Source organism: Sinocyclocheilus grahami, unplaced genomic scaffold, assembly GCF_001515645.1.
Source record: "Sinocyclocheilus grahami isolate Dianchi unplaced genomic scaffold, SAMN03320097.WGS_v1.1 scaffold189.1, whole genome shotgun sequence".
NCBI lineage: Eukaryota > Metazoa > Chordata > Actinopteri > Cypriniformes > Cyprinidae > Sinocyclocheilus > Sinocyclocheilus grahami.
This window is the reverse complement of record NW_015505368.1, coordinates 1,056,107-1,128,195: the sequence shown is the minus strand read 5'-3', so window position 1 is coordinate 1,128,195 and position 72,089 is coordinate 1,056,107. Positions and strand designations below refer to the sequence as shown.

General features: G+C 38.8%; 3 protein-coding genes across 6 annotated transcripts in view; 2 read left to right on the top strand and 1 right to left on the bottom strand.

Annotated features, from left to right (window-relative positions):
- The window catches only part of LOC107594709 (metastasis-associated protein MTA1), a 67,396-nt gene extending 65,904 nt beyond the window's left edge, over window positions 1-1,492 (bottom strand). For both annotated transcript variants that reach the window (XM_016284864.1, XM_016284865.1), the window contains exon 1: window positions 1,159-1,492. In XM_016284864.1, coding sequence (XP_016140350.1) covers window positions 1,159-1,186 — 28 coding nt within the window. In that variant the 5' untranslated portion in view covers window positions 1,187-1,492. The remainder of the gene's footprint in view (window positions 1-1,158) is intronic.
- Window positions 1,493-18,581: 17,089 nt separating this feature from the next.
- Window positions 18,582-37,994, top strand: LOC107594708 (cysteine-rich protein 2-like). Its single transcript, XM_016284863.1, has 8 exons — window positions 18,582-18,687; window positions 31,696-31,790; window positions 35,120-35,177; window positions 35,645-35,779; window positions 35,989-36,057; window positions 36,162-36,256; window positions 36,760-36,817; window positions 37,049-37,994. Exons 1-8 carry the CDS (start codon window positions 18,645-18,647, stop codon window positions 37,114-37,116), a joined length of 621 nt encoding a protein of 206 aa, XP_016140349.1. The 5' UTR covers window positions 18,582-18,644; the 3' UTR covers window positions 37,117-37,994.
- A 27,759-nt stretch (window positions 37,995-65,753) lies between these two features.
- The window catches only part of LOC107594706 (cysteine-rich protein 1-like), a 7,899-nt gene continuing 1,563 nt past the window's right edge, over window positions 65,754-72,089 (top strand). Inside the window, exons 1-2 of one of the 3 annotated variants that reach the window (XM_016284862.1) lie at window positions 65,767-65,848; window positions 67,173-67,231. In XM_016284862.1, coding sequence (XP_016140348.1) covers window positions 67,192-67,231 — 40 coding nt within the window. In that variant the 5' untranslated portion in view covers window positions 65,767-65,848; window positions 67,173-67,191. Of the gene's footprint in view, window positions 65,908-67,172; window positions 67,232-72,089 lie in introns of all 3 variants that reach the window. The other 2 variants (XM_016284860.1, XM_016284861.1) reach the window with 2 other exon arrangements.

The following is a 72,089-nucleotide window of genomic DNA, read 5'->3' as shown; positions in this document are numbered from 1 at the left end:
AAGCCAAATACTCTCATTATACCAATAATTACACATTGGACACTGTAAGCACACATTCATTCTCACTAAATCAGCATAGCCGGGATCCTAATGGATAATTGATACCAACAGGGAATCAGCTCCTGAGCCAAATGCAATCACTGGATGGGATAGATAACCCAAAAATGAAACTTCTGGCATCATTTACTCACCCTCGTGATGTTTCGAACATGTATGACTTTCTTTCTTCTGCAGAACACAAAAGGAGGCAGAAAGACTGCCTCAGTCACCATTCACTTTCAAAGTATGGAAAAAGCAATCAATGGTGACTGAGCCTGTCATTCTGCCTAAAATCTCCTTTTGTGTTCTGTGGAAGAAAGAAAGTCATACAGGTCTGAAACATCATGAGGGTGAGTAAATGGCACAACTTGTATTTTGAGGTGAACTGTTCCTTTAAATAGCCTAGGTACCTTAGCTTCAGCCATAATAGATAATTCAGGTAATTACAGATAATTGGGAACCCCTTTTAAATGTGACCCATATTAATAATAACAGTAGTACATTATTGCATCTTCATTCTTTATGAAAATAGACCAATTAGAGAATATACTATATTTTTTTATCCTTTCATACACTAAAGCTTCTCCTTAAGCACTGGACTCAATTTACTGGCTTGACGTCTATGTGCCAAAACTTTCTCCCTCCATCTATTACATCCAATATCTATAAAAAGTCAATTGCAAGACCAAGATTTGACACTGTACAGTCCTATCCCATCCAAACAGAGTGTTTCCGACCCGTCAGAGTGTCTTAAGTGAGGCGTGCTGCCCAAACTTTAACTTTAAAAGCTCAAATGCGTCTCTTCTGTGTAGATTTCAGAGTTACCCGCTTGTTACTAACACTCATGACACTCGCTCGCGCTACATCATGCTAACGGCAATAAACGTTGCGCCAGTTAATAGTAAAAACATTCTCGGGGTCCCGAAACGAGATTGTTAATCTTCATCTCGCTGTTCGCTATCACCATCATCATCCTCTCGCTGTAGTCCTACAGTACTTTAAAAAATAAAAGAGGAAGGACAGACCCAAAACTGCTAAGCTTTGTTGCGAAAAAGCATGAACGAGGGCGACACACAAAAAAACGGTACGACATTTATTTGACCAAGCGTGATCTCTTACCTCCGACCCGGTACATGTTGGCTGCCATGACTGCCCCAGTCCTGCCTGGCGTCTCCAGGTAACGTTAGGGCTTTCTCTCTCCGCCGCCGCTGAGTGCTGTGCGCTGGAAAATGGTGGATTGATCAATACGAAGCGGACCAGTGAAGGGATCTTAAAGCGACAGTGCACATATTTTTCTGCAGCCGCGTTCCACGGGGCGGTGTGAGCGATCGCGTTCAGAATCACCCGCGTGTTTAGGAACACCTTCCAAACAAAGCGGGATCCAGAGACTCGGGCCACGGGGCTGGAGAGAGCGCCAGAGGGAGGGGAAGGGGTCTGTATGGGCAGCATCACTCGCGTTTCCCCGCCTACTTCAAATGACCGAACCATTGCTGTACTACTTTGGACCCACTAGAGGCGAAATGAAACAAATAAACAACTGTTGCTCTCGAACTGAGTTTGAAACAAAGATATAAACTAGTATAACAGAACAAGGAAAGACACCCTTCTCTTCTCTGTGGTGAAACATTTGTTTGAATAACTAGAAGAAAATGTGAAAAGTTGCTACCACAATGTTGGAGTTAGGAGCCCAAAGAGCCCATCCTGGGTCTAAATAATATTCTGGTGCTGAGATTAGATTTTTTTTTTGTTTAGATTCTTTTGTTTTTGGTGTTTGTGCTTTCCTTTGCATTAATTTGCTTTGCTTTTTCAAATTAGTTTTCCTCAGTGTAAGGTTCATGAAATAGAACTTGTGACCCACCACAAAACCATAAGGGTTTATACATCATCTGAAAGCTGAACAAATAAGCTTTCCACATTGATGTATGGTTTGATAGGACAATATTTGGCAGATATATTTGAAAATCTGGAATCTGAGGGTGCAAACAAATTTAAATAGTGAGAAAATCGCCTTTAAAGTTGTCCAAAATAAGTCATTAGCAATGCATATTACTAATCAAAAATTAAGTTGATATATTTACGATAGGAACTTTACAAAATATCTTCATGGAACATGATATTTCATATCTTAATCATTTTTGGCATAAAAGAAAAATTGCTAATTTTGACCCATACAATGTATTGTTGGCTATTGCTACAAATACAGCCTACCCATGCGACTTAAGACTGGTTTTGTGGTCCAGGGTCACATTTGTGTAAATTCACTAGTAACGGTTCTAATCAAAGATCAGCTTTTCCTCAGGTTAAACCAAGTTCATGTTGTGTTGTACCAGCCAAATATAGTCTTTCCTAAATACGTAGAGGCTTTGTCTGGGAAAAGAATATTAAATTGAGGAATCCGGTAAAATCCCTTTTTTTGTCGACCAATTGTTAGAGACATATATTGCCTGAATTCCATTCCTTATAAAAGGCGAAAAATATATGAAAAGAATAGTATGTTCAAATTCATGGTATATACATTAAAAAGGTAACTGGATGACCAATACTTAGGTCAAGAAGTGCATATCTGAGGCCAGAAATGTTCATTCATAGGCCTACATTCATACTATATCACATACTTTTTTAACGGTCACAAAGTAATACAGTACACTGTAAAAAATGACCATGAATTTAACGGTAAAAGACTGTAAAAATGCTACAGTAAAAACCTGTTAAATGGTTAACGGTAAATTCCCCTACTATATATGGTGAAAAACTGTATTGGACATTACATGTATTGGACATAAATTTTACGGTAGTATGCCGTTTTTGGAAGTGAAAAAGACCGCATAATTTACAGTGAATAACTGTAAATTGACGTTCCCAGAATTCCCTGCGTTACATTTCAAATTTGATGTTTTTTTGTTGAAATAACTATGTTTATTCTTAGTTTTTTCTTATCAGTTTTGTATATTAGGGTTGTGTGTTGCACCTAATGTTGTTAAATGAATGTTTATTGCATTATTTCAGTTTCATGTGTGTTACCGTGATGGTGTTTGGTGTTTGTGTGAATGACACTGTGCACCTTTTATATATGTTATTATTTACACGCTGCTTGTGATGGGCATTAGTTCATCATGTGACTTTCTCATCACCACCTGCATTTGGTGGTTATCAGTATATTACAAAGGTACAAGACAGATTTCAGTACTTCAATAGGTTGATATATTAACATTACATCAGTTAATGAAATTACGGTATTTAACTGTAAATTTAAGTTAAAACCTAAAACGTTGCTACCATATTTTTTACGGTAAAATTCCGGCAACCACAGCTGCTGTTTTTTTACCGTAAATTTTACAGTGTAACTGTTCAGACAGTATGATTTTGGACGCAGCTAGGGATTGTGGCATAAATGATGGATTCAATGTTGAGAAAATCAGTTGGTTGCCAGTTGGTTTTGAATGCTATTCTCCAGTAGTCCCCTTAACTATTTTAACTAGCGAGACTTCTTTGGTCAATCAGCTTCATCAGACAAGTTTAGCTGATCAAACAGCTAGACTAACACCAAACCAGCAATAGAATAAACTAGCTTGGATGAGAGTGGAAATTTATGCTGGTCTTCTCATCAGTCTTATTCCACCGGAACAACTCACTTTACAAAGAATATTTATTATCTAACACCGTCATTATTAGGCTTTTCACATTAAGCTTAACTGTGAGTTATATTTTATTAATCCCAGGTTGAGGCCACTTTAACCCTGGATAACATTTCATTAACATTTGTAGCAACCACTTTCAATGTGTACAATGTGATATATACCTATAGGATTACATTAGCCAAGGCTTAAAGTGACTATGGGTTAATTTGTTAATAAGTGTGAAAAGCCTAATGGAAAGGTCATCTTGTGAAGATGTTTTTAATGACTACCTAAAGATTATACAAAAGCAAAGAATATTTATTATCTAACACCGTCATTATTAGGCTTTTCACATTAAGCTTAACTGTGAGTTATATTTTATTAATCACAGGTTGAGGCCACTTTAACCCTGGATAATATTTCATTAACATTTGTAGCAACCACTTTCAGTGTGTACAATGTGACATATACCTATAGGATTACATTAGCCAAGGCTTAAACTGACTATGGGTTAATTTGTTAATAAGTGTGAAAAGCCTAATGGAAAGGTCATCTTGTGAAGATGTTTTTAATGACTACCTAAAGATTATACAAAAAAAATATGTGTTTTTTGGGGGTCCTGACTTCAAACTGAAGCAATCAAACGAATCTCAGTTTGCTGAAGCAGTTATCATGTGAAGTTGTAGCCTAATGTTAATTTGCTGCAATCTGTCTATACCCAGGACTAGAAGCCTCTAACCAGCAGTAGAAGGTTTGGGGGTTCTTGTACTCTGTCTCTCGGTCTTCCTCGCTCTCGGCAGAGCCCCAGCTGTTCTTCTCTCAGGGCCCTTGATCTAGCACAGCAGGCAACTGCGAGAGAAACAGAAGAAATCAATTAAGCGTGTGGCCCGATCAAGCTCCGTCTTTTCTTGTGTTCTTTTTATTATAATTACAGCCAAACACGGTTCACAAAAAAATATAACCACTGTCCTCAATCCACAGACGTGACTGTGAACCCAGGTCCACCTGCGTAGAGGGAGGGGTTGCTGATCGGTTTCATGTGATTTGCTGTATATAGACACAAGCACTCGAGTACACAGATGAAATCTCTGCATGGATCAGGTGTAGGCCTAATAGGACTTTCCATCAGAAATGCTGGTGAAAGAAACAGAACGAGACCTAGAAACAGAAGTGCTTGTGTAATGGACACCAAGATTTATTGGTACAGAACATCAAAACAGACAAACACTTGTGCAGATCAAATGAGCAGACATCTGATCATCTTATAAGTCACGCAGCAAATAAAACAGGAAATGACACTTATATTATTTTCTATTCGTTTGCAAGCCAGAAGTAACATTCTCCGCTAATCTGTCTGTGGCTTGTTGCGGACTATTAAATCTGCTTATTTTTTTACCTAATAAATATTAGTCTTGTTAGGCTTTAATCATTTGGTATCTTCGTGCAAATGATATAATATTGCATTAGGCTGTAGCAAGATTATATATTTTTTTTGATAATTTGGTTTTCAATTCAATCTTAAAGACTGAAAGATGTGTACTGAAATATTTTGTACTGATTTGTGTCTTATCAAATGATTAGTGACAAATATAAAATCTGAAATAATTTTATTGTATTTTTTAGTAAAAGTAATGGTAACTGGTAGTAATTGTTTTTATTGTAAAATAACTGTATTTAGGTAGGATAAACAGACCATAGGATCATGGTGCATAAATAAAATGCTTATAACTGGAAAGGGCAATGTCAGAAATGAACGTTTGCAAAATGTGCCCATTAAAATTGATTATCATTTGATTATGAGGGCATATGTTTTTATAATTACAAATTAAAATGATTTATGCACTTATTTAATATGCACTAATTTGCATCTAATATATAAAAAACACATGATTTCGATTCATTTTAAAATGATTTTGACAGTGAACAGATATTTAGTGACTAGGGGTAAATGTGATATCTGTAGAGCCAACAAACCCATAGTAAAAAAATATTGGCTTAGATATGTCATCTAAAATTTGTGTACATTAATGAGGGAAAAAAAATAACTTAAATGATTTTAGCAAATGGCTGCAATATAACAAAGAGTGAAAAATTTAAGGGGGTCTGAATACTTTCCGTACCCACTGTAAGCCTCAAAATAAAGAGGTGTCACTCTGACTGTCGCCTGATGGCAGCAATATACTTTATATTTTGCATTAGAAAGTATATCTTGTCTTAAACTACAAAGCAGGAACGATGCCGTTTGCATTTAAGAAATTGCTTCAGCTTTCTTATATCACAAAAGGATTGTTTGCGATTTCTGCATGTCTGCTGTATGTAGATGCACATTCTGCTGCTGATCAGCAGGGGGCGCGAGTAAACCATCTTTAATCACATGTCTTTGTCCACACTTGCTCGCTACAGAACAAAGTGTACAATGTGAGTCCTCAGAACACAGCAGCACAGACACAGCTGACAGGGGAAATGACACTCAATTAATTGGCTCATCTCGCTTCTTTCACAGCACATCAGGAGATTAGATTTGGGCCTGATGACAGATATTTTGTCACAGCAACCTGTGACCTCATCTCATGCATTGTGTGCTACAAAGCTTTTCTTTTCAGAACTATCGTTTTCCTTTTCCTGTTCTCTGTGTTGTGGCATATTAGATTAGAAGAGAAAATTGTGTGGTGGAGATGTGGTAAGTGTGCACATGTTTGTGGCTTTCATGTGTGCACAATCATAGTGTGCTCTATAAGAAGCCATGGCCTAGTGCTCTGAAACCAACATTTCTTGATTCTATTTCTCCACTGTTTCTTGCCGAAATCACTTAAAGTCCATATAAGTAGAATTAGATAAAGGCAAACAAAAGAGAGAAAGAAATACCGCATTTCATTTTGGCTGTACGAATAGCATCATAAAAATGGCTAAATGAAATTTACGCTTTACTGTTTTTCACAAAACACATTTGTCACTGAAATTTTTTATCAGTCCTGGGAATTCCTTTTTGGTGGAGGAAAAATTCATCTTCTTATCTGAAAGTCATAAAAATTCCAAACACATTTCCATTACATCTCAAATGATAACATTCCGTGGTGGAAATATCAGTATCAATATTTTAGAAATGAATTGGCCTTGCTAACATAGCTATTTAATACGATAGGAATCAAATCTTCACACTTTTTGCATAATTTGACAAAGTTACAGCTTCATTAGAAATGACTCACAAATGGTATTTACTTAGATTTTCCTGTGTTATCTTCATATTAATCAAAACAGCTATAATTTTAAACAACAGAATAAATGGAAATCAATTTTCATAAAATAAGAATTAAAATGATTTTATCCTCTGTTTACATTATTATGGTTTTATATAAGCAAATACTTTATATATTTATGATGAATTTTCATATTTTAAGTGCAACAAAGGTAAAATAATAACATCTACACAGAAAATCTTAACAAGAAATGTATACTTTTCTTCAGCAAGGATGCACTACATTTATCAAACATGACAGTAAAGACTTTCCATTTCAAATAAATGCTGTTCTTTTGAACTTTAAGAGAATCCTGAAAATATATATCATGGTTTCCACAAAAATATTAAGAAGACCAACAGAAATTGTTCTTGAGCAGAAAATCATCATATTAGAGTGATTTCTGAAGGATCATGTGACACTGAAGACTGCTAAAAATCCATCCCAGGAATAAGTTGCATTTTAAAATATAATAAAATAAAAAACAATTATTTAAAATTGCAATAATATTTTACAATATTACAGTTTTTACTGTATTTTTGATCAAATAAATGCAGCCTTGGTGTGTCACGGGCAGGGTGATCAAGAGAGCAGGCAGGATGACGAAGATGACGAAACCAATATCATTTAATGACTTGACAACAGGAAATCCAGACAGGGTAGACATCAACATTCACAGTAACATTCACAATAACCGACAAACTCGAATACAAGAGACTAGGGCTGTGTATCACCAGCAAAGTCACGATACGATACGTATCACGATACAGAGCCCACAATACGATACGTATCACGATACATGACTGCACTGAATTTCACCTCAGCAGAATTTAGAAAAACAGCTGTTTATTAAACACTGCTTACTATAGTGCCATTTCTAACTATTGGCAGAGCAGGCAGCTGCTCTCGGCATTATGAAGGGCCTCCATAACTGTACCACAGTACAATATAGGTAATGGCATATGTTTCATGTTTACATTGTGCAGTCCCCACCAGGTACAATATTCTGATTGTTTGCATTTTGTTTTTAAGCCCATAAATAATAATGCACTTGTTCTAATAAATTTATATTGTAATGTACTCATTCTAATATGTAAAAAAAAATTTTTTACATTGCTGGTAGGTTATCATTGCACAAATTAACACATTCTCTACAATAAAGAAAAAAATGAGAAGAGTTCTAAACTAACGTGCTGTCTTCACTGTATCTAACGCACACACGCTCAAGGCTGATTTATACTCGAGCGTCCGCAAGTTCGCTTTGAGTGCGCGCGACGTCGTTTCGCGTGGCGCTGTGCGCAACATTTTTTTTTAAGTTTCCAGTGGATGTGGGATGGAGACAGAGGAAGGCAAAGGGCTGGCAGGCAGACATGACAGGTGGAGGCTCCGGCGAAGGACGGATATCCGGGAGGAGGCCGGCCCGAGACCAGGGTGGCAACGAAGGAGGGAGGAGCCAGGGAGGAGACCGGAGGGACCCGGAGCAGAAGGAGCTCAGCAGGACCCAGGCCACAGCCATAACAGCGGCCCACGGTGGAGCCGACGGTGGGAGGAGCCATGGAGGAGGGATGGCTGCCGACTCCAGGGGGCCGACCAAAGGCGGCGGAGCAGGTGTAGGAGGAGCCCAAGGCGGAGACAGAGAGCCAACGAGCCAAGGGGATGCCGAGGATCTGGGGGGCCAGGGTGGAGCTGAGGGCTCTGGCGACCGAAGCGGAGGCGGAGATCCAGAGATCCATGGCGGAGCCGGAGCGACTGAGGACCAAGGTGGAGCTGGCGGGAGGAAGGAGCCCAACGGAGCCGGTAGGACAGAGTGACGAGGCGCAGCCAGAGGAGAGGAGTCCAGAGGCGATGACGGGTCAACGCTCGACCAAGGCGGAGCCGGAGGGATGAGGGAGCCCGGTGGAGCTGATGGATCGATGGGTGATGGTGGAGGCGAGGGAGCTAGGAGCCGAGGTGGAGCCACTGGGTCTACAGACCGAGGCGGAGTCCCGGCTTCAGAGGTTGGAGGTGGAGGTGAGGGAGACTCCGACCATGGCGACGCTGGAGGATGGCAGTCCCGCGGGGCTTGCGCCGCAATGATGGTGGGCTGAGGGCGAGCAGAGGGGTTGCCAGCTGACAGCGGTGGAGGAGGTTGGAGCGGGTGGGAGGGCAGGCATTTTTGAGGAGCGGGCACTGGAGATAGCTCTTGGGCTGGAGCCCTTCCTGGGCGGAACTGGGGATCAGGAGCCCTTCCTGGGCTTACCGGGGGATCAGGAGCCATTCCGAGGCTCGACAGGGGATTGGGAGCCATTCCTAGGCTCGACAGAGGATCGGGAGCCCTTCCTGGGCTAAACGGAGGATTCCGAGGTCTCTCCTCCTCGTTTTCACACGGAATTACCTCCATATTCTGGCCCTTTTGTCCCGCCATAGTCAGCTCACCCTAAGCCATGATGCAGGGGGCGGAGCACCTCTCCGCGCTCACACCGTCCACGTCTTGCTCCCTCGTGGTGGGCACTCTCACCGGCTCTCGCACCTGGTCTGACGGGTTGGGCTCAACATCCGAGGCGATCCTCCGCTCAGTCGCTTGGCTTCGCTCTGGCTCGCGGATCGCAGCGGGAAATGGCTCTCCGTCATCGGTGGGCTCAGGCTGATGCTCCGTACCGTGGGGAGATGGTGGGCTGGGCTCTGGGTCCGAAATGGATCCGGCGAGATCATCCACGGGGCCGATGGTGAGTGCCGACCCTTTCTCGCCAGCGTCCACTCCACGAAGGCAGCAGATTCCTCCCGAGGACCATCTTCGGATGACCGTTCAGACTTGCCTCATAGAAACGCGTCATCCAGATTGCTGGTGATGTTAGCGACCAACAGGAACAGTCTGGTATAGTCCTCGAGAGTCTTGCCTTCCTGCTCCAGCAGGAGGAGGAGGAATTCCGGGCGAATGAAGGGATCCATGGGGTAAACACAACGGAAAGAAAAACACTGAGGAGAACACGGAAGTTAAACTGTTTTTTGGGTCGGTTATTCTGTCACGGGCAGGGTGTTCAAGAGAGCAGGCAGGACGACGAAGATGACGAAATCAATAACATTTAATAACATTTAATGACTTGACAACAGGAAATCCAGACAGGGTAGACATCAACATTCACAGTAACATTCACAATAACCGACAAACTTGAATACAAGAGACAGGAAAAGATATAGGGCAGATAACGAGGGGCAGACAGGTGAGCACAATGAGGTAATTAACTAATAACGAGAACAGGAACAACCAAATAAGGACACAGAGGGAGAAACCACACTCAACAGTCCACAGGAGTGTGACATGGTGAGCATAAAATACTTTTATGCCCCAAAATTTTTAAAAGTAATGTACATTATAAATGCACTGCATAAGGTTTCCATTACTTTTTTATATAAATACATTTATTATTTACAGAAATAGTTGAAATCTGTTTCAATAAAAAATCAAGCTGAAGAAACACTGATAAACATAAATAAAAAATTTAAATGACATTCTTTTTCCACACACAAACATCACAAAGCCTTCTGATTTTTTTTTTTTTTACCGAACCCCTCCATTTCACAATTCAATCAGTTTGTAATTGATCAAATCAGTCTTGGCCTACATTTATCCTACAAATAAAATCACACATGAAAGCAAAATGCGAATACCCTTTCATGTTGACTTTAAATGCAGCATAGAATGAAGATAAACCAGCTAAAAGCACAGGCCTTAACAAGAAAGTTTACAGGGGTGCAGAGACACAAAAAGAGAATGCAATAACAAAGTGAATGAAAGAAAGAGAAAAAACTATACTCTTCTCTAGCCAGAAGTGATAGGATTTTCAAACTCTCAGCTGCTGTGGATTGGCATGAACACGGTCTCCATCTGCCCTGCCCTGCTGGAGAATTACTCCAAAACCACAAAGCGCCAGGCATCAAGGGCGCGAGGCCCTACAAGAGGCCAGCTGTCCGTGTTTTAGCATGCTATCTGTTCTACAAGCCATGGACAGTTGGCAAGAGAACAGCGGAGTCATCCGAATGCCAAAAATCTTGGGGAAAAAAGCAGCAGCTGACCCCAGAGACCGCGAGGCTGGGTCACTGGCTCCAAGCACACGGATGTACAGCATTGCTTGCAAAAGTATAATATGTACATCAATTTTTTGGAACAAATGCGCATGTGTCAGTGCATTTCCCCGCTTTGCATGATATACAGCAATATCTGAATAAAAGTAGGGCAGTAAAGGGCTATGAGTGATGCTTTTCCCCAGGCAAGACTGTCAGTTTAACAGGAATGGACCATTTTATGCATCATTTTTATACGGTACATGCATGAACTCACATGTATGCGCATATATACGCATGTACAAATTGTAAATCTTGTCATTTACAATCACTGTGGTTGTGGTTTGTTATATAATGATGTAAATGACAGCCTACTTGTTCACATGACCTTTAAATCAATCACAGCTTCCTTCTTAAAACTGAACTCGTTCCTTGAATTCTGCAAAACCCTTCATTCTGCGCCAGGCAAAATTATAAGCGTGTAGATCGTAACCTTCATTTTGAGCACACAAATTATACTGCAGGGAAAATCACTTGCTTTATTTAGTTCACAAACATTTTACAGTTTGAAAGAAATACTTTTATGTATCCCAATGTGTACTATGAAAGTGTTGAGAGTAAAACAAATAACTAAAAATAAAAATGACTTTATACCTCACATTGCAATGTATAAAATCTCACAATCATCTTTTTTATACTTTAATTGTATTTTTTATTTTGTGTATTTTAGAGCATGAAACTGCTTTCACACAGAGCAAAAACTGTTGTGGTTTAAAAATTTTCGCTTTTCAAAGTAAAACTGGTACTTTTTTTACAACGAAGGTCTGTTTATACAACTGTGTTATATACTTCAAAGGCAACATTACAAATGTGAATTGTGATGTACTTTTTTGACCCAAACCTGAAGACTGTACACTAAGTGTTTGTCCTGTGCCAGGGAGACAAATGCGCCTCTGGCGACTGTGTGTTTGAGGAATGGATCTGTTATTGCTCTATTTGGTTTGAATAAGTCAAGTTTCGGGATTCTTGTGTGGACGTTCACATGCTGTTTTGACAAAGTATGTCTCTGGACAGGTTCAGTTTGAAACATTGTGGAAGTGATCTCATATCTATGAGGAAAAAAAAGAAACAAAAGTTGTATCAACTGTAAAAAGCAATATTATTCTTAGTTATCTCTGCAGGAAGCTTTTAGACAAAGTCTGACATGGTAAAAAGGAAAAAAATAGAACTAGTAGTTGCTAGAATGAGTTTCCCAAGATTGTCATTTTAGGCATTTTATTTTTGAAAGAATATGTGTGGGGTAAAAACCTATACAGTTTTCATAGAGATACAATTTAATGCACTGGATCCAAAAAGTATTTAGACATTTTAACCCAAGTTAAAAGTCATGGCTAAAAATAAATAAATAAAAAGATAGAGCAAGCATACTTTGTTTTACAACAGTGGGCCCAAAATTGTTATTTTATTTTATTTTATAAAAAATACTTCACATTATGAACGTGCAATGGTTTATAACAGCCTTTAAGTGCAGCACCATATATAGTGGCAGACCAATCATAGGTAAAAATGCTTTATTTTTTTTTTATTTTAAAAGAAATTTAATAAAAATATAAAATGCATTTTAATGAAGTAAAATACATTTTTTTAATTATTATTATTGTTGTTTTTTTATTTTCCACTGGGTGTTCCTATTCACTTCTAAATGTAATTTATATATACAGTATATGGGTATAAAAATAACTGCAGGAATAAGCACAGTACTATACACTGGTGTATTGTTTACTATCCAAGATGTACTGCTAACTTAGTAACCCATTTAATGGAGAAGTCACTAACTAAGTAGGTGAATTACAATCAGATGAATAGGAACTGCCTATTTCCAGTAATATCCACAACACAAATTCAAACCAAACCATTATAACCAAAACATCCTTCAAAATTTCCCTCCTTATGTAATCAGCAGATTAACAACTTGTATTTTCCTGTCAAGTACAAGAGAGTGCTTTAGACCATCAAAATAAGCTTTAAATCCACGTGAGATTTCCCTCACTCTTCTCCTGTGACTTCATGTGGTTACATCACCCGTTCAAGTGACAGAAAGCATTCATTTTCCGCTTGAACTTAGACAAACAATTATTCGACAAAGACATGAACAATGTGCAAGCAAACCAGCTAAATAAAGTAGCTCTGATTAGATAAAACAAAGATACTCCAGAGAGGAGGAAACTCCCAGAGGAGGACTGCTGGAAAGCTGAGTACATCTTCCCATCACTACAGTCTCAGAGAGTGTGCTGAGAGTGGAGGACGAGGTCATTCACTGTTGTCTTAGGCGGAGAATCAAGACAAATACCAAGGGATGATTTTTGACATTCCTCAGAGTCCATTTTCAGAAACTTGAAGTATGACAAAGGACCTCTGCAGCAATGCCATTTATGTAATTGTAGCATGTTAAGGCCACTCGGAGTTCTTCTCCAGCTCCTGCTTCTGACCTGTAAAGTTTGCTTGAGTCGCTTAGAGACTAATTAGAGATAATATGGAGTCTGTGCCTTGTCTGCCTTATCGGTCACCACAGACACCTACTGTTGTTTCCCAGACTGCCGTCTTTAACTGTAGACACCCTTAAAGAGGTCTGATACCAACCGCTCTCCTTCAGTCTCTTGCAGTTAATAATATCCAGAACCACTTTAATACAATAATAGACCAGTTCTGCTTCAGTACATCTGGATTCTCATTCATATTTGCATATGCAATAATAGCTACATGACTGGGTACACTTATGCGACTGGATTCCTGGCATTACCCTCAGAATATATTTCATTTCTGCTGTTTCAAATATAAATCTTTTATTAGTTGTATTTGTGTGGCACCAAATTAAGGAGCAAAGACTTACACCCTGCTGAACAAAATGATCTTAAACCAGCTTAGGTTGGCCTAAAACCAACAGATTGTTTTTTGGCCAATCTGCTGGCTGGTTTTAGGGGAGTTGGGGCACTTTTTTTAGCGTATGTTGCAGAAGAGGAGACTAGCTTAAACCACGTAAGACCAGAAAACAGCTTTTGTAGGTTTAATTGGGATTTTCAGCAGGTTATAGGATCAAGAATACTTGGTGGGCTCTTGCCAGAATACCTTAGTAACTGCAAAGTAACACCCTGAAACACTGAGAAAGTGTTTAGTATTATTTATAGTTTTTGTTAATACTTAGTTTTCATTTTTAATTTATTTCAGTTTTCATTTTACTTTTTGTGATTTTGCAATGTACTTTTGTCATTTTTATTAGTTTTGGAAAATGGTTTAATTTATTTCTATTTCAGTTAGTACTGAAACTTATTATCAAATTAAACTTATTTCAGTTAGTTGCCAAGATAACATTTAAAAATATTTATAAATATTTTTCTTCAGTGCTGCAATTATGTGATAAAAAAAACAGTAAAAACAGTGATATTGTAAAGTATAAATACAATTTAAAATATATTTTTTATATATTCTAATGTTTTAAAATGTAAATTGCTGTGATGGCAAAGTGGCCAAATGAATTTTTAGCTGCCATTACATGATTCTTCAGAAATCATAATATGCTGATTTGGTGCTCAAGAAACATTTCTGAATATTATCAATGTTGAAAACAGTTGTGCTGCTTATTATTTTTGTGAAAACTTAACATTTATTTTTAATATTTTAATATATTCATATTTAGGATAGTTTTAATTTCTCGGTTTTTATGATTTTGTAATGTACTTTTGTCATTGTTATTAGTTTTGGAAAATATTTTAATTTACAATTTCTATTTCAGTTAGTACTGAAATTTATTATCAACTTAAACTTATTTCAGATAGTTGCCATGATAACATTTAAAATATTTTGTTTATATGTTTTTCATGTTATATTTATATTTTATTTTAATTCAGGTTTATTTTGATTAAAAATCAAATGTTTTAGTTAACAGCAACCGCATAGCAACTATTAACAACTGTAGTATCATGTAGTATAATAAATCTAGTTTAATTTTATTATTTTGAAAGGAAAACATACTAATCTCCTAATTAAGAGTCTAAATACTTCACCACACCTAGATTATGTCTTGAAAATCTGCTGCTATTATTTTTAACAAGCATTTAATAATGCAGATGTTCCCACATGAATCACGACAGCACGTGTGTGAAGAGTCAGGCTGGTTTTGGGTGTGTTTGAAGGGTGGTGTGGGTGTTTGGGTGGAGTATGCACTGAAGGCTACACACTTACTTTGGGGAAACGTGCCTCTGAATCCATCCCACGGAAAACGGGTGTGAATGGAAGAATGGGTATTTATGGACGGCAAAGGGCCTTAGGCACCTGTTCACCACTTGTCTCAATGGATTTGCACAGGCTTGAGGTGAAAGTAATCTGAAAATGTATACACACTTTCAATAGTTTGGGGTCAATAATATTTTTTAATATTTTTCACCAAGGCTGCAACTGTGTGATCAAAAATACAGTAAAAACAGCACTGTTGTAAAGTATTAATACAATAAAAAAAAAATAAAAAAAAAAGTTATATTCTAATATATTTAAAAAAATTTAATTTCTCTGATTGCAAAGCTGAATTTTCAGCAGCTATTAGTCAATTTTTCAGTGTCACATGATCCAATACGCTTTTTTTGTTTTTGTTTGTTTGTTTTTGCCTTCATTAAGACAGGAGAGAAATTTTATACAGAATGTGAAGTGGGAGAGAGAGGGGGTACGGGATCGGGAAAAGTCCACAAGCCGGGACTCGAACTCGGGACACCCGAAGCGCAACGGCGCATGAAGAAACATTTCTGATTACTATCACTGTTGAAAACAGTTGTGCTGCTTATTATTTTTGTTGAAACGCGACATTTATTTCAGGCTTATTTGACAAAATAGAATGTTTAACATTTATTTGAATTAAAATTTATTTGCATTAATTTGAAATAGAAATTCCAAACATAGTGTAGGAGGAGGCCGGGGCTAGTTGTCACACTATTTACTTTAGGGAATAATTCTCAGGTTAGTTTTTAAAAAGCAATTTCTGCACATAAACCTTGCCTACAAAAGTACTAAATATTTTCACTGTTATTTTCCGGGGGGGTGGGGGGGAATATTGTTTACTGATTACATGGCAGGGCATGTTGTCACACAATATGGGGTAAGTTGTCACAATGGAAACCTGCCATAATACAATAGCTTTTATTTTAACAGCAAAAATGTAAGTAAAAATTATGAAACAAATAAAAATTATGACAACAAAAATGTAAAACAAACAAAAATATTAAACCATTATCTGGCCAACTAGTAATGAAATTCTTACATTTAAAATACATAAATAAATATGTGACAAATGCTTTGACAACTAACCCCATTCTCACTTATACTGTCAGGTCCATATTTAGACACAGGCAAAATGTTTTATATTTTAGCTGCTGACCAAAACATATTCAAGTTACAGTTATATAATGAATATGGGCGTAAAGTGCACACTCTGATCTTTAATTTGAGGGTATTCACATCAAAATTGGAGGAAAGGTTAAGAAATACAAGCTCTTTAATATGTACCTCCCCCCTTTTTCAAGTAATTGGACAATTGACTCAAAAGCTCTTTCATGGACAGACGTGGACTATTCCTTCAATATTTCTACATCAATTAAGCAGGTCAAAGTTCTGGAGTTGATTCTAAGTGTGCCATTTACATTTGGAAGCTGTTGCTGTGAACCCACATCATGCGGTCAAAACAAATCCATCAGAGAGATAGCAGGAACATTCAGAGCGGCCAAATCAACAGTTTGGTACATTCTGAGAAAAAAAGAATGCACTGGTGAGCTCAGCAACATAAAAGGCATGGACGTCCACGGAGGACAACAGTGGTGGATGATCGGAGGATCCTCTTCATGGTAAAGAAAAACCCTTTCACAACATCCAGCCAAGAGAAGAACACTAGGAAGTACAGTAGATGTGTCTCTGTCAAAGTCTACAATCAAGAGAAGACTTCACCAGAGCAAATACAGAGGGTTCACCACAAGGTGCAAACAAGGCCAGATTAGACATCTAAAAAAGCCAGACCACTTCTGGAAAAGCATTCTTTGGATGGGTGAAACTAAGATCAACCTGTACCAGAATGACGGGAAGAACAGCTCATGATCCAAAACATACAACATAATCTGTGAAACATAAACATGGTGGAGCAGTGTGATGGCATGAGCATGCATGGCTTCCAGTGGCACTGGGTTACTGGTATTTAGTGAAGACGTGTCAGAAGACAGAAGCAGCCGGATGAATTCTGAAGTGTATAGGGATATACTCTCTGCCCAGATTCAGTCAAATGGAGCAAAGTTGATTGGACGGCGCTTCATAGTACAAGTGGACAATGACCCAAAACATACAGCAAAAAAACGACCCAGGAGTTTTTGAAGGTAAAAAAGTGGAATATTCTGCAATGGCCAAGTCAATCTCCTGATTTCAACCCGATTGAGCATGCATTTCACTTACTGAAGACAAAACTAAAGGCAGAAAGACCCACAAACAGACAACAACTGAAGTCAGCTGCAGCAAAGGCCTGGCAAAGCATCACAAAGGAAGAAACCCAGTCTCTGGTGGTGTCCATGAGTTCCAGACTTAAGGCAGTCATTGCCTGCAAAGGATTCTTTGAGAGGTTTTGAGCAAAATTGCTCCCAAAATTAACATTGTATACGGGTATACGAGTGCCACTGCATTAGAGTTTTAAAATGCTATAATTGTTGTAATTTTCCACCTTTTAGTCATTTAAAAACATTACTCCACAACAAGCGTTAAGGTTTCGTCCCGCCAAGCCAACACAGCAAATCCCTGCACTGCAGCTGTGCAAATGTGCTAATACAGCAAACTTACTGACGCTGTAACACTGACACACAAATGAACTTGAATAAACTGGACGCTGCAAGATTCACATTCCTCTCACTAAAATCAGCTATAGGTAGAGTGCGAGTCAATATTCACATAGGTATCAAGAGGCACTTTTTTTTACAACAGTACTAGTCGGGGTTCTGTTTGACTAGTCGACTAAGCAATTTGGAGATTTATGGGAGACAACAGGACTTGGTTGCGTGTAACGGTCAAAGGAGTGTGTGTAGAGTCAGGAAAAGGTGGACATCTGCTCTGCTGACTGATCAGTTTGAGAGAGAAATGACGTAGACACATGGTCAAGGCAAAAGCCTGTAAGAGCTGGCAAAGACCTGAATCTAAAAAAAAAGACATGGGTGACAGACATTTTTGGGTGTGTGGAACACTGATGTAAGGGACAAACTAGTCAAAAACATAACACTGCCATACAGTGACCTCAACCCCAAACAAAAAGAGAAGTGTTGTGAGCATGACTGGGACTTGCCAATATCTTTCTCCCTCTGATTTCCACTAGTAACGGTCTGGCAAGTGCTGAAGAATCCCTATTCATGAGAAGTGAAAGGAACCTTTGTTGGAAGCCTTTCACATTCCCGCTGAAGGATGTAAAAAGGAAGAGCCAGTGGCAGACAGGAGCCCCCGCCCGCTTGATGACTGACCGTTAGCCTGACCAATGAGAGAAGAGAAAAGCGCAGCGCTCAGACAGACCTGTGGGAGAGGGCGGGGCTATGCAAATCCAGCGCGGCGCTTTCAGTGGATGCGCTCCCGCTCTCAAGCCATTGGTCAACTTGCGCGCGTGGAAGACAAACCTGACGCTGAGTGAGAGGATCCACTTCCAGAGACGATGGCTTCAAAGTGCCCTAAATGCGAAAAGACTGTTTATTTTGGTAAGTTTGTGTTTACTTCTCGGTTTAATTCTGAACCTCTATTAAAAATACATTCACCGTTATATTTTGATATGATAAATGACTTCCACGATGTGTATAATCGCGGAAAGCGATGGTTTGTTTACACAGGTGTTGATAAAACGGATTTGAGAGTTTTGCATCGATTGTAAAATAAATGTGTCTGCGGATAATTACTCACTTCACCGCTTTCAGGAATTCACTTCTACTTTCTAGCGCACTCACCTCTTTCAAAACTCCCCAAAATTATTTTTCAACTTGCTAACGAAAAGATGCGGTGCATCCCATGAATACGGGACTTTTGCAGTGCTTAGAGGGACAAATTCCGTGTTTTTCTTTGTGATTTTTTTTTTAAATATCAGTTCGTTGTTCCAAAGTTATGTTTAATTATCATCTTATATTTTATTTGTTTTTATTTATTAATATTATAAATGCTGTTTTATATATGAAACTATTTCAAATATATTATTTATCCTTTATATTTCTTTATAAATTCTTTAATTTATAAGTTCTGTCGATTTAATTTTGACATCTATGTTTGATGTAAATGTTTTGTGCAAAATCTCACAAATCATGGTTTTTAGACATATGATGATGCATATAAAATGTAGTCCCTGACCATTTAAGAAAAGAGGGGGGAAAGCCTTTTTTGCCCTATTTTGTACTGTATTTGTGGAAAGTACCAGAGATAGAAATAAATATGCAAAGATAAACTTTGAATGCCAGCTTTTTACTTTCAGACTGCTGAGTGCAATGACAGCCAGTTTATATTCAGAAAATGTTATTGCCCACTTCTGTAACATTAATAATGAACAGTTGTATCTAAGTCCTGTCTACATCTTACAATCACCTTTCTCTTCTTTTTTAACATGACCAGATGAGGGGCTATTTTTATAACCACTAAAATGAAAGCTTGAAAGTTGCTTTACTTTGCTTTTATAGGCTTAGATGTTTTCTTAAATAATACAGCATGTGGCTCTTGGTGTGGATGTTTTGGGAGCTGAAAGATCATAGGACCTCTTATTTTCATTTATATCCATTTTCAGGCCAACAGCATTGCTATCTGCTCAATATATACCTCTCAATCCATTAAACAGTTGAATAGCCTCTCTGCCACTTGACCTTATCATCCCTGCTCTCATATTTATAAGGTTATTCATCAGTGCATCAGAGCCTTTGTGGTGGAAACTGAGATGATTATTCAGCTCTTATTTATGTTGTATTAATCTGTGTGTCAACCGAACAGCCATAAAACACGACCAATAAAGCTGTCGGGTGGTTTTAAATTGATGTAGTGAGCGAGGTGCTGTTATATAAAAGCAAGCGCAGCTCTTTTCATGGCTATGTGTCTAGTAGGTGGGCAGAAAGTTCTCTAGCTTGGCTGTTTTTCAGCTGGTTATGCTTCAGGATCTAGATTTCACATAGGACGACAAAATTTATACATTTTTCCATTTAGTTCACAGGCTTAATAATATGCAAAATCACTCATATAACATCAAAAATAGCAATTTTGCTTTAAAACATACAGGTTTTGAAGTCTAAATAAGACATGATGGCTGGTTTTGATGGAGACAGACAAAATGCTTGCTGCATTTTGATTTTATTGGGGCGCAAGAGAGGAACGTCTCTGATGTTTCTGACGTCACAGACAGTCTTATGGTCCATGATGCCATAGGGCAGAAGAAAGGACAATTCAGGGTTTCACCCAAGACCTCGGTTTATGTCATGAGGGAGTTGGTCGAGATGGATGTGGGTGACTGTGCTTTTATTAGACTCACGTTGAAGCCAAGACGCATTCCATGCAGCTGTGGAAGAGCAGGGGTGCGGTTCTCCTCTTTTGGTCCTCAAAGTGTGTTTCCTCTAAATATGGAAATGTCACCAAGTGGAATATTTGAGGTTGATGGTGAATGCTGTATCCAGATCCACAGTCTAGACATGAATGAGCAGAAACCAGCAATAAGGCTTTATTAAATAATAATCGAAATAATCATGAATAATATTGATATTATTGTTTATTATTTCATTGTTAATTTTTATTTATCTATTAATATTAATTTGCATTCCTAGTTTATATTCAATATTAAATGTAACATATTAAATAAAAAAACAATCTGGTTTGGTTGCAAAACCAGCTGTTCCAGATGGTATTTCCAAATTGAGTTTGTGGGAGTTAGTGCATGTGTTCCTGTAAATTCCTTTCCTGTTTCAAGTGGTAAGCCACTGTATTGAGAGGAAACTTTTCAAACTTTCGGTTGAACCTTTTATTCGTTTATTGAACAGCTGTTAGCAGATGCTGTGGCTTTCTTACACAAGAGCAAGCGTAAAAGCTTCATTTCTCACATTCAAAGGTGACGCATTGAATCAGTACTTTACCATTTTTCATACTTCAATTCAAAATGGGTGGGCTATCCAAATTTGAGAGTCTATACTCTGAAAAATATTATCGGCATTGTGTCCACTTTCACATTTGAAGACAACCTTTGGAAGCAATTCATTTATGCCTAAAAAACAAAGGCAGCATTGTAAGTAAACAAATGTAAAAAATGTATGTGATAGAAAACCTGTCCCTATTAATGGCAGACAGAGCGCACTTGCATCGTATCAAATCTCACTGACGAGAGAGAATCTGACAAAACAAAGAATCTGCTTCTTTCACTTTCCTTCATCTTTTCTCTTTTTCACTGTTCTCCCTTCAAGGCCCGTGCTCACTCTTGAATAGAAGTTAGGAATGCTTTCTTTCTTAGATGCCAGTCACATCGAAATGTGAGAGGGCATGTCTATTATGTCATCCTTTGGTTTCAGATACAGGCAGACAAACCGTTGGTTTAATGGGGAGTTGTCCATACCACCCCTCACTTTTAATTTTTTCTCTTTCTGTCCCCATCTCTCACTGTTTCAGATTTACTTTTACTGCTTATACCCATTAAAACCCTGTTTTTCCACATGGCTGCCTCACAAGCTGTTTTAATGTGCAGAATCGGTTATATAATGCCACTTCTTGTATTTTTGTCTACTGTTTAAGGGCATTGCATAATCCTGGGAGTCAGAATTGGGGGCCGTTTGCCTTGTCTGTCAGGATTCCTGCCAGGCATGAACCTCGACCATAGTTACAAGATGTTGGGGGTTTTTTTGCGCTTGTTGCAAGGTTAGCAAGAAAAAAAGACCTAAGTCATCATGTAATTACTTGTGTTTTATGGGACTAGCCTTTAAACTGACAAACCTTTGGAAGCAATTCATTTATGCCTAAAAAACAAAGGCAGCATTGTAAGTAAACAAATGTAAAAAATGTATGTGATAGAAAACCTGTCCCTATTAATGGCAGACAGAGCGCACTTGCATCGTATCAAATCTCACTGACGAGAGAGAATCTGACAAAACAAAGAATCTGCTTCTTTCACTTTCCTTCATCTTTTCTCTTTTTCACTGTTCTCCCTTCAAGGCCTGTGCTCACTCTTGAATAGAAGTTAGGAATGCTTTCTTTCTTAGATGCCAGTCACATCGAAATGTGAGAGGGCATGTCTATTATGTCATCCTTTGGTTTCAGATACAGGCAGACAAATACCACCCCTCACTTTTCATTTTTTCTCTTTCTGTCCCCATCTCTCACTGTTTCAGATTTACTTTTACTGCTTATACCCATTAAAACCCTGTTTTTTCCACATGGCTGCCTCACAAGCTGTTTTAATGTGCAGAATCGGTTATATAATGCCACTTCTTGTATTTTTGTCTACTGTTTAAGGGCATTGCATAATCCTGGGAGTCAGAATTGGGGGCCGTTTGCCTTGTCTGTCAGGATTCCTGCCAGGCATGAACCTCAACCATAGTTACAAGATGTTGGGGGTTTTTTTGCGCTTGTTGCAAGGTTAGCAAGAAAAAAAGACCTAAGTCATCATGTAATTACTTGTGTTTTATGGGACTAGCCTTTAAACTGACATTATTCTAATTCGACCTACCCGAAGGCCTGCACACATGCATAATTTGCCTCCATTAAATTTGCTCTACCTGGAGACACATCAAGGAGAATTTAATGCTGTGTGTATTTTCTCCTCTCTGGAATGTTCATAAATCACCCCATCTTTTTAAATAAAAATTCTGAATTTTAACTGGTTGAATTTCACAAAATGTATAGTTTAAAAGTAAACTACACTGAAATTACAAATTATAGATGTATTATATATTTTACATAAATGCTAGTTTTTAAGATACAGTAATGAATATTTTGAGGCATTACTATAATTAGAATTGGAAAAGAAAATGTGCTTAATTGTCAGGAAAGTGTTGTAATGCAAAACATCTTACATTACAGCAGCAATTTCTTTCTTTTGATTTTGTAATGCAATGTGATCCAGCCTGTTCATAATAGATTTCATGATATTCACCCAACCACTGAAATGTGAGGACCAGTAGAGTTTCATATTGGCTGCAGGGAAGCTGATTGAGGCTGAGCTCCACGAGGCAGCATTGATTTGTACTGACAGCCATGGGCACTGCAGTAGCACACAGGCACATGTAGCTCTCATTCAAGCCAGACAACTGAAAATCACGAGGTTGCCTAATTTATATCAAGAGGAAACTGCGAAGGGACAGACATCTTGCCGTGCCTTGCATGAGCAGGGCCACATCTGTGCAGCGAGGGCCCAAACCATACCCAGCATTTCCGCACTACTGTAAGGAAATTCACAAGCCGCTGCAAATTGGAAAACCAAGCTCACAATCAGACGCCTATTTGAGATTTGTTTGGAGAAGGAACTGCCACTCAGGAGTTGATGGCTATGGGCAGGGTCTGAAAGAAAGGCACTGTTTGCCATCATAGAAGAGTAGGGTCATTAAACAGAGCTACAGAACACGATTTGAGAACAGCATGTGTACTATTTATAGCTAAAAAAGCTGAGGATCATGGGAACTAACCACAACAATCATATACCTGCTTACTGGAGCCAGGAAGGGCATGTAATGATTTTGTGTACATTTGAGCTACAGTTTACCTCGTTTTATCTCTGTGTGTGATCGTATATGTTTGGCTAAGGCCTGAAGGCCCTCAGGTGCAGGGCTAGCGGGTCAGGCTGTAATCAGTGACTCGAAGCGAAGCACCATGTTGGTCCCAGATGGCGTGCATGTTGCTTTTGCAGTATGAGGGGACACAGTCAGGATAGAGTACAGTATAATAGTAGTGCTCTGAACAGATGGGTCCACATTAATGGCTGTTGAAGTGGAAGCAAATCTGTCCCTGCCTTTCAAATTTATTTCCATGTGTGCGACCACATTGAGTGGACAGATATATAACACATGTCATTTTGCCCATCTTTTGAGTCCTGATCTCTGTTCGGGACTTGCATGGCAGGTTCTTCAAACCATGTACAGAGTTAATGTCAAGCCAGTGCCAACCAGTTAGTACTTGTTTGTTTATACTTTTTTAGAGTTTTAAGTTTTATAAAAAAATCTATTTTAACACACTGAAAGTCTCTGCTGAGGATGATGGAGTAGGTTTTAGAGTGCATTCCTGCTGTGGAGCCTATAGGGTGTTCAGCTGTGTAAATATTGTTGAGGCCTAGCGCTGTTTATTTGTGATTACATCTCAGTCTTTTGAGTCCTGATCTCTGTTCGGGACTTGCATGGCAGGTTCTTCAAACCATGTACAGAGTTAATGTCAAGCCAGTGCCAACCAATTAGTACTTGTTTGTTTATACTTTTTTAGAGTTTTAAGTTTTATAAAAAATCTATTTTAACACACTGAAAGTCTCTGCTGAGGATGATGGAGTAGGTTTTAGAGTGCATTCCTGCTGTGGAGCCTATAGGGTGTTCAGCTGTGTAAATATTGTTGAGGCCTAGCGCTGTTTATTTGTGATTACATCTCAGGCAGGATCAGCATATAACAGACCTTCCTTATCAATTTATTTTTCTCATTAGTGCAGGACTAAGCATCAGATTTCATTTCATGAAAAATGGCCCTATTTACTTTCTAAATAAACATTCCTGGTCTTATATATTATGCAAACAAAGGTTGGTCTACACAGTGTTTCATCTTGCACAACTCTGAAATTAAACCAAAAGCCAGGAAATAATGTTAATCAATAGCCGGACGGCCATTTAGGCATTGTTTAGGCTACTAGGTGATTTAACCTTGCCGACAGTTAAAGGGTTACAAATGTAGTTTCATGTCAACTTTTAGGGGCCGCACATTTGTAGGGCCTCCTTATCCACCTTATTTTTCAACGCTGTTGTAAGGTATTTCCTGTGAATGTGTGAGACTTCTGATTCATTAGCCATTATAGGTAAATAACTAAAAAGAATAACAATGTACAGTAAACTGTAAAACTATTTGCACTAGAAACCAAAGTGTTTATGATTACAGTTTACAGTAATAAAATAATATGATAGTAATATCAAGAAGCATAGCAAACTGTTTTTTGTACAGCTAAAATAACTGGTTGGGGTTGACACCAGAAGCCTTGCACATTTAAGTTAAAAATGGCCATGTACACCCTGTTGAAAAATCCAGAATATGCTGGTTAGGTATGTTTTGAAGCATGACTGCTGGTTTAAGATGGTCCTTAGCTGGTCATGTGCTGGTCCTAAGCTGGTCCTGAGCAGGAGCTAGTTGCTTAGGACCAGCACATGACCAGCTAAGAACCATCTTAAACCAACAGCCATGCTTCAGCATATGCTGTTTTTTTTCAACAAGGCACTCTTACATTAAAAATAAAGTGGATAAATCTTCCACTTTTGAATACAGCTTTGTACTGACCTCGCTTAAACCTACCTTATTGACCCTTTGCTAAGTCTCACCTTAAAAAAAACGTTATTTACTGAAGCCATAGCCTTGTGGGCAGTGCTCCAACATATCGCACAATAGCACTTTGGCCACTCTTGTTCAAGTCCCTGCATTCAATCTTTTCCCGGTTCCGTTCCCCTCTGCTCTATCACTTCCTGTGAACTTCCATATCAATAACAAAGGGCAAACTATAACTGTGGCCTAAAACACACACACAAAGCTGTGGGAAGCCCGGGGAGCAATTGGGGGTTAGGTGCCTTACTCAACTGCACTGTTCATTCACTCCCCCACCTACATTTCCTGCCAGGACTGAGAATCAAACCCAGGACCTTCAGGTTACAATTCTGACTTTCTAACCATTATGCCACATCTGCCCCTATAATAGTGATGTAATGTTGCCAGAGAGGATATATTATTACAGTTCATCTTACAGCTTTCTTGCGATAGGAATGTTCCATAAAGCTTGTCTGAATTTGCAATAGAAACCAAGTGGGTGAAGCTTCCCCCTTGGTTACAAGGAAGGGAAGGGTCAATTATACAGTGGTATCAAAAATAAAAATCCTCGCTGTCTAAAGAAAAACACTTGAACAAATAGAAATGCAGTGTCCCCATGTTGCAGAGAGATAGATGCATTTGTTGTGCCTAGACAAACTTAATAAGAATGATTAAACAGAGATCGATGTTGATGCATCTCTCTCTCTCTCACGACTTGATTTATTTTTTTTTGGCAGAGTAAGACTCTTTGAGAGCCTCTTCTATTCTGGAACAACCCCAGGATATTGAGCATGACATGTTTACAGAGAGACTTATTTACATATCAGGTTGATAAATCTTGCTTGGTAATGTTGACTTCATTAAATCTCAAATGACTCTTGTTTGGTAGAGAGAGTTGTTGTGACAGATTTGCTTTCGAAATGAGAGCTGACTGCACAGTGCAGCTCCATTAGCCCACATCCAAACCTGCATCTGTTCTGCTGAGATGGCACAAGCTCATTCGTGTGAAGGTGCTGAGGGTTTCGTTTACTCTCCCTTTGCACGCCAGCCAAAACTCATTAAACAAACCTCTGTGTTGTTCATGGATCAGTTGACCTGGTGTTTGAGGTGTTATCATCTGATTTAATTGTGGGGTAAACTGAGGGAAAACACAAAATCTTATGGCTGACAGGAGATGTTACCTCTACAGACAGTACCAGCAGGACTAAAGAGATTACCTCTGCAGCTCAAAACAAAGCACTAAGAAGCTTATCAGCGATCAGGTGTACATATTGCACTGCGTGTGCTCAATAGAGCCGGACATTGGGAGGTACTGCAACCTCTCGTATAGTCTTACACAGCCGTCCATTACAGCTCTCATGCATCTACGCCTCGCATCCAAGGTAACCTGACTCTTTAATGAAGCCCTCTCTGGTCTCCCGTGTCTTCCCTCACCGTTCGAATGGATTCCCTTAGGGACGAACGAGATGACAGTGCTGTTAGGATATCACTGTTGTCGCACCGTTTCTATTGGAAAGCAGAAACCAGGCTTGCAGTTTTGTCTGCGGACAAAGCTTCTTGTAAATATACCACCCAAGACACTGATTTCCTTTGGCCATAGTAAAAGAATGTGTGTTAGAGTGTGACTGGAGGTCGTCCAGGGGTCTATTCAGCTTGATGAGCGATTAGCGATTCCCTCCGCCCACGCAAAACTACACCAATAACTGAAACGGCTCCCCAGCAACCTCTTGTACAAAAACAGAAGCCCTTTTAATGGCAACTCTGTTTATCTGCACTTCGTCAACCACCACGTACACACACTTACCGTTGTGTAGTAGTCATTGGCATTGACATCTTCCCTGCAGAGATACTCTCTCTTTATACCCAGTTGGGCCATTGACTGTGAAATCTCACTTATCTTGGATTAGCCTCCTGGTGGAAAACCAGTGATTTATACTGTCTGGATCTCTATGTCTCTCCAGTGTGAGCCTAGAATTAATTTGGATATGATGCCTGTGTTAGTAATAGGGTTACATTTATAGTACATAACTATTTCTCTTTTTTTATCTTTAAAGGGGAGGTCTAAAGCTAGTTCATGCATTCTGACTTATTTACACTGCTAAAGATTTGGATTCTCATGCTAAACATGACCAAAGTAAAAAAAAAAATTAAAAAAAAAAGAAGTTGGTTGTTTGATGGAGTTTTTCTGTGCCAAATACACTCCTTCAGGGTTCGTATAAAAGTTTTGGAAAGTTTTTCTTTTTTTTTTCGAGTATGGCCCTTCATGACATCATAAAGGGAGTAATTCCTTATATGGACAATTCCTGATATAAGGAATTCCTTGTATCCGACAGAGCGGGAGCACGCCCGTCAATGTGGTTCATTTGGGTTACGACAGTTGTCTGCAGCGCTGCACAGGACTTGCCTGAGAAGGATTTGTCGTTTTGTTTTTAAATCACAAAATCAACAGTCACCAAAGAAGTGTGTTTTTGGTTGTGAGGGAAAGATAACTTTGTTCAACTTCCCAAAGAACCTAGCCTTAAGAGAACAGTGGATGCAGTTTGTTTCTCCGGGGCAGCAACAGAGTTGTGCAAGTGTGTTTGTTTGTTCCTGGCATTTCGTTGACAAATTTTTTATAAACAAATTATATAAAATTTAGTTCAATAAAGTTTTTTGTTCCTGTTTTATTTATGTCGATGTCACAGCTTGCAGACGATCACTACACAAATCTTCGCATGCTCGTGTTTCTTTATCTTTGCCCACGATACGCCTCCCAAGAGCTTGTTTTCTAAGAGAAGCCTAAAGCTGTGTCTGTCTTTTATAAATCTGCTAAAACTAAAGACTCTTCGGTGATATGAAGGATGCAATACTACTCTATAGGTACTCAAGATTAAAGGGGTCATATGATGTGATTTCAAGTTTTCCTTTCTCTTTGGAGTGATACAAGCTGGTTGTGAATAGATAAGATCCCTAAAGTTGCAAAGACTAAAGTCTCAAACCCAAAGAGATATTCTTTATAAAAGTTAAAACTCGTCCACGCCCCCCTAAAACGCCTCGTTTAAACACGCCCCCATGACTACGTCACGATGTGGGAAGATTTGCATAACGCTGCCCAAATGTTCACGCAAAGAAAGAAGGCGTAACTTTATTTTTGCTGCCGCCGCCATGTTGTGAAGATGCTGTGTGTTTCGTTGTAAAAGCGAAAATACTTTGTTTGGCCTTCCAAAAGAGGACACGACTAGAAATCAGTGGTTAAGTTGTATTTACAACACTGTTCCAGAACAGTTCAACCCAAATATTCAGATGTGTGCACCACATTTTATGGAGGACCGTTTCCTGATCCTGGGAAACTACAATGTCGGCTGTTCTGACTCGTAAGTACGTTTTTTATATTTAAAGAGTTTTTATATTTTATATATTTAAAGCGAGTTTTTTGGGCAATGTAGAGTAGGGCTTGTTGTTTGTCATTTCTCCGATCACAAATGCAGACATGGTTTAATGCTTACGCGGCGCGATGCAACGCAATGCGTAAAAAGACAGTATAAGTCATTATAATCTGTAATTATGTCCCCACTGGATGCAACAAATGCCTAGTTTATAATGGGTTTTATTGGTTTTGTCTTGTCGCTCAGGGACACGGCATCACAGTATAGTAAGGGGCATAACATTTCCGTCACATGCTTGAGGTATTCGGCCAATCACAACGCACTGGATAGCTGGCCAATCACAACACACCTTGCTTTTTAGAACGATGAGCTTTGTAAAAATCGACGTGTTTCAGAAAGGCGGAGCATAGAGGAGAAACAATAATGTACAGTATGTGGAAAATAATGTGTTTTTTGAACCTTAAACAGCATTAACACATTTCATTACACCAAATACACAAAATAATGTTCTTTTTAGCAACATCATATGACCCCTTTAGCATGAGATTGTATTATGTCTCCTTATCGTGCTATGCATAAATGATTCCTCAAATCATGCATCTGGGCTGGGTTCGATTTCGTGTTATGGCTCGCAGACCTTTGCCGAAAAAAAGCCAATAACTTAAAAAATAAATAAATAAATAAATAAATAAAAAACTTTTATCTGTTTAAAGAGAGTTGTGCACTTTTCTAGGCAAATTAAAGATGTTTATCTAATGTTAAATAAGTTGTGAAAAAATCCCTCAGATTCAAGGAGGGACCTAAAATTTACAGAGACCAGAACCTCAGAGTGGACTCTTTTGACTTGTGCCAGTAAACAACCATTTAGAAAACCCCAGTAACCACATTGCAATGCACTTAAAACTACACCGCCCTGCAATGCCTGGCAACCACTAACAGCACCCTTGCAGTGTGGCGGCAAGTATTGCACAGGCAAGTTTAACTCTCATTTTCTTTAGAAAATGTAAAGATACCAACTGTTTCAACATTTGTCCCAGAGATTATCATACTTTTTAAACATTCATGCCCACACATTTTAAATTGTTGCTACGCCTCCGTGTGTGAGTATACTTGTGTATCTCAGTGGAATAGGAGTCTTTAGCAGTATAAAATCTCCTTCTCTGATGGTGAAACTGATCTCTTCTGTACTGACCTAGACCCCCCGAGAGACCGACTAAGAGGGCTGCAAAACTGACAGAACAAAAACAATACTGTACTTCTCCAGGCGGGAAAGCTAGGAAGTAGGGGAGAGCAGAAGGAAATGGATTGTTCTCTCTAGCTGATTGTGCCCTGTTTTGATAAGCGAAGGTGTTTCCTCTGAATTGAGAGAGCTGTCCCAGCAGTCCTGCCTTATGTATTGTCTTGAGAGCAAGATATATAAATGGAAAGAGTAATATTAGGTCTGGGGAAGCCTCCCAGGACCCTCCTGAAGAAACGGGACAGGAGGGGAAATGGAGCAGTGGGTCTCTGTACCGTTTATGTCGTCACTTAGCTGTCCGGTTCTAATTAGCCCCACCACTGCATTTCCTTGTGTTTTATGTCAACAAATCTCAGCTATGGAATGAACCGCTGTGACCCCTCACAATGGGGTCAGTGCTTTTCATTGATTTGATGTAATATTATGTCACATTGATTATCGGAATGAAAATGCCCAGACCAGCACACATACTCAAAACATGAAGCTTGCTGGATCTGAAAATTATGCAAATCCACCATTAATAATGCTGTGTGGAGACTCTCGCTTACGATTCACGACAGGGAGAGGCTCTTTGCTTTAACCTCCTGAGGAAATGCACTACATACTTTAGTTCTTTTAGGATCTTGGATTCTCAGACAGGAAGTTTCCATGGCACATTCATAACTTATCAGGGGCTGCAGTCATCAAGATATGAGTAGAAGGGAAACGCACAGCATAAAAGTAACATCTAAATTCTTATACACTATAGTAAAAAACCTACCCACGTTTAGAGGATAAGAGATTCTGGGGTGTGGTTATGGGCAGGTCCACTATGGGCAGCAACACATTATCATCACAATATGACATTGAATGTGTCTGAAATGGCATACTCTTTGAGTAGACCATTGAAAAAGTGAGTCCTACTGTGTATTGTATGAATGTGTGTACTATGAATGCAGATATTTGTCATGCTGTCATTGTTTTGTGACCTACCAGCGACTTTTTTCACTGCCAATTCTCTTCTTTGCCCTCATGAGGTAGTAAATTGTCCATTGGATGCTAACTTCAAAATCTCATTGGAAGTAGTAGGTCATCTAGGTACTTTTTTGCCTGCTGTTTTATGAATACTGTGAATTAGGGAATGCTGCTCTTTTCACATACTGTTTTTGCCTACTATACAGTAGGGAAGTATGCATGTTCAGATGCAACCATAGTCTATCATAAAGACCAAAGCAAATCATGCTAAATACTCTATTCCATTTTAATATAACACCTATATGAGGTTGCACACAAATTATGACCACATATGGATTACATGTATAATATTTTACTCTTTTTTTTCACTAAGGCAAGTATTGTTGTTATTGTTACTCAGTTTGAGATTTGAACAAGCATTTAACCCTAAGTTTTAACCATTTGTGCTAAGGACATGAATTAAACCTCAAATTGTGAGGTGACATATCCAATAGCAATGTCTCAATACCCTAGTGAGCACCCATCAATGCTCTACCAGTCTCAAGGACTTGGCAACCACTGACAATATCTTAGTATTGGGGCAGCAGGATTTTTCATGGATAGACTTACATTTTTTTAATGAAAAAGTGTAAAAATCAATCTTTCTCTCTCTCTTTCTCATCTCCCAGCTGAGAAAGTGTCATCACTGGGGAAGGATTGGCACAAGTTCTGTTTGAAGTGTGAGCGCTGCAGTAAGACCCTCACCGCGGGTGGCCATGCTGAGGTGAGTAAGTCAGAGATCTCACACTACCTCTCTGCAGTCTAGCTGGGGAAACTCAAACTCCTACAGCTGAGTATTGACTTTGTGACGCTGTGCGTTTCCATCAGAGGATCAGTGGTCTATTTGAAGAGTCCAGAACCAGGACTGAAGCCTGTCACGTGGCATTATGTGTGTGGGGAGCTAGCATGACATAAACACAATTTAAGGGGTAAAAATGATGCAATCATGAAAATACAAAAGCAAACTGAATGTCTCAAAATCTACAGGATGTTGCAACAAGCATTTTCCCTCCTTATCTCTTTTGGATAGCTGTGTGTAATCGTATCTCATGATGCTCGTCTTCAGTGATTTGTTGAAAGCTAGCTGGCCTGCTTTGTACATCCCGAATGTTCCTGTGTGCATGACTGCAAGCCAAATGAAATTCTCCACGACCTTTCCAGCATCCTATTACATCACACAGTGATGACTGCGTCTAGATCGGAATGACAGTAGAGGGCAAAGGACAGGGCAGTGATGTTTTAGAGCCAGAGGAATCGTCATCATCAGTCATCATGTTGCCTTAGGCCTGTATTCCACAAGGATAAGAGTAGTAAACACGTCACGCCTGCGTTGTGAGTGTTGCATTTACTGAAGAGAGTCACAAATAGAAGGAATTCTCTCTGTAATCTCTTTTTAAGCATATTAACATCTTCACTGCTCACATCAGCCTAAATCTGGATGTGGGTCAGGTTGCTATGGGGAGATTTCTGTTGGGTCTTACACGGTACAGGAACAAGGATGGGGTAAAGTGAAGATGGGTAATACATGTGTGTAAGTTTTTCTTCAAGACCATTGATCGAACAAGAAACTCACCCTGTGGATAAGATGATAATCCCTTAGTGTGCTCCTTGGATTCTAGCAGGGGAAAGCGAGAGGGTTTATGGGAATAGCCATGTTAAGTAGAGGCAGAATGGAGAGAGTTTGGATTCAGTTACCAGAATATGTGAGAGGCTCTGGGAAAAGTGTGGGCTGGTGCGCTGCTCTATATGACCAGTGAGACATGTAATTGGAGCTGATGGACTAAGCTTTGTATCTGGCTTAGACATCACACCCACAGACTTTTCACCATCTGTCTGATGCATATCACACAATATGTCAAGAGATTTATCAAAAAACAAGATCTGATTTTGATTTGCAATTTCCAGAAGTCAAGGGTATGCAACTGACAACGATTTGCCACAAAAAAGTACACAGAAGTGGGTGAGCTGAAGTGACATGAACCTCCGAGACCACTGAAAACCATATGCCAATGATAGTTAAGCTTGCGTGATCTGTTGCCCAATACAGTTGGATATTGCAGTCAAGTATGAATGCCTGCCAGCAAACTAACTAACAATATAGCAATTTAACGACCTCCAGTGATTAAAATGCTGTCAGAGTAATCTTAAGCACCTTCAGGTACTAAAGGTTTCTGTTTCTATTGGGTGACCGAACTGTCAAGACTTGCTTTAGTTAGCAGTTCCACAAAAGAACCAGTCATTTGATTTGGTACCTTTGTAAGGTTCATTTAGGATGCATTCACACTTGTAGTTCGGTTCTCTTGGTTCGTTTGGTCTGGACCAAAAAAAGAAAACAATACATTTGGTCCTGGTCCACTTAGCGTTCACACTGGCATTTTTGATAGTAAAGCTAAAGATACCGAAACTTAAGGCATAGTGATACGTTCACAACCTGGTTGAATGACGTATATTTCGTTATGGAGCTTACGAACACTCCAAACAATAGGTGTATTCGACTTAAAGTGGCGCTGCACTACCTTCTCATTGCTCTATGTTTGCCCTCTGCTCATTTTGTTTTGGATGCACTGCTCATTCCGTACCATCAAATCATGTCTCATAGCATCACATCTTACCATTACCATTACATCCTGTTTTCGGTTTGTTTAGAAGTATTTGGTCCATGTTGCATTCATATTCAATTTGAACCACACCAGAGTTCGTTTGGATGTGAACCAAGACCCATCTTTTTAGCGGTCTCGGTCCATTTGTTTGGTGCGCACCAGGGTTTGCATGGCAGTATTCACACTTACTCAAATGAACTGCACTAACAGAGCAATCACACCAGAGTTCGTTTTAATCAAACCAAACATGAAAAGTGTGAACACACCCTTAATCTTTGAGAAGCTTTATAGCATAGCAAGTAGATTTCCTTGACCACACATTTCCGACTCTTCTATAGGATCTTGACTAGGGGTGACCCCGAATAGTCGAAGATTTGATGCTTCGATAGGAGGAGCCTGATTCGACTACCAATCTCACAGTCGGATATTCGCGGGGTGTTATGAACATGCCATTTTGGCTATATGGGGGTGCTCAAATGTCTAAACTCACATAGATAGAACTACTAGTTTTCTCCCAATAAGTTAATATACAGCGTATTAAAATAATGCTGTAAATAAGAATCTGAAAAGTAAGAAGATTCAAATAAATATTTTAACGTGCATGAATAAATCCACCCACCCCTATAGATTTAAGATTCACTTTTCATAATCCGTGACCGACAGAGGAGCATCTTGGTGGCAAGGGTTTAAAACTTTAACAAGACTCAAACTGACACAGGCAGAGTGAAAGACTGGATTTTTTCAGGTAGGGTACAAGTGATTTCAAAACATTTCAGCCGGTTATATATATCGTGTATATATTATTTATCTCATATAAGATGCATTTGGTTGAGTTGCGCTGCAGTAAAGCGCTTCATGGAAGTACTCTGTAGTCAACGAGTGTAGCTTTTTTGCCTTTTTTAGAAGTACTGACATCTTACAACATCACGTTTTCCGGTCATTACAATCGAGGCGGGAAGGTGTCTGCTAGTCTTTGTTGGAATGTGGGGCTCATTACACAGTTTTTCCCCGTGCATACTTTTGTACTGGCATGAGGCCACTGTTCTCTGCCCCTTCCGTTCCTTTATCCTCTCCCGCGCAGCTGTAACGGTCACACAGCTGCCATCTGACGGTTCCCATGGCAACCTTTTCCCGCCATGGCCCTGACCAAAGGGCTCTGGGAGCAACTGCCATTGAAATATGTTCCGTCCTCCATGCAGACACACTCAAGGCACACTTTGGGTGTCCTTTTCCATCAACATAGACTGTGTCCTGGTAACTGCTTTAAGTGTTATCAGGGAGTGGACGCCAAGATAACCACTGTCTGTGGCATTTAGACATTTAAGATGGTCTACAAGCAGCAGATTAAATTGCAAATTTACACCAGCAAATGCACACTCATTCACTTGTAGAGTCTTGATGAAAAATAAGCCTGGAATGACCCTGTTTTTTCTTCTGTTTTACATCCTCACAGCATGATGGGAAACCATACTGCCACAAGCCATGCTATGCTGCCCTCTTTGGGCCAAAAGGTGAGATGAGATTAAACACTTTTCAGATTGAGCATTTCAGCATTTCAGATTGAAGTCATGTGACATGGAACTCTTCTAATCTCTGCCCATTTACCATATATACAACATACTGGGTTATGGAATTATTGATATGATTTAAGAGATTTTGCACTCTTGTACATATAGCAAGAGTAAATAGTTAAATCATTGTTGTCATGAAATTAAATAGTGCCCTCTGCTGGGCATTAGGAACATTCTTGTTTTGAGAAAGAAATCGCTGTATGTACATGGTTAAAATGTATTGGTATCTGCAGAGATTAACATGAAATTTGATAGATAAATGTCGTAAAAGTATTGCTAGTTCATGATACCGAATGCATTAACTAATTTTAATGAAGGAACAAATGTAATTAGTCATATCAAACATTTCTTAATACGAATGTTGTATGATGAAGAGATATTTTCATGAAACCTTGTTTATCATGTAGGTGTGAACATTGGGGGTGCAGGCTCATATGTGTATGAGGCTCCCACCAACCCTTCCCCACCTGCATCCACCGTGGACTCTGCACCCAAACCTCAGGAGAAATGGGTCCCGGCATCTTCAAGACCACCATCTAAAGGTACAAACAGCAGCAGAGATCAGCAGCAACTGACTTGTTCTTATCTGAACAGGCTGAGTGTGCAATTAATGCCACAATATAAAAGTTGTAGGTTGTGTGCATCTTCCTTTAGCTACAAATCATTGTATTCTAAATGTTTTGCAATAAGACATATGACAAATTGCACAGAGTTTATTTGGATCGTGAAGTGCATGCATCTCTCATTTCAGCTGGAAACATCACTACCTTCTCTGGGGAAGCCAACTTGTGTCCCAGATGCAACAAGAAGGTCTATTTTGGTATGCTTCTCTCTGTCCTAACAACATTTCATACTGTGGCTTGGGTTTTAATGATAGGAAATGGTGGCAGCATAATGACATGTCCTGTTACTTACTTATGGCAGCTGAGAAGGTGACTTCACTGGGGAAGGACTGGCATCGTCCATGCCTGCGTTGTGAGAGATGTAGTAAGACCCTGGCAGCTGGCAGCCACGCAGAGGTGAGAGGAAAATGAAGTTGCTAATAGGAGCACAAAGGCTACCATAATTCTTTCAATAATTCTGTCCATGTAAAAGAAGTTAATCAAGAATACTTTTTTACATTAGAAATCTTGAAGAAACCGCAGGGCATCTATGGGTCATTAAAAAATGTTAATAGGTAATAAATCAATTTGCTGCAAATTAAGTCTTAAAATATGATTCATAGGTTTATATGAACATTTCCTTTGGGAGTAAGTACAGTTAATCAAAATAAAACTGAAATCTCAGTATGACTTAATGTGATAATTAATTTGCACAAAAAGAACATTACCACTGTAGAAGCCAAAGAAATAACATGTTAACTTGGCACACTGTATATGTATGAATGCAATATTTTGTAGTTGATGTGCAGGTCTTAAAACATGAAAAGGTATTGGAAAAATATTCAAATGTATTCAGTTTTCAAACATTTCTATTTCTAAATGCATGAATTTATCCTAAAAGGTGTTTTTGTGTGTTGCAGCACGATGGTCAGCCCTACTGCCATAAACCATGTTATGCTGTCCTCTTCGGCCCAAAAGGTACTGTGAGAGTTTTCAACTCTAGATGGAGCCATTGCTTAATTTTCAGAAAATAATCTGACATCGTTTCAAATGAGCAGTTCTTCGTTTGCCACACTGAACTTTTCTTTTATATATTCTTCTGCTTTCTTTATATCATAATGAATACTGAAAACCTGATATGTCCAAGTTAAATCAGTTTCCGTTAAATTGGTTATTAACCCAGTCTGATCCACTCTCCTGGATTTCTAGGTGTAAACACTGGTGGCGTTGGCAGCTACATCTATGACAAGGAGCCCAACACGGAGGCCCAGCCTTGATTTTCAATCCTTGGGAAGCCCAACTTCACTAATAACAGCCACTACCAGTACCTCACGCACTTTCACATATGCCCCACTTTTTGCCTGATCACGGATAACCTGTGCCAGTTTGGACCTTTCTGCAGAAAAACGCCACATACTACAATCATGCCTTGAGCTCAAGCTGCACCACTGACAGTCCCTTGGCCTCTTCTTTTTGGTCTACCCCAATTCCAACTATCCCCGATAAGAGGAAAGTTTGAACTGGTTAATCATTTCTGATTTGTCCTATGATTCATTTAAGGGTAATTTATTTAATTGTATACAGTATCTTTGTTTGTATTATCATTAAAATGCTGTATTGTAGCTCCTCTACAAGGGAAAAACTAATATCCCTACTTCCACAATACTGCATGTACAGTAAGATGTTTGTGTAATGCGTGTTCTAGTAGCAGATAAAACAACACCAGTTCACTGAGGGAGTTTTGTTTTAGGAGCCGTGCTGTTTGAAATGCCTGCTGACAGAGAGATGAATCTCACCTTAGAGGCTCCATGCAGGTGCGTTCGGGAGCACATCATCATAAATCTGAAAAATATTCCCAAACCCAGATTTACTTTTTGGCCATATGGCAACATTCTTAGTTTAAACATTTTAAGAGAAGGTCTGCAGGATGTATGCAGATAGTGAAGTAAAACGGCCAAGCTCTTATTTTTAAGGGGAGGACAGATCCTGCTCCCAGAGGGCCACTGTCCTGCAGAGTTTAGCTCCAGTTCTAATTAAGTACACCTGAACCAGCTAATCAAGGTCTTCCAGATTACTAGAAACTTCCAGGCTGGTGTGTTGGGACAGGATGGAGCTCAAATCTGCAGGCCCTCCAGGAGCAGGTCTGGATACCCCTTGATTTTTTTTGCTTTGAAAATATTTAAAATAAGTCTAAGTATGTTTTTTTTTTGTATTTAAGGTGCAGTCAAACTAGCAGAATTTTGCAGGTCTATTGTCAATAGTGTAGCAATGCATGTAGTCCCTTTCTGTTAATAACTGTTTCCATTCAAAGTTGCGATTTTAACTTTTTTTTAATCGAATGTACATATGCAAATGATGCACCGTTTCCATCCAGCAAGACAACGAGAACAAAATTGTCACTTCCTGATAAACTGGCGCCAAGTATCATTAAGAAAAATTTAATTTGCTGTAGGAGAAGCCACTGTGGGTCTTTTATTGTATATAATAAATTACTTGCACCTCAGAGCATGCAAATGAAATGCAATAAACGTGGCAATGTTTTATTTTGCTTTCGGAGACAGACATACTGAACCACTCTGACGACAGACTTTGGCTCAGGCATTTCAGAATGACCAAAACAACATTTCAGATTCTGTGCAGCGAGTTTGGTCCACTGGTTGGTCCAGTTACGCTGTCCCATCGCACAAAATCACATGACTTTTTTGATGCACATTGAGGAAGTTATTCTGTAAATGAGTTTCCATCATACTTCATGGTTTTATGGAGTGTTTTCTCATTGGATAAAAAATGTATCCGACACAGTTGAGCACATTTTTAGAATGTATGCGCACTTTCACATTTGTTTTCATGCAATATCCCAAAATGCGCTTAAAAATGGGTGGATGGAAGCATAGCTAGTGTGGTGAATTTGTGAGAAAGTTGTGTGAACCTGTTGTTAAATCGTTCAACCGCCCACAAAATTCCAGATCGAGAGGATTCCTATTGACACCTGAATGGTGATTGGTCAAGATGGCGTTCCAGTGGTTTTAAAATATATATCACGGGTGTCCAAACTTGCTCCTGGAAGGGCCATTGTCTTTCTGACCCCTTATATATATATATATATATATATATATATATATATATATATACTGTGTATATCACTGCAGCAATACATATGTTGTAGTGTTACAGTATTGGCAGGTATTACCTGTATGAATTGTAGCATGTGGTGAATTAAAACATCTTCAGCGAAGCCAGTTTTCCTAAAGTGTCCCCAAACTATGACCTCACTCTCATACCATAGATCTAAACATTTCCCAATTGACGGGAAGAAGAGCTTTACTGGATTTTTCGTCAGATGCTTACAATAGAGCTAGCTCAAAACAGCTGGAAATGTGTCCTGTGATGTGTTAGCAATGGGACAGGGTGGGCTGTCTGCTTCAAACACCCACAATTCAGCCTGACCAATGTGTGATAGGCACCCTGGGTCCCAGTCTTTCATGATGCCGCCCGACAGCAAATCTAAGGAGTGTATTTTCATGTTTTAAAAGGGTCATATGATGCGATTTCAAGTTTTTCTTTCACTTTGGAGTGTTACAAACTGATTGTGCATAGATAAGATCCCTGAAGTTGCAAAGACTAAAGTCTCAAACCCAAAGAGATATTCTTTATCAAAGTTAAGACTCTGCCACGCCCCCCTAAAACGGCTCGTTCTAACACGCCCCCACATATCTAGGTCACTATGTGGGAATATTTGCATAATGCGGCCCAAATGTGACATTTACTGTCTTTACATTTATTTTGAAAGCTGAAGCTCGCGATTATGGTAAGGGGCGTTACATTTCCGACGAGTGCTTGCGGTGTTCGGCCAATCACAATGCACTGGGTCAGCTGGCCAATCAGAGCAGACTGCGCTTGTCGGAAGGAGGGACTTTGTAGAAAACGAAGCGTTTGAGAGAGGCGGGGCATAGAGGACCTACAATAATGTACAGTATTTGAAAAATAATGTGTTTTTTGAACATTAAAGCATGTCAACATATTCTGTTACACCAAATACACCAAATAATGATCTTTTAAAAAAGCATCATATGACTCCTTTAACATGACACTCTCTTTGTAAATACAATTTAGAGCACATTTTCTCTTCTAAGCATTTTCGGAGACAAAAAGAGTGTGACTGTGCGAGCCCAACGCAAACAGACGAGAGGATAACCTCCGCAAACAAATCAAAGACGTAGAATAGAAGATTTACGATGCCGTGATAACTCTACATTCGTATTCAACGTGTTTACAGCTGACTGTCAAACTCGTACTCTTTTAAATCTTCTCACTGAGCCCGTGGCATGTTTGTCTTACACCCCCTTCATCATTCAATGCCAGAAAAGAATCACCTTTTAAAGCTAATGACTTACCCATCAAAGTGCAACACAATTCACGTAAACGCCTTTTATACAATATCACTGAATGCTGTCATCTAGTTGAAATATTGTAGGCGTGTTAAAATTTTGTTATGAAATATATATTCAAATGTCAGGCAGTGACAAACACGGATAAAAAGGAATTAAATATAATAATGAAGGTTGTTCTGGTAACATTCTCTCAAACATACATCTACTAAAAATATGACCATTTAACTAATTTTCAGAAAAGTGAATGGTTTAACATAATTTGCAAATGCCACTTAATATTCTACCACTTTGCCAATTTTGTTATCAAATGCAATTAAATTCATACATTTAAAGTGTGTCCAGATACTTTTTGGGGCCACTGTATATAAGCAGAGGAAGTGTAATAATTGTACACACATGGTCTCTGAATGAGAGTCAGTTGCTGTGAAGTTTCACCCTGACATCATAGTGAAACATAAATGGAGTAAAGCAGACCGTTTTCTGTCTACACCCTGAGAACAGGTAATGCCGCATTGCATCCATCATGTTAAAGTGGTAAATATCACCCTAAGGCTGAGGTCTATCACCCGCTGTGCTAATCAAAATAACTGTTGTAAATTCTTTTACTGTCGAAACTTCCTTTGTACAATGCAAACTGTTGACTCTTTCTACTGATTAGAGATTAGATTTAGAGCGTTCCTATTTATTTTCTTCATCATGCAAATTTGGTAATATCCTACTGCTAACTTCAAACTTGACTGGACAGTGGCTCCTGCCCTACACAAGGGAGCAATTTGGTTACTTGGATACACTTCCGGTCAATTCCCAAACGCTTTAAACTCACTCAACTCTACTGGAAAACAAACTCAAAAAACAGCCTCTGTGAAGTAAAAAATAAAAACAGCCAATGTGCCAACACAGTCTGGTTAGATAGAGCATGATTTACACATATCTTTTAAAAGTACTACTCACTTGACTAGAGTTAAAACGAAGTGCTTTTAACTGTAGAAAATACAGTGCTGCCTTCAATTAACTTTTAAATGAACTTTTGCTTAACTTTAATCCAAGAATGCTGCAGTTTCCTCCTAGTTTTGTGGAAAAAGTAGAATTCATCCACCAGATGGCTAACGTCTGCTGAACTTTATATTTCTCAAATTGGAACAGTTTGGCTGTTGTCAGGTGGGTTTACAATAGTTTATCATCACATTGCCCAGCAATAAAGGCCAGACGCATGGGCAGCACTGGGCATAAATGGGTGGAAACAAAAAAAAAAAAGTGGAAAAATTGGCATATAATTCTCCTAATCTTAATATTGTGTTTCATCATGCTCTGAGGGAGTGTTTGCTTAGTCTTGTTTCTGTAACAGGGATTTTCCTATACAGAGAAAAGCCCATAGATTTATCCACCAGATGGCTTTCACCTAAATAAAGGGACAGTGGTATGTTGAGTCTGATTAGCTCACTAAATTACATCTAGGATCAAAATCGGTATGAAAAGTACCTGTTTCGTCATCTCAGTGAGGTTGAGTGAGGTCGTCTCCATTGAATTGAATTATTTCACAGATTCCTGCTAAAGCATTTAGTGGAGTCACAGACTGAATAGAATGATAAGATATGATTCCTACTATACAAGTGTTTTACCGTAACTCTCTGAAAGGCTTCATTCAGGTTCTTCACAGAAAGATTTATTAACAATTAATTTGTAGCAGTAATATACAGTATAAATCTTCCAAGATGTAAAAATGGTCTTCTTGCCAAATTAGAGTAGAACTACAATACTCATAATCCTAAAGAGAAATGGACCAATCAGACAAGGTGCATTTACTACAGAAACACGAATCATCCACTCCCACAAAGCATTGCACATGATAGCTGTGCTTTTATACTTAATTATACTTTTATAATTTTTATACTTAAATGAAAACGAATAAAAATTGATGTAGAAACAATCTTCACTCGTAAATAGTACATCTCACAAATAACTAAAAATAACACTGAATTAAACATAAATGTTTTCTTAAGTAGAAAGAACATTTTTAATAGAAATGTAATTTTTTTTAAATTAAATTCATCAGTATCATTAGTGTTTTTGGAGGGTTGCACCACTTGACATTTACAACTTGAACGGACCTTGACACACAGTCATGAGGATCTGCAGGGGTCACACCACATTATTAGAAATTTTCCTCTTTTAATTAGTTTTTTTTTCTTTTCATTATGGTATAATAACAGTTGTATCACCTTGACATTTTTTATATGCTCCCAAAAAAATATCAAAATGAGTTTTAGCCTTTATGACAGTCCTGGAGTTTTTAAACCACATACAGCCAAACGGATGTTCCCTATCCTGAATGAAATCATCGTTTGGCTCCTGTAAATCTGCACATTAACTAACTGCATGTGTTTACCCCAGAAAATTAAATTGTTAAATGTCAAGACTAGCGTAGCTTGGATGCAATGTCTGCTTTTAATAAAACATGGCCGGCTCCCTATGAAGTAGCTGAGTATCATTTAACACTTTACATGACAGAAAAACTCTCCAGCATCTGAACAAACTACTGAAATTCAACAAATAAATCATTCACTGACTCTGACTGCAAAATCAATGCAGTGTCAATATCTCTATCCATCACTGTCAAACACTGCAAAGCCTTAAGCATTGACCTGCCTAAACAATATTTTATTGTATCCTATTGAAGAGTCCAAAGTCTCTTTCACTGCTCGATATTTTTCCTTTTCTTTCCTCCTGTAATGATACACAGATGTGCATCCACATTGGCCTGAAAACACTTAATCTTTATAAGTCCAATTTCTTCTTAATCTGCAAGCGCAGCCTAGATGCCACATGTGTTACTAGGATTTGAAAGCTTGGCGCATCATGGGAAAGTCCCTTCTTTTTGTATTCGTCATTTCAGCCTGTAAAGAAAAACACATTACTGATGTTTAGCACTGCAAGCCCTGATTTTCATAATGTCAGCATGATGAAAGAAAGCTGAATGCAAGTCAAACAGCCCTGATACCTTAAGAGCCTAGACAGCATTACCTAAACACTGAACCCCTATCTCACGTTTCCGCCGTCACAGTCTCACAATTGTGATCGAGCTGCACAGGTGAGCTGGCAGATGTTTCAGACTGGTGAATATAAAGGGGAGATCTGAGAAGGTGGCGCTCTGCCACAAGAAGGACTGAAGGCCAGAGGGTTTGCGTGTTTGTGAGTTTGATTCATTGTTCTTTTTGTTCAGGGCTGTGTAAGGGTAACCGAATCACCACTTTGTGCCACATCAGCGTACTGATCATCTTTTCAGGGTTTCAGGGTAGCAAAAATGACTAGCTAACTTATCCTTCCAACTGGGGGTGGGCGATATGACCAAAATCTTATATCACGATATGAGTAATTTTATTTCACGGTAATGATATATCACAAGTAGGCGCCGATAGCCTCATGGTTAGTGCGTCGAAATATTGCGTAACTGCACTCACAGTGACCCCAGTTCGATTCCCACCTCAATATCCTTTGCTGATCCTGCTTATCACCACTTTGTGCCACATCAGCGTACTGATCATCTTTTCAGGGTTTCAGGGTAGCAAAAATGACTAGCTAACTTATCCTTCCAACTGGGGGTGGGCGATATGACCAAAATCTTATATCACGATATGAGTAATTTTATTTCACGGTAATGATATATCACAAGTAGGCGCCGATAGCCTCATGGTTAGTGCGTCGAAATATTGCGTAACTGCAGTCACAGTGACCCCAGTTCGATTCCCACCTCAATATCCTTTGCTGATCCTGCTCACCTCTCTACACCAAATATTTTCCTGTCCTCTCAAAATTAAAAGGCACAAAAAGCCCGTAAATAGAACTTAAAAAATGATATATCACAAAATAGTTATTTTTGCTTTAAATAAGGTCTTTATGATATAAAGGTTTTGGATACCATAGAAATTTCATAATTCTTGTCACCAGTGTCAATATCACAAAAAACTAATAGGCCAAATAAACCATCAGCGATTAAATAAGAATAAGAAACTAATTACAAGCAATAAGACAAAAATAAAAACTACAGTAAAACAAATAAGAAATGCTACATTGTATAAAGTAATCAAAGGAACAAAAACACTGCATATTCTTCACTGTGTAAGTTAAATATATATTTCTTCTTATTAAAGTTACAAAAGTGATTTAGTCAAGAGCAGTGGGAGATTTCTCTCTTTTGTTGTTTGATTAACATGCATGACAGCAGGAATATTAGACTGCTGTCACTTTAAGAGCTGCCCGGATCCAATAAACTGTTGCACATGTGTGCTTTCTTTCTCAGCTGTTTGCTTTCACTTAAGACCCAAATTACTGTGTTTACGAGAATACTTTCAAAGATGGACATTTTGACAAGTGTGTGAAAGTCTCTCAGACAGCGCGTACATATAGGCCTAGCGAAGTTAGTTCTCTTTTGCTGCTGACTGCGTTTCAATGGCTTAAAATCACTTTTTTTAAACCGCAATGCTTAAACGCATGCAAACGATACACATTTTCATGACCACATCAATGTCATGTGGGCGTGTAACCGCAATAGAGACCATAGTCCAAAATCTCAACCAGTTGACAAATTTCTACCAGTTAATCGTGTCTACTGGCATATCGCCCACCCCTACTTACAATAATCAAAATTAATACTTAATCAGTACTTTTTATTGGAAGTTTAATTTAAATAATTTAGAAGTCCTAATTTTTATTTCAAAATGTTTATTTAGGTTAAACAATGCAAAATCAACATTTCACGTGAACCCTATTCTGATTTCACTCCAGTGGATCCCAGTTGCAGCCAGAATTAAAATCAAAGTTACAGTTCACCCAAAAATTATAATTATTATAATTTATTCACACTCATGTCGTTCCAAACCTATAACACAAATTAAGATACTTCCGTCACTCTATCCAAAAATATAGGCCTAGCCTTGCAAGTTTTGGTTACCTGGATTTGTGTAACAAATGTCCACTGAAGGCGAGTTGAAGTGAGAACCCAAGTGCAGTTTATTTGTAACAAAGACAAAACATAATCCAAAAAGACTTGACTTGACTTGATCAGACTTGACTTGGCATGAACAGACTTGGCATAAACAGACTCACCGACAGCAGAGTTACAACATCAATACTCGACAAAGAACAAAGGCAACATGAGGGCTATTTATATCAAACAATACAGGTCACATGAAAAGAACCAATATGAGAGACAAGACACATGACTAAGACAACCAATCACAACATGACAAATACACAAGGCAGAAATACATGAGGGCAAGGGAAGCATGGCACCAACAGCATGAATCAAATTACAAAATAAAAGATATGAAAACAAGAACATGAAACAAACCCCAAAACAGACATTACATACCCCCCACCCCCTCTAAGTGCGGCACCTGATGCCCTAGTGAAACACCCACTCTATAACATAAACAAAACCCAAAGAGTCCAGGAGGGTGGCAGAGCAGAAGCAGAACAGGGGGAGGGATGGAGGGCCAGGCCCGTGAAGGGCAACATGATCTGGATAATGGGTCAATGACAGACCTGGGTAGTGGACACATGGTGGACCTGGATGTGAAGTAATGGCAGGTCTGGACTGTGGTGGAGAGGTGGGCCTGGACCGTGGAGCAATGGCGGACCTGGGTCGTGGAGCAGAGACAGACCTGAACTGTGGAGCAATGGCAGACCTGGGCCATGAAGCAGTGGCAGACAGTGGAGCAAATGAGGATCTGGCCCATGGAGCAGTGGCAGAGCCGGGAGGGCAGGGAGCCATGGCGGAGTAGAGACATGGACAGACCACTTGACCATGATAGAACAGGCAGAGAGTTCTTGAGCAGCCTCTATAGCCACAACAGAGCAGATTGAGAATTCATGAATGGCCTCCTTGGCCGTGACAGGACAAACTGTGAGTTAATGAAAGGCCTCCATGGCCATGACAGGACAGGCAGAGAGTACATGAATGGCCTCCTTGGCCATGACAGGACAGGCTGTGAGTTCATGAACGGCCTCCTTGGCCGTGATAAGACAGGCAAAGAGTTCAGAAGTGGACGACGACACCTCGGGAGGTTCTGCAGCGGAAGATGCCACCTCTGGAGGTTCTGCAGCAGATGCCACCACCTCTGAGGCAAACTCATAGACAGCAGAGGCCTCTGGGGCAGATTCTTGGACAGAAGAGGCCTCTGGAGCAGACTCATGGACAGGAGAGACCTCTGAGACAGAATCATGGACAGGAGAGGTCTCTAGGGCAGACTCGTGGACAGGAGAGGCCTCTGGGGCAGACTCGTAGACAGGAGAGGCCTCTGGAGTGCAGTGTGCAGCCCACACACTAAAAATGGCCACTGCCATCACGGGCAGCACAGTAGACAGTGGGAAAAAAATTTAAAAAATCCTTAGGGGAAGCTTGCTTGGCAGCCATGGCGTGACAAGGCTCTGACGTGATGGCCGTGGCGTGGCGAGGCTCAGGCCTGGTGGCCATCTTGGCCGGGTAATCAGGCGTGGTGGCCATCTTGGCCGGGGACTGGGCAGATTCTTGGACAGAAGAGGCCTCTGGAGCAGACTCATGGACAGGAGAGACCTCTGAGACAGAATCATGGACAGGAGAGGTCTCTAGGGCAGACTCGTGGACAGGAGAGGCCTCTGGGGCAGACTCGTAGACAGGAGAGGCCTCTGGAGTGCAGTGTGCAGCCCACACACTAAAAATGGCCACTGCCATCACGGGCAGCACAGTAGACAGTGGGAAAAATTTTTTAAAAATCCTTAGGGGAAGCTTGCTTGGCAGCCATGGCGTGACAAGGCTCTGACGTGATGGCCGTGGCGTGGCGAGGCTCAGGCCTGGTGGCCATCTTGGCCGGGTAATCAGGCGTGGTGGCCATCTTGGCCGGGGACTCAGGCGTGGCAGGCGTGGCAGGCGTGACGTGAGCAGGTCCTGGTTGGGGAGGCATGATGTGAGCAGGCCTGACGTGAGCAGGCCCTGGAGTAGCAGACATGACATGAGCAGGCCCTGGAGTAGCAGACATGACGTTAGCAGGCCCTGGAGTAGCAGACATGATGTTAGCAGGCCCTGGAGTAGCAGACATGACGTTAGCAGTCTCTGGAGTAGCAGACATGACGTTAGCAGGCCCTGGAGTAGCAGACATGAAGTTAGGAGGCCCTGGAGTAGCAGACATTAAGTTAGCAGGCCCTGGAGTAGCAGACATGACGTTAGTAGGCCCTGGATTGGCAGACATTACATTAGCAGGCCCTGGATTGGCAGACGTGATGTGAGCAGGCTCTGGAGTAGCAGACATGACTTGAGCAGGCCCTGGAGTAGCAGACATGACGTTAGCAGGCCCTGGATTGGCAGACATGACGTTAGCAGGCCCTGGATTGGCAGACGTGATGTGAGCAGGCTCTGGAGTGGCAGACATGATGTGAGCAGGCCATGGATTGGCAGACGTGACGTGAGCAGGCATGACGGTTGGGACATAACAATGCTACGGTGTGGTGGGTACTGTAGGACTGCAGGGTTCCTCATCCGCAATTCCTACAGTAAATGTGGAACCACTCAACCGGAGTGCAAAGTCAAGATACTGCTCCACAGACCAGTGAGGAGTGTGACGTGGCATTAACTGAGAGAATTTGTTTAGGAGGCCAAAACAGAAAATGTCCTTAAGAGCAATGTCACTGAAGTCCACTTGATAATAAAGTTCACAGAAGTCTGCCACATGGTCCTCGATGGCCCGGTTGCTTTGTCGAAGGCGCAATAAACAAGCTGCTGGGTTCATAGTTGAGGTTGTGTATTCTGTAACGAGTCCACTGAATGTCAGTTGAAGTGAGAACCCAATTGCAGTTTATTTGCAACAAAAACAAAACATAATCCAAAAAGACTTGACTTGGCATGAACAGACTTGAAATTAATAGACTTGACTCGAATAGACTCGACTTGGTATGAATGGACTTGACTTGGCATAAACAGTATTGATGGGACGATCGATACCAGGGCTCCGATGCTCCGACGCAGTTTTCAAACCACTATTGTATCACACACTGTGCCAAGGCTGGTATCGAAATGACAATACCACGTGATTGATGACGTTTGAAGCTTCGAACGTCATGCAGTATTGGAAGGTCGGGATAGCTGGTTTGAAAAAATTGGCGCTTCACGATCTCACCTGATGCATAAAAGGATTATTCAGTCACTTACTTCAGTCAGTAGGACATTTAATCATGTTTATAGCTGAACAGAACAGAACATAAGGGTAACAGCTCGCCCAAAATATTTTTTTCAGCTACCCACGTCAATTATCATGATCACATACTTTTTTTTTATTATACGGATGTGAATCCGTTGTGGTCTCATTGGCACAAATTGATTTAGATGACATTATATCAGATTAGATAGAATTGTATTGATCCCAGATTGATTCCACTCTTGTATGTCACGGACTTCTGAAACTTTGTTTGGTCACGTGATTTTTCACACTATCCTCTGCTCCGTGATGATTTGTCAGATACGATGGAGAAAGCAAGTCCGACCACCAGATGTCGCTAATGTGCATTGTTCTGAAAGCTTCGAGTAATGAACCGTTTTTCAGCACAATTTCACGAAAGCCTCAAAAGCTTCAGAAAGCCTTGGTTTCCCATCACTAATAAATAGACTCACCGACAGCAGGGTTATAACATCAATACTCAATAAAGAACAAAGGCAACATGATGGCTATTTATATCAAACAATACAGGTCACATGACAAGAAACAACCAATGAGAGACAAGACACAGACAACCAATCACAACATGACACATACACAAGGCAGACGGTGCGTTCCAAACAGGATATATCGCCCTCCGAAGGGCACTTCGGAGAGAAAACAATCATGGCCGCCATATTGAAGGGTCGTTCCAAACCGTGCTCAAAACTGGCCACTTTGAAGGGCCCTTCGGAATGAAGGATTTTGAAGGGTACATCTGATGGACACTTCGGGCTCCCATGATCCTTTGCGCAGATTTTTTGCATGATGACGGCACCTCTGTGTGGGCACGTGATGATGACGCAGAAGGGCACTTCAAGAAACAGTTGTTTGGTCCCCTACACCCTTCAACCCTTCGAAGCTCTCACTCCGGAGGGTAAATAAATCTTTTGAAGGGATTAGGGCATAGGGATGAGCCCTTCCGAATGGAACGCAGGGAGAAATACATTAGGGCAAGGGAAGCATGACACAAACAGCATGAATCAAATTACAAAATAAAAGACATGAAAACAAGAACATGAAACAAAACCCAAAACAGACATTACAACTTATTTTTTTTTAAAAGATCAGTCTTATAGGTTTGGAACAACATGAGTGGGAGTAAATGACAGAATTATCATGTCTTCATTTTTTACTTTTCAGGTTTTAACGCTGGTTTTAAGGACTACCACTGGAACAGCACCTCTCTACCTCAATTCACTCATACAAACCCCTTTCCAACAGCTACACTCACTGAACAAGCAACGTCTTCTTGTTCCTTCACAACGAGGCAAAAAGTCATTGTCTAAAACCTTTGCCTTCTCTGCTCCTCTCTGGTGAAATGCCAACATCCACCCAAACTGATAAGAACATCTCTCAAGAAGCAGCTAAAGACACACCTCTTCCACAAGCACTTAACCAGCCAACACCTTTAAACCAATGCACTTACACAAACACACACACAAACACACAAAAAATATATTTACTCTCTGCATTTCTCCTCTTCTCTAGCTTGCTTTGTAAGCTAGTTGTCTAATACACCTATGATTGTACATATTACGAATTTTGTTGACTCTTTGAAGAATTGCTTTTTTTTCAGTTTGTAAGTTGCTTTGGATAAAACTGTCTGCTAAATATATAAATATAAATAAAATGTATATGTAAAATATTTCCAAGTAGGCTACTCCCTGAGGTACAAATATCCCCAGCTGGGAATTAATGATCTAATGGATCTGTCTCACACAGAGACGGCCACACTCAGAGATCTGACAGTAATACTGAACTGTTCTTTGCAGTAAAGCCAAACATAAGACTCCTCCATATGCTGATCTCTTTGTCCTTTCATTTCTCAAGCTGGAACTGTTTGAGTATTGTCAAACTTAGGAAGTCAGACTTAAAAAACAATGGAAAAACTACATCCACAGAGGATAACAGGTGGTTAAAAAGGAAACATGAGAACACACAATACAATTTTTTTTTTAAAACTGATTCCATGTCTGACGTCTCCTAAAGTGGATTTTCTCTTCTTTTAGTCTGACTTTTTTTTTTTGTAAGATTACCAAGTTTTGCTTTGTGTGGCATCAAGGCCTGAAATTCTTCTTTTTTTTTAGATTTGTGAAAGGATGTGCTTCAGAAAATGTTGAAACACAGGAGAAGGAATATACTTGCAATAAACATTAAATAAATATAATTAACTGAGGGGAGAAAATCTGTAAAATGGTTGCATGCAAAATATGGAACACCGCTAAATATTACGTTTCTGAGAATTCAAATGAGGTTGTAAGCTACCCAGTCATGTATTGGAAATATCTAAGTTTCTGTAAAACTCAAAAAACATACCTATGTATGTTTAAACTGCTGCAATTTATTAATTTTCAAAAGGTGTTTTGATAAAACATAGGTAGAAGCATGTATTTCCACTGAGCCTGGGTAGTGTAATAAAGTATGTCACCCCAAGCACACATTTTCAATGGGTCTTGGTAAGTTTTAATTGTTGGATATAGACCTCTGAAGCTGGACAAGTGTTTTTTTCACACACACAAAAAAAAGATTAATATCTCTAATGCTTTAAAAGAAGTAATGGGACACCAAAGTGTACCATATTCATGGCATGTGCTGTGCAGAATCAATTATATGTCCTGCATTATGAAATAAAAAAATTTTGAAGGCACACAAATATGCTGACATTGACTGGCCTTCACGGTCCAATGAAGCGTACTCAACAAAGCCTACAACAACTGAACTTTCTGACACCATTTGCATAACTTTGCAAGACTAGTAGTAGATGGTTGGACAAGCTATAGACAAACAACATTGGGTGACATTCTGAAGTGTTGAAAAAAAGCACGTCAAAGACTATGAAGGCAACTTAATCATTGTTAAAATAGGCAGCTCTACCAGGATTTTAAATTAAAACAATCCCGGTGAAGACAACCAGCATATCGTAACGTTCTCCTTTCACTGAAGAAACGAGGAAAAGCTCTGGCCTTTCCTCAGGTCTCCCTCAATCTTTCCTTTCTTTTGTCACTGAACTTCCTGTTATGTGTTTGCTTCCACATCCCAGCATCTAAACTGGGCTGCATTCCCACCATTAATCCAACCCAGACTCCTTTCCATTCCTGTAGTCTTATAGTTTGATGTTCTTCATCTGTTCCTTTCAGTTACGCAATGAAATGGTCGACACACTGATTTAGGCACACTAATAAAGTGACAAACGGGAGTTCATGGACATTTTTCTTTTAAGACATCTATATATTTTTTTGTAGGATAACCTCAAAATCTTGGGAAGACATAATCTATGCCAAACCAGCACTCTTCATCAAGGCCAAAACCAGTAAGTGCACAGCAGCCAAAAAGGCAACACCCTGTTAGTACAACAACATACACTGCTTACCCTACAGTCCCATAGACCGCATAGCAGCACCCAAAAACACCCAAACACTCTTTGCATTCATGTTTATGTTATATGATTTTGATTTCGTGTAAATATATTGCTAAAAGGATATTTAAGCAATATTAATGACGTTATATTTAAGCAATGTCGCACTCACAATCGTGCAGGTGTTATGAAAATTACTACAATCAAATTAATGCTGACATTCAGAGCAATAGCAAAACAGCAAGTGCTTAATGCAACGGTTTAATAAATGAAAAGTTAATACTGGGTAACTTACATTTTATACACATTTGCTCCTCCAGAGAAAATAGCTACAAAGCCATGACAGAATTAAACACTCAGAGCAACACACAGTAGAGTTTCCTTTCTGAATGAATCAGTGTATCAGTTGAGTAAATGATTCTATAACTCACTCATATACGTGTTTTGTTCCTCAATGAATCGGTTGAATGATTCAATAAGTTATTCATAACATACATGTTTGTTCTCAGAATGAATCAGCGTTTTTGAATGAATATGTGTATAATAGTGTCACTTGTCGCCACCTACCGACACAACTATGAAATCAAAAACTCTTTGTCATGTTTATTTCATATGATTTTGATTTTGTGTAAAAAAAATAAAATAAGGAAATTTGAAATAGCTGGAAAAAGTATTTAATATAAGTATCATTAAGTTTTGGGGGAGTCATACCATTTTACAACCTAAACATACCTTGTCTTGCCATGGGTAATGTTAAGTAATATTAACTAATATCTCTGTCCAGTTCAGTAGAAGCAATAAATAGGCTGAGACTACAAATACATTTTTTTTAAAAAAAGACTGGAATCTGCCCAGTGTCCTGCGATAGATAAAGCAGCTGCTCGGCTATTCTTTGACTTGGCTGAATTCTTCAGTGGTCTGAAAGAGTTCCCACATGAACCCACCAGAGGAACCCTTTGGTCCAACTCTTTCCTTTGGGAAAACATTTATTTTCTTTTCAGGTCTGGAGAGCGAATCAGCATTTGTTTTTGTTGAGCAACGGTTTCCATAGAGACTGAAGGTTCTCAGACATTCAACATTCCAGAATATTTCTTCTAATATTTTTTTTTTCTTTGATGAAACAGGCATGTTAACTAAAAACCCCCTTAATTCCTTTTGGAGTAAGATTAGGCTAATAATAACTAGAGGGCCACTAAGAAAAGTGAGGCGTCTTTTAACATAGACTCTAATTTTAAAAGACAAATGGGACCTCAAAATGTTGACCTCAGAAAAGCTCTCCTGATCCGTTGACATGTGATTAGCGCTTGATTAGCAACAAAAAACAGCAGCCAACAAAGAACCAGATCAGAGGATTCCCAAACCTTTGGGCCATAAATTGAGCCACATTTGATTGACTCAAGCCAAGCAGCGGGAACAGTGCCCAATCAGGGCTCAGTCAGTCCATTCAGCTCTATAATGAGTCAGAGAAGCTGGTTGTAGAAAGTAATCCGCCCTGTGGTAACAGTGTTTTTCAATTTGTCAAATGCCAGCTTTTTTCAAAAAGTGCCTTCATCAAATTTACAATGCTACATGCACAAACCATATTCATGACAAAACATTCTGAAAAAATTCGTAATTCAAGAGGCATTTCATCTACAATTGAATAGCGCAACTGCATAAATATTTCGCAACTAGCTAAATATCAAAAAGGATACTATCAATACTTTTACTGTAAGCCAGGCACAGTGTTGTTTTATTTGGATATTACATTTTTGCAATACTAATAATATTATATTTAATCAATGTCACACTTGCATGCTGATATTCAGATCAACAGCTAAGCGGCGAGTGTTATTGCTTTATGCAACCATTCAATAAACTAAAAGTTGATACATAGTAACTTAAATTTGGATATTACATTTTTGCAATACTAATAATATTATATTTAATAAATGTCACACTTGCATGCTGATATTCAGATCAACAGCTAAGCGGCGAGTGTTATTGCTTTATGCAACCATTCAATAAACTAAAAGTTGATACATAGTAACTTAAATTTTATTTTTTTACAGTTGTTCCTTCTGGGAAAATAGCTACAAAGCCACAGCAGAATTACGTTTTCTGTCTCAGAGTAACACAGTGGTGTTTCCTTCTTGAATTAACCAGTGTATTTAAGCCAATCGGTTGAGTAAACGATTCTCTGACTCACTCATGCGCAACTGCATAAATATTTCGCAACTAGCTAAATATCAAAAAGGATACTATCAATACTTTTACTGTAAGCCAGGCACAGTGTTGTTTTATTTGGATATTACATTTTTGCAATACTAATAATATTATATTTAATAAATGTCACACTTGCATGCTGATATTCAGATCAACAGCTAAGCGGCGAGTGTTATTGCTTTATGCAACCATTCAATAAACTAAAAGTTGATACATAGTAACTTAAATTTAATTGGTAACACTTTACAATAAGGTTCATTAGTTAAACATTAGTTAATGTATAAACTAACATGAACTAACCATGAGCAATACATTTGTTACTGTATTTACTAATCTTCACTAACGTTAGTTAATAAAAATACAGATGTTCATTGTTAGTTCATTTTAGTTCACAGTGCATTAACTAATGTTAACAAGATTTTAATAATGTATTAGTAAATGTTGAAATTAACATTAACAAAGATTAATAAGTGCTGTATAAGTGCAGTTCATTATTAGTTCATGTTAACTAATTTAGTTAACTAATGAACCTTATTGTAAAGTGTTACCATTTAATTTTTTTACAGTTGTTCCTTCTGGGAAAATAGCTACAAAGCCACAGCAGAATTACGTTTTCTGTCTCAGAGTAACAAAGTGGTGTTTCCTTCTTGAATTAACCAGTGTATTTAAGCCAATCGGTTGAGTAAACGATTCTCTGACTCACTCATATATGGTTGAGTCGGCTGAGTGAATGATTCAATAGGTCATTAAAAGTTACGTGTTACTTCTCAGAATGAATCCGCATTTTTGAATGGATCAATTCATTAAGACAGTCTCTTGTCGCCACCTACTGGTGTAACTATGTAACGTGTAGAAAAAGCCACTGAAAATGGCAAAAATGCCGGTTTGTTTTAATAATCAGAGACACTTCAGAGGACTTTAACAAGGCATAATGACAGGGAACGGAGAGATTCACAGAGATTTTAGAGTCCAAAATCGAATGTGTTTCTCATTCCTGTTCCATAGAGTCCTTTATTTCACAACGTAGATTTACAAGCCGTTTCCAGAGTAATGCCATATTTAATGGGCCCATTTTATAAGAACAATTCATTAAAAGTTACGTGTTACTTCTCAGAATGAATCCGCATTTTTGAATGGATCAATTCATTAAGACAGTCTCTTGTCGCCACCTACTGGTGTAACTATGTAACGTGTAGAAAAAGCCACTGAAAATGGCAAAAATGCCGGTTTGTTTTAATAATCAGAGACACTTCAGAGGACTTTAACAAGGCATAATGACAGGGAACGGAGAGATTCACAGAGATTTTAGAGTCCAAAATCGAATGTGTTTCTCATTCCTGTTCCATAGAGTCCTTTATTTCACGACGTAGATTTACAAGCCGTTTCCAGAGTAATGCCATATTTAATGGGCCCATTTTATAAGAACAACAGTATTCACAAACAAGCGACCACAGGATCCCCAGCCTAATATTTAATGATTAGTTAACCACTTTAATATTACGATCCGTGATACACATGCCACAATCTTTTAGCAGCTTTATCAGCATAAACATTTCCACTATGCCCTCCAAATATAGACCATTCCATTTTATTTTACAGATGATTTGAACACAAAGAGGCTTTTAGAGAAGAACAACATCAAACCTCCAGCATAATGGCTTAAAAATTTCCCTTCGGTTGCAGTGGATGCAGCACAATGATGGAGCAGTGCCAGATACAGTAGAAGAGCATGATCGCTTCTCCAGGATTCGATCCACAGGACATTTTCCTGCTGTCCGACAGCCTGTGATTCCTAAATTGCACATTTTCCATATAAAACCACTTTCATTCATTCTAGTTTATACTGAGGCTTGGCAGAGTACTGGTTTGAAATAAAAGTTTCACTGTCCTTAACTCAACTGAAACCTGTATTTCTTTAGCTCTGACACTTTTCTCACACTATTACTTAGGGGTTTATTGTACAGGTAGGTGTTAAATCCTTAAAAGTTATGGTTTTGGGAATGGATACCATACAACAGTGGCAGGTTACCCTAGTTACCGTACAGTCATTTCCTGTCCGTTCTGCTTTCCTCAGCCTGCTACTCTATTATGACATAACCCCTCGTTTCCCAGCCAAACGCTCTCCATTGCAACCACAGTCATTTCCGTGCAGATAAACTGGTTTAATGAAGACTCCAGAGTACACAAATGGAAACTGCCTCCCTGAAATGTAGGAGCCTTGGAGATCTATTGCAAGTGCATGGTGAAGAAAATCCCCAAGTTCAAAGCTTCACCAAGACACCAATAAACCTGTATCCCTGGTAATTTGTGTTACTGATCCATGCCATGTGTGGCTTGGTGGCCTCATAATTGAAACCGTGTGGATATGTGGTCTGTCCAAATATTATGTCTGATTTTGTATCGGTGGATTTATGGTAGTATATATGGCTAAGGAATAAATGTTAAGGCGGTGTCACAGTAGAGTGGATGGTTGTGGTGCTTTTGTGGCAGAAAACCGGCAGTAAATGCACTCTGAGGCTTATCGAACTGCCACTGAAATCCTGTAACATGTAACATTTCTGTCTTCAGTAGACAGGGCTTTTCAACCAGTTGCTTGATACTTTAGTGCTCTCTGGCATATGAGAGTAATTTTCTCTGCTGTAGAGTACTACAGCCAAAGTAAAGTCGGTCAGATTACTTTTGATTTACCTAGACTATCAAGTGAGTGAAAACAGAAACTGGAAAAGTGTGCATGGAAACTTGGCACTTTAAGGAGCTGACGGTTTGTCTGATGATTGCACACTGCATTGAAATCTTTCATCAGCTATCTGACTATTTTACACTTTCTGCTTGTTTGCAATAGCTGAAATACACAAATAGATGTTTCAAATGATTAAAGGGGTCATATGATGCGATTTCAAGTTTTCCTTTCTCTTTGGAGTGTTACACGCTGTTTGTGAATAGATAAGATCCCTAAAGTCTCAAACCCAAAGAGATATTCTTTATAAAAGTTAAGGCTCGTCCATGCCCTCCTAACACCTCGTTCAAACACGCCCCCACATGTCTACGTCACGATGTGGGAAGATGTGCATAACACCGCCAAAATGTTCACGCAAAGAAAGAAGGCGGAACTCTGATTCTCGCTGTAGTATTGTTGCCGCCACCGCCATGTCGTGGAGACGCTGTGTGTTTCGTTGTGAAAGCGAAACTACTTTGTTTGGCCCCCCAAAAGACGACACAACTAGAAATCAGTGGTTAAGTTGTATTTACAACATTGTTCCAGAACAATTCAAACTAAATATTCAGATATGTGCAATGCATTTTACGGAGGACAAGGACTGTTTCCTGGAAGAGTAGCCTACAATGCCGGTGTTCCGGTGAGTTCAGTTCCCGATTCCCCTTCGGCGTGCATGCTTACCCTATACAGTCTATGATACTGACAAATAATGCTGACTCACAGCCTGTAAGTACATTTACGTTTTCTACAACGCACTGGATAGCTGGCCAATCAGAGCACACCTCGCTTTTCAGACCGATGAGCTTTGTAAAAATCTACGCGTTTCAGAAAAGCGGGGCATAGAAGAGAAACAATAATGTACAGTATGTGGAAAATAATGTGTTTTTAACTGCATAAACACATTTCATTACACCAAATACACAAAATAATCTTCTTTTTTAGCAACGTCATATGACTAATTTTGTAGTCTTATCAAGTTTATTCAGAGTTCAAATTTCACTCTTAACTGAGTTTGCAATTATTTAAAATGATTCCAGTACATAGTTGTGCTGGATATGTAACATTAAAATACATTTACTTATAGGTTATCATGACTTTTTTTTTCCCTTTTAACAACTTAATAATTTGACTTTTGAGTGGGGATATTTTAAAGTACATTTCCGTTTTAGACTTTAAAGAATAAAATCCACTTTTAAATGATCAGTTGTTTATACAAAAGCACAGCGTTGATCTTTTAATACTGTCAGTAGGGGACAATCATAACAAAACATAATAAAGTGATTTCAAGGGAGATTTTAAAGGGATAGTTCAACAAAACATGAAAATTATGTCATTAATTTCTTTCCCTCATGTGTTCCAAACCCATACGACCTTAGTTCATCTTCAGAACACAAATTAAGGTATTTTTGATTAAATCCGAGAGCTTTCTGACCCTGCATAGAAAGCAAGGGAACGCTTATCACGTTTAAGGCCCAGAAACATATTAAGTGCATTGTTAAAATAGTCCATGTGACATCAGTGGTTCAACCCTAATGCTATGAAGCTACGAGAATACTTTTTGTTTGCAAAGAAAACAAAAATAACAACTTTATTCAGCAGTTTCTTCTCTTCTGTGTCAGCCAGCAAGCGTTCATGACAGTACCACAACACCTGTGACAATATAGTCTAACACAGTACATGTATAGCACATTTTTTTAATAAAGAAAAATAATTAAAAGTAGATCGAAAAAAAAGGAATAGATAAAGCTAGTGTTTGAGGGTCAAGTTATTATTATTATTTATTTAAGAAGAAAACAAATAGATAGAATAGAAATAAAATAGAGAGTACAAGTGTTAGAGGGTCAAGTGTAGATGGAAGAGATGTGTCATAACATGAAAAAGAGAATTATTTAACTTGTCTGTGAAGTTTTTTTTTATTAAATTATCTACTTCCTTAAAAGAGAAGTAACAGGGATGACAACACAATGGCAATTCATAACCGTTTGACATTTTATAGTGAATTGGTAAGAATTGGGTTGGCCTCAACTATGTATTTTTAATAGATTATAAAAGCTCAAATCTAAAAACAAATCATATAATAAGCAAAAACGTTTTTTTGTTAGTGCATATATCTAACAACATCAAGGAGAAGTGAAAAAAACCAGAGCTAAAGACAGGCCAAAAACATCCTCATGATAAAAAATAAAAACATATCTAAATATAAAATAAAATTTTATTTTTGTGATTACTTTAAGCAATGTTAACACAGAGAGAGCAAAACATTTGCAACAGCTATTTACTGTTCATATTGTTCAAAGTCATTTTTCTACACATAATATGTACATAAGGGACACAAAAGTCACCCGTTCTGTAGGAAGACCCAGTTACATTCACCCAAGCATTGTGTGGAGCACTAATGCCTAATGACTCGCCTCTCGGCCAGCTGGTGTCTGTCTGCCAGTGATTATATCACACTTCTCAGCTTCATGTGACATGCTTTCACAACATTTGCCCATTATACTGGAAAAGTTCTAGCAACCTTCGGGGGAAAAAAATGCCAATTACACCACAGCGTGAAACACGGGCGTTTAATGCCAAACTGGTGCCAAATCATGAATAGCTCAGTGCCATAAACTTGTAGTGCTATCAAATCGAGGGATGGGTGAAACTACTGCACAACTATGCACAGCAAACGCATGCACTGATTGTGATAAGTTACAGTCTATCTCACAATAATTACATGAGAAGTGCAAGGAAATGTGCAGTTCCTTCCTTTCTCTTTTTTTCTACCAAGGGTGTCAGTTTTCTCTTGTTTCAGCATAAATATAATCATAATGGAACATATGCTTGTCATTTAGTTAACGAATGACAGTCGGCTAAACAAATACACTGCACTGTCCAACTTGATACCAGGTATAAATATTTGTCCGGCAATAAAAACAGAAGAGTTTAGCTTGTATTGTGGCTTAGCTGACATGGGATGATACATTTGCCTTGCCAGTGCAACGGCTTGCAACACTGTTAAAATCTTCCAAACACATGCAAGCTCATCATATCCTGTTTTATTTCTTGTTACCATGGCACAGGAAGTAAACTATGACAAATAACAGCCGGTTGCTAAGGAAACAACTTTTTTTTAACTCTCCCTCCCTCTCCTTTTTGAGAAAATTGTTGCATTCTTTCCAGTATTTTGCCACACCAGAAATGAAGATTACCGATGATCGTTTGAGATTATCGCACTTATGACTGCATATTTGGAATATTTGTTTTATTCTAATTTAATCTTGCTTTAGTCCCACAATTTCTTAAATAAACACATACGTGAGGGCTGAAACACAAACATGTTGCATTACAAAGAGGAATGCAATTTCTCTTACGGTACACGTGGGCTGACAAGTATTAATCAATCCTATGACTGGGCGAACCATCTCTCACCTTTTGATACTTTTCCAAGATAAACATTTTTCACTGTATTGACATGCCACTGATGAAAGCGTCGTACATGAGAAGGTGTTTTAGTTGATACAGTAAGCCTGTGATGACTAGACAGGTGACGTAAAATGTAGTAACAAGTCCGTGATTTTATTTTTCAACATCAAGTTACGGTAAATTAGGTGTGTTGAGTGACACCGTAATCATCGTTCAGCTGTCAATCAGAAGGGTACAAACTCGCCCACAACAGAGTAACCCTGGCAACATCTCCTCCCACCCAATGTTCAATGTCCTCCAGAGATGATTGACATCATCATTGTTATGGGTGCATGTGATGTAACAGTAAGGGGCAATAAAAGGACCGCCCTCAAGGGCTGCAGACTATGTGTGTGTGTGTGTGTTTCCTCCTCACTCAATGACATACTGTAACATTTTGTCTGTTATTAGCTCACAAAAAGAACTCTTTGCTTCCCAGCCCTCCCTCTGTCTTCAGCAGTGATGAGTTCAGTCCAACAAACTGTTATTCCACAGACCCTGATTACCTAATCACAGACGTCTGTGTTTGTTTTCGCTACTCACTCCTCCTCCCTTTCACTTCTGTACACCCTGATCTATCACACTGGCAATGGGCTCCCACAAATAGCCTACAAAACAATCTGTGATTACGACAAAATTATGATATGCTACTATACTTTTGTAAAGAATAACAACAGGAATCAGGTTATTTATAAGAGCGTCATTTTAAAGTAATGATCTGTTGAGCCACGCCAGTTTGCTAATGCCAAATATCTGTTCCCAGACAAATTACAGTAGTGCTCCCGCGGAGAGGTATGAATGTTTTGTCGATAGACAGGTGCAGTGTTGTGGAGCAACTGACTGAAAGAATAACTCAACAAACTTATCTACAGTTTTCAGTAGGCTGGCTGTAGCTCAGCGCTTTACAAAATAATGTAGCTCTGAGCAAACTGAGGCAATAATTAAGCGCATGTGAACTCACTTCGTTCTCAAGCAGCTTTGGAAAGTCTGATTCATGTAAGTGATTCAGCTTGTTTGAAAAGTTGTTATGGATGTCTATCAGCACACCACCAGGGAGAACTCAGTTATTGATAAATAAAAACAAATAGTTAAAGGGGTCATATGATGCGATTTCAATTTTTCCTTTCTCTTTGGAGTGTTACAAGCTCTTGGTGCATAAAGAAGATCTGTAAAGTTGCAAAGACTAAAGTCTCAAATCCAAAGAGATATTCTTTATAAAAGTTAAGAGTCAGCCACGCCTACCTAAAACGGCTCGGTCTAACACGCCCCCACATATCTACCTCACTATCTGGGAAGATTTGCATAACGCCGCCCAAATGTTCACGCAAAGAAAGAAGGCGTAACTTTTATTCTTGCTGTAGTATTGTTGCCGCTGACATGTTGTGAAGGCGCTGTGTGCTTCGTTGTGAAAGCGAAACTACTTTGTTTGGCCTTCCAAAAGAGGACGATATCGCTTCGTCATGCCTAGTTGATCTGTGCTGGTCGCTGAGGAAATACATCAACTTAGAACGCGTTTCAGAAAGGCGGGGCATAGAGGAGAAACAATAATGTACAGTATGTGGAAAATAATATGTTTTTTTAACCTTAAACCGCATAAACACATTTCATTACACCAAATACACAAAATAATGTTCTTTTTTAGCAACATCATATGACCGCTTTAATAATAAATTATAAGAGACGGCAAAATTAATGAATGATTGCTCGCTTAATTTTTGTCCTTCGGATTTTTACAATTTTGATTAATTTCCAAACACAGAATGGCACACAGAACAGTATATGCATCTATTTGTCACGACTGTAATGCAAAGGTTCGAACGCGGGAGTCTCTTTTCTGAATATTCTCTCTGTTGTAGTGTGTCAGTCACTCAACTGTTCGACTTCTAGTTAGTAAGTTTGCTATTAGTTAGTTATTTGAAGCTATTAAATCGCAAGCATAATTGCTTGCTTTTGATTGGGTCTTTGGAAGTTTGGGTGGGATTTTGATACTGCGGCTCCAGCTCATGATCACTATTACTGCACAACATCAGGTTCTAAATGATGGCATTGGCGCAAGATGACAGCGTACCATACCTGGAACATTTTGGCTTCACTTCTCTACATTGGAAGGAAGTGGCGACACGTCATCCAACTTTTTTACAGTCTATGCTCTCTAACTGAATGAGCGGCACCATAGACACCACCATTGCCGCTCAGAATCAAGTATTCCAGAGAGCCACGTAAGAATAAATTATTTATATCCCATAGATGTTAAATACCTTTGTTTAGCTATTTGTGCTGTTTTTTAAATTTGTATCCTGACAGCACACATAAATCGCGAAGACGTCTATTCGTGTTTTCATCTGGAGGCTCATCTGCCTCCAAGACTTTTCCTGAAAGATGTTAAAAAGACATTTAGAAAATGTCTTTCAAATGTCTATGGTTATGTAAAACTGCTTTTTAAATATGTTTATCAGATGTTTGTACACAACAGATGTTTTCCAGATGAAGAACATACAGTATGTCACTATCTGGGTAGTGTAGCTATCTACTTCCTCAGAAGAGTAGTTTGACCATAGCTGAGCTATTTTAAAATATGAGTTTGTAGCTTGGCACGCTACAGGTTTAAAGTAGCTGCCCCAACACTGAAACCAAGCATTATTAAGCCAGGCTTCTATTAGGCAATCTACAAGCTTTAAAGGTTTATCCTTTCATGTTGTTTAAAAACAAACAGTTAGAGGAAGTGTGTACTGCGGGTGCTCAGATCAGATAATGCTTTTGGTGCTGGTAAGCAGGCAATGATAATAGAGCTGGAAGAGACGGGCAGGGGAAATTATCTCTCAGCACGGATTGCAGGATCTACTGTCAACAGAGGGAGGAAATAAAGATCAGTGGAAAATCCTTGATGGTGAACCTCACAGTGTCTACATGGGGAAGAGCCCAGTGAACAGGACTGCAGTTACACTGCTATGAAACAGCGGGTGGGCTGTTTGCTGGCAGTTGGAGTCTGCTGAGATGAAACTGTGGCCTGGCATGACTGGGTAAACATGGGTGGCACGATAGAGTTAGGAGATTGCTGATGGATCAGCTGTGGGTAAAGCTGTCAAAATAAATCAAACACAGGACAGAGAGAGGGACGCAGCCACATACAGAGCACATGTGGCACATAAATTATTCATGTTCATCATACATATATATATATATATATATATATATATATACACTGTACAGCAACAGTCTGTAAACACATTGTTTTTCATGTGCATGTTGAAAATAAAGTAATTTATTTTATTTTTTTATGTCAAATGTACACATCATGTTTTCATCACAATCATTATTTATAAAAAAATTCATTCATTCATTTAATCACTAAAGGCGCCTTTAGCCCCGTTGTACCAAAGGCGCCTTTGATATTATTTTCCTCTAAACCACTCGTTGGCACAAAAATGTGGCGTAGCACTTTCCAAAACATCTGCTTTTCAAGATACACGTGCAAATTTGTCTGATCCTTGACCCGATCGTGGGCAGCGGCGCAAAGTTGATTCTGTGCTTACTTGATCTAATATTTTATGTTTTTTAAAATGTTGTAGATTTAAATAGCAAATAAGAATTGCTCAAATGAATGCATGTATTTTGAGACAGAGGTCTTCTTAACGATTTTCACAATAATTAAAGCAACAGTTTTTAAATAACGAAAGAATAGGTAAAAGTATGGTATTTGAGGTAAAAAAGCGCCCCTGCTGTTGGGGCTAAAGGCGCACAGTAATTAACATGATAATTAATAGATGGCTAAGTTTTTCATTTGTTGACATGACATGGTTAGATTCAGATGGTAAATATCATATATTATGTTGGGTGTCCATCTTAGAGATAATCACTATGTTTAGAATGAAACCATCATATTTAAAAACATGATATTAATCTTATCATATAATAAAATATAATTTGTTGTTACTACTGTAAATCTATATTCAATTATTATGTGATCTCCTTCAATGCTTTCAAAATCTTTACTTTTTAAAATGATTTTGTTTCTGTATTTTAAAATATATTGTTTATATTAACATATTTCAATGACAGTATATCTATTGAAATAAAATTTATTATTTTATTTTTCAAAATAAGCAGAAAATAGTACAAACTTTACTAAAGTGATTATTTTGAACAAGTATTAACTTAGACATTATTTTAAAAAACATAATTTTAGCTGAAGTATTTGTGTCAATACTGTGCGCCTTTTACCCCGTGTGTGTGGGGTAAAAGGCCCCCTTGCCACCTCATACATTTATAAGACTTTTAAACAAAATAAATGACTTGAATGATTTATGATGATTCCATTAACATATTTTTTTTTCCTGCAATTGTCCATTTTAGGTGCAGTGAATAGAACACTTTTCCTTATATACCACAAATGTACAAATACCATACATTTTTACAGAACATAATGAAATAACAAAATTTATGACATTTTTAGAAATTAATTGACACAATCATGAGAGTTATAATTTTCTTGTTTTATGTTTTTTTTTCATGCTGGTCACAAGGCCTAAACAATTTTTTTCAAATAATAAATATAAGGTAAGGTTATTTGTATAATAACATGGGTATGACATAGGTATTACAACAAGAAGGTGATTTATGAGGACATTTTCAGTGTCCCCGTAATTCAAAAGGCTTATAAATAACTCAGAATGAGTTTTTTTGAAAATGCTGAAAGTTTCCTGTGAGGGGTAGGTTTGGTGTAGGGCAATAGAATATACGGTCTGTACAGTATAAAACCCATTACGCCTATGGAGAGTCCCCATAAACCATAAAAACAAACCTGTGGGTGTGTGTGTGTGGGTGTGTGTGTGTGTGTGTGTGTGTGTGTGTGTGTGTGGATCCGCATACATCAGTGATATATTTCACCACACTTGAAAACATGTTGAGCAGTTGCCATGGTGCATTTATCAATCCAAGGGTTGGGCTGAGACACACCTATACTCTCAGGAAAGGTTTGATCTGTCGAATACTGGTGCTGTTTACTAAACGTAAATACACAGAGACATTTACAACACCAGCACACAAATAGTCCCTCAAAGACGTACACAAAGTTCTCTAGGTGTGTGCAATGCGCCAGATTCATATTCATAATTGTGAAAGAGTGAATAGTAAACCAGCTGGGTTCAGGTACATTGCTCTATGTCTGAAAACAAACTCTCATTTTAAAAACACAAAGCAGTGACGATGAGCGTGTTTGGTGCATTACTGTTTGATGACATCAGATTCCGCCTACATTCCACGTCATGTGGCTCTTTGATCTGTGAATGAGTTTGTTCCGAGTACAGGATCATATTTCTATCCCTTTCAAACAAGTAGAACTCAACCTGCATCCAGTGCAAATGCTCATTTCCACAAACAATGAGCCTCCAGTGTTTGTAAACCTGTCTGCAAACTAATTAAAAAGCCAGAATGCAAAGCAGAAAAACCGCAGAAAATCAGCATACGTATAATGAAGTATAAGTCTCTCTCTCTCTCTCTCTCTCTCTCTCTCTCTCTCTCTCTCTTCCCATCACCGTGTGCAAACTATTTCCACAGTACTATAAAAAGGCTGCAGAGTGGACGAGCGCAAACCAAAGGTGTGGCTGTGTGCAGGTGGACCGTTGCTGCTCTCCATCTCAACTTTCTTCAAGCAGGACTTTCTCCTCCGAGGAACTAAATCACCAAAAACATGCCTAAATGCCCCAAGTGCCAAAAGGAAGTTTACTTTGGTAAGACTCGTGTGAAATATTTATATTTACATACATGCTACTTTTAATAAATAGGAGAAGAAAGTCAAAGTACACTATTATGCTGTTATACAATTGATTAATATTCGATGTATATAATGTGAGCTGGTTTGAATAAGCAACAGCACGAGGGAATAACCAGGAAGGGAGCTGTCAACTAATGCATGTGAGCATATTTCCTGTTAGAAACTTTTGCAAAACAGCTTTTACACATAGCTTGTGCAAGCAAGTATTTGCAGCAAGATAACAAAAAGCACAGTATATAATGGAAAAAAGCGTTTGCGTTATGATTTTTAGACTTACTGGTGAATTGTATTGTTGGCTTAGAGTGGTTAGACTAAAGGTTGTGTTTGCTTAGAAAAAAACAAAAAAATATATCATTCTATAAATGTGTAATTTACATTATTAATAATATTTATAGTAATAAAGAAACAATAAGAACATAAATAGCAGATAGTACAGCAGTGACTAATAATGCAAATGATAATGTCAGTGCTTTACATTGTAAAGTAACCTGTTTGCTTTGTGTATTCAGCCAAACTATTTAAATATTTTCAGTACCATGAAGGCAACAAGACAAGACGTGTCTTTAAAGAACTTTACTGTTGGGCTCATATTCAAACAGAGAAATTGGTCAACTATATGTATGGAAAATAAAAATCAATGTGTACATTTCTTACGTTTCTGAGCAGAGCCTTAATTCATTCATAAGCATCTCCTTTCTCTTTACTGCAAGTCTGGGCTTGGGTTTTGTCCTCTCAGTTAAATTACCATTTGTTCCACCACTCTTTTTTCTTCTTTGCTAATTTACTGTACATTCTTTGCCAATATAAACATGCCGGGCAGTTTTTGGAAGTTTTCTATCATCAAGCAATGGAGTTAGACTCTTTCAGACACTTTGAAACACAAAGTCTGTATAGCACAGCATATTTTCTCAAATAGTCCCACAAAGACGTACACAAAGTTCTCTAGGTGTGTGCAATGCGCCAGATTCATATTCATAATTGTGAAAGAGTGAATAGTAAGCCAGCTGGGTTCAGGTACATTGCTCTATGTCTGAAAACAAACTCTCATTTTAAAAACACAAAGCAGTGACGATGAGCGTGTTTGGCGCATTACTGTTTGATGACATCAGATTCCGCCTACATTCCACGTCATGTGGCTCTTTGATCTGTGAATGAGTTTGTTCCGAGTACAGGATCATATTTCTATCCCTTTCAAACAAGCAGAAGACTTTCTCCTCCGAGGAACTAAATCACCAAAAACATGCCTAAATGCCCCAAGTGCCAAAAGGAAGTTTACTTTGGTAAGACTCGTGTGAAATATTTATATTTACATACATGCTACTTTTAATAAATAGGAGAAGAAAGTCAAAGTACACTATTATGCTGTTATACAATTGATTAATATTCGATGTATATAATGTGAGCTGGTTTGAATAAGCAACAGCACGAGGGAATAACCAGGAAGGGAGCTGTCAACTAATGCATGTGAGCATATTTCCTGTTAGAAACTTTTGCAAAACAGCTTTTACACATAGCTTGTGCAAGCAAGTATTTGCAGCAAGATAACAAAAAGCACAGTATATAATGGAAAAAAGCGTTTGCGTTATGATTTTTAGACTTACTGGTGAATTGTATTGTTGGCTTAGAGTGGTTAGACTAAAGGTTGTGTTTGCTTAGAAAAAAACAAAAAAATATATCATTCTATAAATGTGTAATTTACATTATTAATAATATTTATAGTAATAAAGAAACAATAAGAACATAAATAGCAGATAGTACAGCAGTGACTAATAATGCAAATGATAATGTCAGTGCTTTACATTGTAAAGTAACCTGTTTGCTTTGTGTATTCAGCCAAACTATTTAAATATTTTCAGTACCATGAAGGCAACAAGACAAGACTTGTCTTTAAAGAACTTTACTGTTGGGCTCATATTCAAACAGAGAAATTGGTCAACTATATGTATGGAAAATAAAAATCAATGTGTACATTTCTTACGTTTCTGAGCAGAGCCTTAATTCATTCATAAGCAGCTCCTTTGAGACTTTCTCTTTACTGCAAGTCTGGGCTTGGGTTTTGTCCTCTCAGTTAAATTACCATTTGTTCCACCACTCTTTTTTCTTCTTTGCTAATTTACTGTACATTCTTTGCCAATATAAACATGCCGGGCAGTTTTTGGAAGTTTTCTATCATCAAGCAATGGAGTTAGACTCTTTCAGACACTTTGAAACACAAAGTCTGTATAGCACAGCATATTTTCTCAGTATGTAAAATTAATAATCAGCAGTTCACTGAAAGTTTTATTTATTATTTACAGAACCTACATGCACATTTCCTCTGAATTAACAATAAAGATTCCATCATATGGTCCTCATTCGGCATCTCACAACATTACACATTCTGCTTTTGCTCTTATAGTGCTTCTCTAAACCTGTATCTTTTCCATCATGCAAAATTGCCTCACGTGCCTGGTTCTGGTCTTATTTAATGTTCGAATGGAAGTAATCTAACAACCGCAGCCCCTCAGAGATGGAAAGAGACAAAAAAAATCCACAATCAAGATATAAGATAGAGATTAGATAATGGCATCAAAATAACAATTTTATGGCTTTGCCATAACCACAAATAAAGAGTGGGTTTTCTTATTTGTAATTCTCTGTACATTCTTTGCCAATATAAACATGCCGGGCAGTTTTTGGAAGTTTTCTATCATCAAGCAATGGAGTTAGACTCTTTCAGACACTTTGAAACACAAAGTCTGTATAGCACATCATATCTTCTCAGTATGTAAAATTAATAATCAGCAGTTCACTGAAAGTTTTATTTATTATTTACAGAACCTACATGCACATTTCCTCTGAATTAACAATAAAGATTCCATCATATGGTCATCATTCGGCATCTCACAACATTACACATTCTGCTTTTGCTCTTATAGTGCTTCTCTAAACCTGCATCTTTTCCATCATGCAAAATTGCCTCACGTGCCTGGTTCTGGTCTTATTTAATGTTTGAATGGAAGTAATCTAACAACCGCAGCCCCTCAGAGATGGAAAGAGACAAAAAAAATCCACAATCAAGATATAAGATAGAGATTAGATAATGGCATAATCAAAATAACAATTTTATGGCTTTGCCATAACCACAAATAAAGAGTGGGTTTTCTTATTTGTAATTCTTTTTAAAGGGGTCATATAATGCTGCTAAAAAGAACATTATTTTGTGTATTTGGTGTAATGAAATGTGTTTATGTGGTTTAAGGTTAAAAAAACACATTATTTTCCACATACTGTACATTATTGTTTCTCCTCTATGCCCCGCCTTTCTGAAACGCGTCGATTTATACAAAGCTCATCGTTCTGAAAAAGTGAGGTGTGCTCTGATTGGTCAGCTATCCAGTGCGTTGTGATTGGCCGAATTCCTCAAGTGTATGACGGAAATGTTACGTCCCTTACCATATTGTGATGCCTGCGGCAACCACATGTGACGCCCCCGGGCTGGACTCCGCTTCGTCCACGGTGAAAGCCGATCCGGTGATCCACAGTGCGAAGTTGAAGTATTTCCTCAGCGACCAGCACAGATCAGCTCTAGGCTCTAGCCATGACGAAGCGATATCGTCCTCTTTTGGAAGACCAACCAAAGTAGTTTCGCTTTCACAACGAAGCACACAGCGTCTTCACGACATGGCGGCGGCGGCAACAATACTACAGCGAGAATAAAAGTTACGCCTTCTTTCTTTGTGTGAACATTTGGGCGGCGTTATGCAAATCTTCCCAGATAGTGAGGTAGATATGTGGGGGCGTGTTAGAACGAGCTGTTTTAGGTAGGTGTGGCTGATTCTGAACTTTTATAAAGAATATCTTTTTGGATTTGAGACGTTAGTCTTTGCAACTTTACAGATCTTCTTTATGCGCCAAGAGCTTGTAACACTCCAAAGAGAAAGGAAAAATTTTAATCGCATCATATGACCCCTTTAAGTTTAAACAGATGTAAAAGTACATTGTGTAATTTCTATCATCATCGGACTGATCTGCAAAAATAATGACCATTTCAAACATGTTTCCAAAGAACTTCCCCCAATCTTCCACTATTGGTCAGTCGAACAGATAGTCCCGCCCCAAACTTTCACTATTGGCTCAATATTCAGTGCTGCTCTGTTGAGATGCTCAAACCAACAAAGCAATGTTTTGAAACAAAATTTTGCATAGTAATAATATTAATGTTAACATTATTTACTTATATATATATATATTACTTACTCTTTGCAATGTTATGGGGAAAAAAGCATGCTATGCAGAATAAATCAGCTTCAGGTTACAAATCTCTGTTGTTGATTTGACACCCAGTCAAAGACACTTTATACTGATAAAGGCCATTAAGAGAGAGAGATTAGTGTGTCCTCTGTGTATTTGGCTGAGGGAAGTTAAGTAATTACTATCTTAGGTGTGGCTCAGATGACCAAACTATTTCTTGGCAGCATTGCAAGAGCCCAAACCCATTCTAGTGAATTCCTTTCTGCTTTGTTTGTCCTTTCAAAATGTTCTTTCTCACATGGACCATTGATTCTGCATCCAACTCTCCCAGCATGTCTGGATCATGTGTTCAGAGTCTAGTACTAAACAAAAGAGCTTCCTGTATCATCCACCGTAGTATGACATGACTAACTGCCTGAGCTGGGATGAGTATGACTCTTATTACAGCTGTTGTAAGCAATTATAGCAGCTCACAGTAGTCCATAGTATATGTGCTATCCTTCAACACTCTGCTTACTAGATAAAAGATGAAGCATTATTTGGTGTCTGGGGTCTTTGCTAACACCTCATCACATTTTTCAGATTTACGTCACAGATGGGAACTGTTAATCTGCCCTTTGTCCATCCTTTGGTGACTCTTATTACAGCTGTTGTAAGCAATTATAGCAGCTCACAGTAGTCCATAACAATGGGAATAATGTAGTATATGTGCTATCCTTCAACACTCTGCTTACTAGATAAAAGATGAAGCATTATTTGGTGTCTGGGGTCTTTGCTAACACCTCATCACATTTTTCAGATTTACGTCACAGATGGGAACTGTTAATCTGCCCTTTGTCCATCCTTTGATTTCTGCATGCCAAAAAGCTCAAACGAATCTTCTCTTGGAGCCATAAATCTGACATCTTTTAGAGTGGTCATGTTTCAGACAGTCTTTGGCGTCCATGAGATGTAGACTCTTGCCCAAAACCTCCCTCGTAAAAAGCACCTCCCCTACTGGAGACGCCCGAGCACGCATGACTTTGTCTTCCCTTCCCACTTCTTTTACGATGTTCATCATGAGGGTTGTTTGGAGAAATCTTTCTGCTGAGGGCTGTAGATAAAGACTCCTTTATGGCCCTTTTATAAGGGAAGGGAGGGATGAATTCCTTTGGGAATATCCTGCATGTAGCATCCACACCCACCCATGTTCTCGCTGTCATGACTTTATCTGCGTTGAGTGGAGAACACAATGATCTGACCAGATTTGCAGCATGCTGGACTGTGGAGGCAATCTGCCAGACTTCATATTTCAGCTTAAGCTTTGTTGACATGAAAAGTTCATCATGGCTTTAATTAACTACATAATGGCTGCAAATCAGCTAATTTTCCCATGCATGATTGACTTTGTATTGCTCTGACTCCTTTATAAAAACAACTTAAAGGCTAATGAGTGATCCTTTAGGTTCCAAGTTGTCTATGATGTTATAAACAGGCCCAGATGGAACTAAACGTTTCTTTTCAGCCATTTTCCGCATTGACTTTTTTTTTGGAGGAAATCAGCTAAATGAATTTAATCATAGTAAAATGTGTTAAATTAGGCTCATTTTCTCACTACACAAGTTCTTAGCCAAAATATGTATTTAAGAATATTTAGTACAAATTTAAAGAGATAGCTCACCCCATAATTGTAATTTTAAGTTGGCCATTATTTACTCACCCTGTTGTTCCAAACCTGCATGACTTTCTTTCTTCCTTCAAAATGCAAAAGAAGATATTTTGAAGAATTATTTTTGTCCATACAATGAAAGTCAGTGGGGTCCAAAACAGCATTGAACTTCATTTTCATTTTCATAAATATAGTGAGGGGGGGAAAGTCATTTTTTAAAATACAAAGCACATTTTTTTGTGTTCAACTGAAAAAAG

Excerpts from the sequence above, each read along its gene's own strand:
- LOC107594708 (XM_016284863.1), top strand. The coding sequence starts at position 18,645 with ATGGCTTCAAAGTGCCCTAAATGCGAAAAGACTGTTTATTTTG. Across the intron at positions 35,780-35,988 it reads TTCAAGACCACCATCTAAAG|CTGGAAACATCACTACCTTC; the intron begins GTACAAACAGCA and ends CTCTCATTTCAG. Across the intron at positions 36,058-36,161 it reads CAACAAGAAGGTCTATTTTG|CTGAGAAGGTGACTTCACTG; the intron begins GTATGCTTCTCT and ends TACTTATGGCAG.